At 35.0% G+C, this 71,619-nt stretch overlaps 3 protein-coding genes, 3 long non-coding RNA genes and 1 other non-coding gene across 10 annotated transcripts; 1 reads left to right on the top strand and 6 right to left on the bottom strand.

Moving 5' to 3' along the window:
* Positions 1–8,666: 8,666 nt before the first annotated feature.
* LOC149678410 (uncharacterized) lies at positions 8,667–12,800 on the bottom strand. Of its 3 annotated transcripts, none has more exons than XR_016366074.1 (3): positions 12,506–12,777; positions 9,213–9,353; positions 8,667–9,147 (listed from the first exon to the last, which is right to left on the bottom strand). It is a non-coding gene; the product is annotated as an uncharacterized LOC149678410 (long non-coding RNA). The 3 variants fall into 3 exon arrangements; XR_016366075.1 differs by having other exon boundaries at positions 8,667–8,810; XR_016366073.1 differs by having other exon boundaries at positions 8,839–9,353; positions 12,506–12,800.
* A 20,789-nt stretch (positions 12,801–33,589) lies between these two features.
* On the bottom strand, positions 33,590–37,676 carry LOC149678409 (uncharacterized). Its single transcript, XM_089836374.1, has 8 exons — positions 36,780–37,676; positions 36,496–36,587; positions 36,337–36,427; positions 36,087–36,245; positions 35,504–35,657; positions 35,164–35,387; positions 34,511–34,794; positions 33,590–34,420 (listed from the first exon to the last, which is right to left on the bottom strand). Exons 1-8 carry the CDS (start codon positions 36,816–36,818, stop codon positions 34,132–34,134), a joined length of 1,332 nt encoding a protein of 443 aa, XP_089692500.1. The 5' UTR covers positions 36,819–37,676; the 3' UTR covers positions 33,590–34,131.
* A 698-nt stretch (positions 37,677–38,374) lies between these two features.
* TRNAP-UGG (transfer RNA proline (anticodon UGG)) lies at positions 38,375–38,446 on the bottom strand. The gene has a single exon. It is a non-coding gene; the product is annotated as a tRNA-Pro (tRNA).
* A 236-nt stretch (positions 38,447–38,682) lies between these two features.
* On the top strand, positions 38,683–46,151 carry LOC149678407 (uncharacterized). 2 transcript variants are annotated; one of them, XM_089836373.1, is made up of 7 exons: positions 38,683–39,058; positions 40,103–40,277; positions 41,064–41,171; positions 41,307–41,454; positions 43,372–43,516; positions 44,311–44,435; positions 45,840–46,151. In XM_089836373.1, exons 1-7 carry the CDS (start codon positions 38,797–38,799, stop codon positions 45,999–46,001), a joined length of 1,125 nt encoding a protein of 374 aa, XP_089692499.1. In that variant the 5' UTR covers positions 38,683–38,796; the 3' UTR covers positions 46,002–46,151. The 2 variants fall into 2 exon arrangements, with proteins under 2 accessions (XP_089692499.1, XP_089692498.1); XM_089836372.1 differs by having other exon boundaries at positions 38,684–39,058; positions 41,064–41,177; positions 41,313–41,454.
* Positions 46,152–50,852: 4,701 nt separating this feature from the next.
* Positions 50,853–52,387, bottom strand: LOC149678406 (uncharacterized). Its single transcript, XR_016366265.1, has 4 exons — positions 52,347–52,387; positions 51,769–51,864; positions 50,960–51,043; positions 50,853–50,899 (listed from the first exon to the last, which is right to left on the bottom strand). It is a non-coding gene; the product is annotated as an uncharacterized LOC149678406 (long non-coding RNA).
* Positions 52,388–53,546: 1,159 nt separating this feature from the next.
* On the bottom strand, positions 53,547–55,597 carry LOC149678405 (uncharacterized). The gene is made up of 3 exons (XR_016366264.1): positions 55,288–55,597; positions 54,980–55,220; positions 53,547–54,764 (listed from the first exon to the last, which is right to left on the bottom strand). It is a non-coding gene; the product is annotated as an uncharacterized LOC149678405 (long non-coding RNA).
* Positions 55,598–60,169: 4,572 nt separating this feature from the next.
* LOC149678404 (uncharacterized) lies at positions 60,170–64,735 on the bottom strand. Its single transcript, XM_089837139.1, has 5 exons — positions 64,668–64,735; positions 64,427–64,600; positions 64,271–64,354; positions 63,215–63,543; positions 60,170–60,411 (listed from the first exon to the last, which is right to left on the bottom strand). Exons 1-5 carry the CDS (start codon positions 64,725–64,727, stop codon positions 60,171–60,173), a joined length of 888 nt encoding a protein of 295 aa, XP_089693265.1. The 5' UTR covers positions 64,728–64,735; the 3' UTR covers position 60,170.
* Between the last annotated feature and the right edge of the window lie 6,884 nt (positions 64,736–71,619).

Below are 71,619 nucleotides of genomic sequence, written 5' to 3'. Positions count from 1 at the left end.
GATTTTTTTCTGTGATTTCACGGTTTCTCCAAAGATTTCGTGATTTTTTTCTGTGATTTCACGGTTTCTCCAAAGATTTCGTGATTTTTTTCTGTGATTTCACGGTTTCTCCAAAGATTTCGTGATTTTTTTCTGTGATTTCACGGTTTCTCCAAAGATTTCGTGATTTTTTTCTGTGATTTCACGGTTTCTCCAAAGATTTCGTGATTTTTTTCTGTGATTTCACGGTTTCTCCAAAGATTTCGTGATTTTTTTTCTGTGATTTCACAAATTCCCCAAAGATTTCGTGATTTCTTCTTTGATTTCACGATTTCTCTAAAGATTTCGTGATTTCTTCTTTGATTTCACGATTTCTCCAAAGATTTCGTGATTTCTTCTTTGATTTCACGGTTTCTCCAAAGATTTCGTGACTTCTTCTTTGATTTCACGGTTTCTCCAAAGATTTCGTGATTTTTTTCTGTGATTTCATGGTTTCTCCAAAGATTTCGTGATTTTTTTCTGTGATTTCATGGTTTCTCCAAAGATTTCGTGATTTTTTTCTGTGATTTCACGGTTTCTCCAAAGATTTCGTGATTTTTTTCTGTGATTTCACAAATTCCCCAAAGATTTCGTGATTTCTTCTTTGATTTCACGGTTTCTCTAAAGATTTCGTGATTTCTTCTTTGATTTCACGATTTCTCCAAAGATTTCGTGATTTCTTCTTTGATTTCACGATTTCTCCAAAGATTTCGTGATTTCTTCTTTGATTTCACGATTTCTCCAAAGATTTCGTGATTTCTTCTTTGATTTCACGGTTTCTCCAAAGATTTCGTGATTTCTTCTTTGATTTCACGGTTTCTCCAAAGATTTCGTGACTTCTTCTTTGATTTCACGGTTTCTCCAAAGATTTCGTGACTTCTTCTTTGATTTCACGGTTTCTCCAAAGATTTCGTGACTTCTTCTTTGATTTCACGGTTTCTCCAAAGATTTCGTGACTTCTTCTTTGATTTCACGGTTTCTCCAAAGATTTCGTGACTTCTTCTTTGATTTCACGGTTTCTCCAAAGATTTCGTGATTTTTCTCTGTGATTTCACGGTTTCTCCAAAGATTTCGTGATTTTTCTCTGTGATTTCACGGTTTCTCCAAAGATTTCGTGATTTTTTTCTGTGATTTCACGGTTTCTCCAAAGATTTCGTGATTTTTTTCTGTGATTTCACGGTTTCTCCAAAGATTTCGTGATTTTTTTCTGTGATTTCACGATTTCTCTAAAGATTTCGTGATTTGTTCTTTGATTTCACGATTTCTCTAAAGATTTCGTGATTTCTTCTTTGATTTCACGATTTCTCCAAAGATTTCGTGATTTCTTCTTTGATTTCACGATTTCTCCAAAGATTTCGTGATTTCTTCTTTGATTTCACGATTTCTCCAAAGATTTCGTGATTTCTTCTTTGATTTCACGATTTCTCCAAAGATTTCGTGATTTCTTCTTTGATTTCACGATTTCTCTAAAGATTTCGTGATTTCTTCTTTGATTTCACGATTTCTCCAAAGATTTCGTGATTTCTTCTTTGATTTCACGATTTCTCCAAAGATTTCGTGATTTCTTCTTTGATTTCACGGTTTCTCCAAAGATTTCGTGACTTCTTCTTTGATTTCACGGTTTCTCCAAAGATTTCGTGACTTCTTCTTTGATTTCGCGGTTTCTCCAAAGATTTCGTGACTTCTTCTTTGATTTCACGGTTTCTCCAAAGATTTCGTGATTTTTTTCTGTGATTTCACGGTTTCTCCAAAGATTTCGTGATTTTTTCTGTGATTTCACGGTTTCTCCAAAGATTTCGTGATTTTTTTCTGTGATTTCACGGTTTCTCCAAAGATTTCGTGATTTTTTCTGTGATTTCATGGTTTCGACAAAGATTTCGTGATTTTTTTCTGTGATTTCACGGTTTCTCCAAAGATTTCGTGATTTTTTTCTGTGATTTCACAAATTCCCCAAAGATTTCGTGATTTCTTCTTTGATTTCACGGTTTCTCTAAAGATTTCGTGATTTCTTCTTTGATTTCACGATTTCTCCAAAGATTTCGTGATTTCTTCTTTGATTTCACGATTTCTCCAAAGATTTCGTGATTTCTTCTTTGATTTCACGATTTCTCCAAAGATTTCGTGATTTCTTCTTTGATTTCACGGTTTCTCCAAAGATTTCGTGATTTCTTCTTTGATTTCACGGTTTCTCCAAAGATTTCGTGACTTCTTCTTTGATTTCACGGTTTCTCCAAAGATTTCGTGACTTCTTCTTTGATTTCACGGTTTCTCCAAAGATTTCGTGACTTCTTCTTTGATTTCACGGTTTCTCCAAAGATTTCGTGACTTCTTCTTTGATTTCACGGTTTCTCCAAAGATTTCGTGACTTCTTCTTTGATTTCACGGTTTCTCCAAAGATTTCGTGACTTCTTCTTTGATTTCACGGTTTCTCCAAAGATTTCGTGATTTTTCTCTGTGATTTCACGGTTTCTCCAAAGATTTCGTGATTTTTTTCTGTGATTTCACGGTTTCTCCAAAGATTTCGTGATTTTTTTCTGTGATTTCACGGTTTCTCCAAAGATTTTGTGATTTTTTTCTGTGATTTCACGATTTCTCTAAAGATTTCGTGATTTGTTCTTTGATTTCACGATTTCTCTAAAGATTTCGTGATTTCTTCTTTGATTTCACGATTTCTCCAAAGATTTCGTGATTTCTTCTTTGATTTCACGATTTCTCCAAAGATTTCGTGATTTCTTCTTTGATTTCACGATATCTCCAAAGATTTCGTGATTTCTTCTTTGATTTCACGATTTCTCCAAAGATTTCGTGATTTCTTCTTTGATTTCACGATTTCTCTAAAGATTTCGTGATTTCTTCTTTGATTTCACGATTTCTCCAAAGATTTCGTGATTTCTTCTTTGATTTCACGATTTCTCCAAAGATTTCGTGATTTCTTCTTTGATTTCACGATTTCTCCAAAGATTTCATGATTTCTTCTTTGATTTCACGATTTCTCCAAAGATTTCGTGATTTCTTCTGTGATTTCACGGTTTCTCCAAAGATTTCGTGATTTTTTCTGTGATTTCACGGTTTCTCCAAAGATTTCGTGATTTTTTTCTGTGATTTCACGGTTTCTCCAAAGATTTCGTGATTTTTTTCTGTGATTTCACGGTTTCTCCAAAGATTTCGTGATTTTTTTCTGTGATTTCACGGTTTCTCCAAAGATTTCGTGATTTTTTTTCTGTGATTTCACAAATTCCCCAAAGATTTCGTGATTTCTTCTTTGATTTCACGATTTCTCTAAAGATTTCGTGATTTCTTCTTTGATTTCACGATTTCTCCAAAGATTTCGTGATTTCTTCTTTGATTTCACGGTTTCTCCAAAGATTTCGTGACTTCTTCTTTGATTTCACGGTTTCTCCAAAGATTTCGTGATTTTTTTCTGTGATTTCATGGTTTCTCCAAAGATTTCGTGATTTTTTTCTGTGATTTCACGGTTTCTCCAAAGATTTTGTGATTTTTTTCTGTGATTTCACAAATTCCCCAAAGATTTCGTGATTTCTTCTTTGATTTCACGGTTTCTCTAAAGATTTCGTGATTTCTTCTTTGATTTCACGATTTCTCCAAAGATTTCGTGATTTCTTCTTTGATTTCACGATTTCTCCAAAGATTTCGTGATTTCTTCTTTGATTTCACGATTTCTCCAAAGATTTCGTGATTTCTTCTTTGATTTCACGGTTTCTCCAAAGATTTCGTGATTTCTTCTTTGATTTCACGGTTTCTCCAAAGATTTCGTGACTTCTTCTTTGATTTCACGGTTTCTCCAAAGATTTCGTGACTTCTTCTTTGATTTCACGGTTTCTCCAAAGATTTCGTGACTTCTTCTTTGATTTCACGGTTTCTCCAAAGATTTCGTGACTTCTTCTTTGATTTCACGGTTTCTCCAAAGATTTCGTGACTTCTTCTTTGATTTCACGGTTTCTCCAAAGATTTCGTGACTTCTTCTTTGATTTCACGGTTTCTCCAAAGATTTCGTGATTTTTCTCTGTGATTTCACGGTTTCTCCAAAGATTTCGTGATTTTTCTCTGTGATTTCACGGTTTCTCCAAAGATTTCGTGATTTTTTTCTGTGATTTCACGGTTTCTCCAAAGATTTCGTGATTTTTTTCTGTGATTTCACGGTTTCTCCAAAGATTTCGTGATTTTTTTCTGTGATTTCACGATTTCTCTAAAGATTTCGTGATTTGTTCTTTGATTTCACGATTTCTCTAAAGATTTCGTGATTTCTTCTTTGATTTCACGATTTCTCCAAAGATTTCGTGATTTCTTCTTTGATTTCACGATTTCTCCAAAGATTTCGTGATTTCTTCTTTGATTTCACGATTTCTCCAAAGATTTCGTGATTTCTTCTTTGATTTCACGATTTCTCCAAAGATTTCGTGATTTCTTCTTTGATTTCACGATTTCTCTAAAGATTTCGTGATTTCTTCTTTGATTTCACGATTTCTCCAAAGATTTCGTGATTTCTTCTTTGATTTCACGATTTCTCCAAAGATTTCGTGATTTCTTCTTTGATTTCACGGTTTCTCCAAAGATTTCGTGACTTCTTCTTTGATTTCACGGTTTCTCCAAAGATTTCGTGACTTCTTCTTTGATTTCACGGTTTCTCCAAAGATTTCGTGACTTCTTCTTTGATTTCACGGTTTCTCCAAAGATTTCGTGATTTTTTTCTGTGATTTCACGGTTTCTCCAAAGATTTCGTGATTTTTTCTGTGATTTCACGGTTTCTCCAAAGATTTCGTGATTTTTTTCTGTGATTTCACGGTTTCTCCAAAGATTTCGTGATTTTTTCTGTGATTTCATGGTTTCGACAAAGATTTCGTGATTTTTTTCTGTGATTTCACGGTTTCTCCAAAGATTTCGTGATTTTTTTCTGTGATTTCACAAATTCCCCAAAGATTTCGTGATTTCTTCTTTGATTTCACGGTTTCTCTAAAGATTTCGTGATTTCTTCTTTGATTTCACGATTTCTCCAAAGATTTCGTGATTTCTTCTTTGATTTCACGATTTCTCCAAAGATTTCGTGATTTCTTCTTTGATTTCACGATTTCTCCAAAGATTTCGTGATTTCTTCTTTGATTTCACGGTTTCTCCAAAGATTTCGTGATTTCTTCTTTGATTTCACGGTTTCTCCAAAGATTTCGTGACTTCTTCTTTGATTTCACGGTTTCTCCAAAGATTTCGTGACTTCTTCTTTGATTTCACGGTTTCTCCAAAGATTTCGTGACTTCTTCTTTGATTTCACGGTTTCTCCAAAGATTTCGTGACTTCTTCTTTGATTTCACGGTTTCTCCAAAGATTTCGTGACTTCTTCTTTGATTTCACGGTTTCTCCAAAGATTTCGTGACTTCTTCTTTGATTTCACGGTTTCTCCAAAGATTTCGTGATTTTTCTCTGTGATTTCACGGTTTCTCCAAAGATTTCGTGATTTTTTTCTGTGATTTCACGGTTTCTCCAAAGATTTCGTGATTTTTTTCTGTGATTTCACGGTTTCTCCAAAGATTTTGTGATTTTTTTCTGTGATTTCACGATTTCTCTAAAGATTTCGTGATTTGTTCTTTGATTTCACGATTTCTCTAAAGATTTCGTGATTTCTTCTTTGATTTCACGATTTCTCCAAAGATTTCGTGATTTCTTCTTTGATTTCACGATTTCTCCAAAGATTTCGTGATTTCTTCTTTGATTTCACGATTTCTCCAAAGATTTCGTGATTTCTTCTTTGATTTCACGATTTCTCCAAAGATTTCGTGATTTCTTCTTTGATTTCACGATTTCTCTAAAGATTTCGTGATTTCTTCTTTGATTTCACGATTTCTCCAAAGATTTCGTGATTTCTTCTTTGATTTCACGATTTCTCCAAAGATTTCACGATTTCTCCAAAGATTTCGTGATTTCTTCTTTGATTTCACGGTTTCTCCAAAGATTTCGTGACTTCTTCTTTGATTTCACGGTTTCTCCAAAGATTTCGTGACTTCTTCTTTGATTTCACGGTTTCTCCAAAGATTTCGTGACTTCTTCTTTGATTTCACGGTTTCTCCAAAGATTTCGTGATTTTTTTCTGTGATTTCACGGTTTCTCCAAAGATTTCGTGATTTTTTCTGTGATTTCACGGTTTCTCCAAAGATTTCGTGATTTTTTTCTGTGATTTCACGGTTTCTCCAAAGATTTCGTGATTTTTTCTGTGATTTCACGGTTTCTCCAAAGATTTCGTGATTTTTTTCTGTGATTTCACGGTTTCTCCAAAGATTTCGTGATTTTTTTCTGTGATTTCACGGTTTCTCCAAAGATTTCGTGATTTTTTTTCTGTGATTTCACAAATTCCCCAAAGATTTCGTGATTTCTTCTTTGATTTCACGATTTCTCTAAAGATTTCGTGATTTCTTCTTTGATTTCACGATTTCTCCAAAGATTTCGTGATTTCTTCTTTGATTTCACGGTTTCTCCAAAGATTTCGTGACTTCTTCTTTGATTTCACGGTTTCTCCAAAGATTTCGTGATTTTTTTCTGTGATTTCATGGTTTCTCCAAAGATTTCGTGATTTTTTTCTGTGATTTCACGGTTTCTCCAAAGATTTCGTGATTTTTTTCTGTGATTTCACAAATTCCCCAAAGATTTCGTGATTTCTTCTTTGATTTCACGGTTTCCTTAAAGATTTCGTGATTTCTTCTTTGATTTCACGATTTCTCCAAAGATTTCGTGATTTCTTCTTTGATTTCACGATTTCTCCAAAGATTTCTTCTTTGATTTCACGATTTCTCCAAAGATTTCGTGATTTCTTCTTTGATTTCACGGTTTCTCCAAAGATTTCGTGATTTCTTCTTTGATTTCACGGTTTCTCCAAAGATTTCGTGACTTCTTCTTTGATTTCACGGTTTCTCCAAAGATTTCGTGACTTCTTCTTTGATTTCACGGTTTCTCCAAAGATTTCGTGACTTCTTCTTTGATTTCACGGTTTCTCCAAAGATTTCGTGACTTCTTCTTTGATTTCACGGTTTCTCCAAAGATTTCGTGACTTCTTCTTTGATTTCACGGTTTCTCCAAAGATTTCGTGACTTCTTCTTTGATTTCACGGTTTCTCCAAAGATTTCGTGATTTTTCTCTGTGATTTCACGGTTTCTCCAAAGATTTCGTGATTTTTTTCTGTGATTTCACGGTTTCTCCAAAGATTTCGTGATTTTTTTCTGTGATTTCACGGTTTCTCCAAAGATTTCGTGATTTTTTTCTGTGATTTCACGGTTTCTCCAAAGATTTCGTGATTTTTTTCTGTGATTTCACGGTTTCTCCAAAGATTTCGTGATTTTTTTCTGTGATTTCACGGTTTCTCCAAAGATTTCGTGATTTTTTTCTGTGATTTCACGGTTTCTCCAAAGATTTCGTGATTTTTTTCTGTGATTTCACGGTTTCTCCAAAGATTTCGTGATTTTTTTCTGTGATTTCACGGTTTCTCCAAAGATTTCGTGATTTTTTTCTGTGATTTCACGGTTTCTCCAAAGATTTCGTGATTTTTTTCTGTGATTTCACGGTTTCTCCAAAGATTTCGTGATTTTTTTTCTGTGATTTCACAAATTCCCCAAAGATTTCGTGATTTTTTTCTGTGATTTCACAAATTCCCCAAAGATTTCGTGATTTCTTCTTTGATTTCGCGATTTCGCCAAAGATTTCGTGATTTATTTATACCTGTTTGTTGAAGATTCTCTGATGTTTTTACGTGATCATTAATTGAATGCCGCGTTTAGTTTTTTATTACTGCTATATAACCCAATGTTATCTAATATTCATTTAGTCAGTCATGTGTTTGAGTTTAGAATAAACGCTTAAGTTCTTCTTTTAAACTGTCGTGTCTTAACTGCTTGATTAGAAACTTCATCACAGTTTTATTTTGTTAATTAACTATCCTAGGAATTTGCAATAATTAATTCAAAATTATTACAAAGACATTTTGGTTTGAATCATGTTTCTATTCTAGCATTTTCACTACTTCTCAAATCTCTAACGCTCTGGATTATTTAGAAGCCCGCTACTATAGAAGCCTATAGTATAGTTCAACAAGTTGGGAAAGCAAAATAAACCTCTCTGCGTCGAGACGAGGGCTGTTTACCCTCTTGAATTTTCTGAATATGCAATTATCGCTATTTATTGATAAGCAACTACAGGCGTTTAAATTTTAAATAATGAATTATGCAAGCATTATTAAGAGTTGTATTGACAAAAATTTAGGTCTTGTATGAATTAGTAATATCAAAAGATATGTTCCATAAGTATGACAATACCCATACTTCATAATGCTTGAGAGTTACTGAGAGATTGTTCGAGAACGACAAGCGAGAATGAACTACACTCGGTGATTAATTCTGCAGTTCATCTTTCTATTTAGTCTGCACTCGAGTCTGCAATACTAAGCCTTTGACAGCGCCTCACCAGGCCTCGCTTTACCCTGAATCTCTGACCTACCTCCCTCACTTCAAGACAAGAGCTCAGTAACCAGTGACAAACGTATGGAACATATCTTATGAATTTATGGTGTAATTTATTTGAATATCAATAAGTGAAACCATAAAACAATGAAATCTATAATACTATCTTTGTTATTTTAAATAAGAAACTGCTACTTCTTGGAAATCGTTAAAATTTTATGTTTATTTACAAATTCAAAATAATTTTGGGACCTTTCGGACCACGGTCCTTCTTCAGCCAAGTTTTTTTTAACGTCACAGTTTTGATTAAACCAATTTTCATTCGAGGATTGTGTTTCGCTTTAAAAACAGAATGTGTACGAGGGTATTATCGTAGGAAACTACTTTATTCTCCTTTTAAAATTACTTTAATTATTTATGTGGAACACAAGGGTGTTTGTTTATTAATGTTCAAGAGGGAACACTGCACAAAGTAGCTGTATTTAGTATTCATTTCTTGTAGAAATGTTTCACCCTCTGAGCATGTCCTTTCTGGGTCAAGGCGTCCTACCGGGGCAACGCTCTTTTTCGTTTTGTGCAATATTTCCCTTGAAACATTTCCGAAGTTCAAATTTATGATTTTCCCTTGAAATGTTTTAGGAAAAGTTCATAATTGGCAATACTTTTAATTAATGTACTGGAATGGATTACATATTGATTAACAAAGTTGGGTATAATGCTGAATATATATTTTTTATTTACCAACTGTATAATTATAATTTTATAAATGGAATCTTCATAATGTGAAAAATGTGCAGCATGTTCCCTTGAATAATGATCCCATTGCCTTAGTGCCTTTGAAGATTCCAGTTTCCAATTAGCGCAATTCATCAGTTTATCGATCTGTAATAAAATTAACAATGTATAAATATTAGCAAAACATGCCACGTCTTATTCTGGAGTCCACGTTGATTACGTATCTAGGATTGTATTGAATTATAAAACTCCATGTTGAATGAAATAACAAAAGTATAATAGATTGAGAAAGGTTTTTTGCCCCATCAGTGAGCACGTGGAAGGGCTCAAGGAGAGTCGAATGGGAAAGGTAACTATAACGGCACTGCCCAATCAGGGTCGGAAATAAAGAAAAATTCTTATGGGACATCTGTCCAGTGACGCCCCCTTTGACTGGAAAAATTATAGGACATTGTCCACTGGAGTGAGCAAAAATAGTATCGCATCTTCATAGTCAAACTATCAAAACTCCGGAAACTTTATTGGTCAAAATGTCCAGTGACACCCATAGCTTTTACAAAAATTATGGAACATTTTTAAATTTTATTGGACAATGTCCAGTGTCCTGTGCTTATTTTCGGCCCTACAGCCGAGGAGCGAGACGTTACGTGATCCGTTAAGGATACTTGTCTATTTTTTCCCCTCTCTGTTGCGCTGACTGCGCACGTGCAAAACTCTGATGTCGATTCACAGATCGGTACCGGTTTTGAAAGGGGGGGGGGCTGATAGGGAATTTGGTCTCTCCGATCCTCCTCATATATATATTATTTGTTTGAAATTGCAGTTGCATTTGATATCATTTTGAAAATAGGGAGGAAGCCCAGGCAAGAAATATGAACAGTTAACATAAGTCATTGAGCCCTCGTGTGTCCCGTATCATTTTCTATATTTTCTCTTTTTCAAATTGAAATATGGATGACCCATTACTATTCAAATAAGTTAAAAAACTTGCCTAAATTTAGCAAAGCTATATAATATAATTTGCCCCTTTTCGCGCACTAAATGAACAAGAATGAATTTCACTCCCCCATACCTTATCATTGTGGATTAAAAGGTGTGTACAAAAAATATTAAAATTTAAGTTTTCTCCGCGCCTTCATGCACTTCATGAAAAAGATGAATTTTACTTACCCCAGACTTATCATTGTGGATTAAAAGGTGCGTGTAAAAGATAATTAAAATTAAAGTTTTCATGCTCTTAATGAAAAGGTGAATTTCACTTACTCTCAACTAATCATTGTGAATTAAAAGGTGCGTGTAAAAATAATTAAAATTAAAGTTTTCCCCGCGTTTTTGTGCACTTAATGAAAAAGATGAATTTCACTTACGCGAAACTTATCATTATGAATTAAAAGGTGCATGTGAAAGAAAATTATAATTAAAATTTTCTCTGCTTCTTTATGCACTTCATGAAAAAGATGAATTTTACTTACGATCATCTTATCATTATGAAATAAAAGGTGCGTGTAAAAGATAATTCAAATTAAAGTTTTCCCTCCATCTTTATGCACTTAATGAAAAAGATGAATTTCACTTGCCCCCGGCTTATCAATGTAAATTTGTAGGTGCGTGAAAAAGATAATTAAAACTAAAGTTTTCCCCGCGTTTTTAGGCAATTCATGAAAAAGATGAATTTTACTTACACCCGGCTTATCATTGTGAATTTAAATGTGCGTGAAAATGATAATTAAAATTAAAGTTTTCTCCACGTTTTTATGCACTTAATGAAAAAGATGAATTTGACTTACATCCAACTTATCATTGTGAATTAAAAGGTGCGTGTAAAATATAATTAAAATTATAGTTTTCTCCTCGTTTTTAGGCACTTAATGGAAAAGATGAATTTGACTTACGTCCAACTTATCATTGTGAATAAAAAGGTTCGTGTAAAATATAATTAAAATTATAGTTTTCTCCGCGTTTTTAGGCACTTAATGGAAAAGATGAATTTGACTTACGTCCAACTTATCATTGTGAATAAAAAGGTTCGTGTAAAATATAATTAAAATTATAGTTTTCTCCGCGTTTTTAGGCACTTAATGGAAAAGATGAATTTGACTTACGTCCAACTTATCATTGTGAATAAAATGGTTCGTGTAAATTATAATTAAAATTATAGTTTTCTCCGTGTTTTTAGGCACTTAATGAAAAAGATGAATTTGACTTACATCCAACTTATCATTGTGAATTAAAAGGTGCGTGTAAAAATAAAATTAAAATTATAGTTTTCTCCGCGTTTTTAGCAGTTTAATGACAACGATGAATTTTACTTACATCCAACTTATCATTGTGAATTAAAAGGTGCATGTGAAAGATAATTAAAATTAAAGTTTTCCCCGCGCTTTTATGCACTTAATGAAAAAGATGAATTTGACTTACTTTCACCTTATCATTATGAATTAAAAGGTGCGTGTAAATGATAGTTAAAATTAAAGTTATCTCTGCGTCTTTATGCATTTTATGAAAAAGATGAATTTTACTTACGATAAGCTTATCATTGTGAATTAAAAGGTGCATGTGAAAGATAATTAAAATTAAAGTTTTCTCTCCATCTCTATGCATTTCATGACAAAGATTTTACTTACGATCAGCTTATCATAATGAATTAAAAGGTGCATGTGAAAGATAATTAAAATTAAAGTTTTCAACAGATATACATTAAAATTATAATTAATACCACTTATATTTATTCGTTAATATAACTTAATTTATTTTCTTATTGTATTGTTTTGTATGAATTTTTTGTGAAATCAAAACTGTCAGGCCATTTTATAAACCTTTTTTGAAGTTGTATCCATTTTTCAAAAATGATTTGCATCTCCTTCTGCCAGGGTTAAAAAAACCCTGATATTAATAAAATAAACCCAGCCCATCGGGTTTTTTTGGGTTTTTGGGTTTTTTATCTTTAGCAGTTGCGTGCACTGTATAAATTTTCATTCAAAAGTAACCGCTTAATAAAAAAAGTCTTAAAATTTTTCATAAAAAATAGTAAATATTTATAAATAATATTTTTGAAGTTGAAACAACAAATATGTTAAACTATCTTTAAAATGAAAATATTCTAGCATTCAAATTCAACCAAAATGAAAATCTCAGTGATGGGTTTTAAGTAGGTTTTTTTTTTGGTGGATGAAACCCGTAGGTTTTTTGGGGCTGGGTTTCTTAATTGAACTCTGCTTTCTGCTCTCTTTTACTCGTAAATTGACCTTACACACAAGAAACAGGATTTTCAAACTAAGCTTATTTTAAAGCTTTCTTACCCTTAGGGAGTGAATACGTCAACTGCGCAAGCCCGAGAATGGCAAAAGTGAATACAGCAAAGAGGAGAAACATCTTGTTGGAATACATCTTGGAAACAATTTCTATTTCTAATCGACTGTACTAACTATAAAATACCCCGTATGAAAAGGATAGAGTGACGTTCGTTAGTTAGCACTCGGTTTAAACTGATATTTGTTAGGCTTAAGGGTGCTTTTATACTCTTTGAAGTTCAAAACTCAGCTATGGAAAATAGCTAGAGCTCCAGTAATGGCCTATTGTCTTATCTCTCTGACAACGTACTCGAAAAAAAAAACGATCCCATGGAGAACCTATGCAGGGGAGCAGCAGTTCAATTTACCTTTTTATTTGCACCTATAATGTGCTGGGAAAATATGGTTGGCAAGTTTCATTAAATTCCTCTCCATTAGTAGATTATCGTAAATTTTATTGCAAGGTACGTTTCAGTGAAATGGGGCTTTATTTTCAAATAAATTGCGTTCCACGTATTTTCTTTTCAGTGTGTTGTTGTAATGGATAAAATAATCGCGCCACGGCTCTCTACTTTCAAATATGGAGCACAACACTACATTATTATTTATTTTTTTTATAATTTATTTTAAAGCAAAATTTAGACCTATTTTCGCCTATAATTTTACTTTTAATTGTGAATACAAATTTTTAATTACAATGGAAAACGATGGTTTTTATTCAGGTAACATAACATTATACCTTAAAAGAACGGCCTATTTCTAAGTATAAAAGGAAAAATATTAACAATAAATAAATGACCTCTTTTTAGAAAATAATTAGCACCGCACACTCCATAAGAGCACAAACAGGGTCTGTGTTCCCAGCAACACGAGATAAGCCAGCTAGGGGTCCGACATTCCCAAAAAAGCTTACGGGATTTCGTGATTTCGCCAAAGAAGTCATGATTTCTTCTTTGATTTCACGATTTCTCCAAAGATTTCGTGATTTCGCCAAAGATTTCATGATTTCTTCTTTGATTTCGACAAAGATTTCATGATTTCTTTTTTGATTTCGCCAAAGATTTCATGATTTCTTCTTTGATTTCGCCAAAGATTTCGTGATTTCTTCTTTGATTTCGCCAAAGATTTCGTGATTGCAGTTGCATTTGATATAATTTTGAAAATAGGGAGGAAGCCCTGGCAAATAATATGAACAGTTAACACGAGAGTCCCTCATTATTTTCGATATTTTCTCTTTTTCAAATTGAAATATGGATGGCCCATTATTAAGATCGTCATTCAATTAAGTTAAAAAAGATTGCCTACTATCAGCAATGCTATATAATATAGTTTGCCCTTTTTCGCGCACTAATTGAATAAGAATGAATTTCACCTCCCACCCATACCTTATCATTGTGAATTAAAAGGTGTGTACAAAAAAATATTAAAATTATGGTTTCACCGCGTCTTCGTGCACTTCACGAAAAAGATGAATTTTACTTACCCCCAACTTATCATTGTGAATTTATAGGTGCGTGAAAAAGATAATTAAAATTAAAGTTTTCCCCGCGTCTTTATGCATTTCATGAAGAAGATGAATTTTACTTACATCCAACTTATCATTGTGAATTAAAAGGTGCGTGTGAAAGATAATTAAATTTAAAGTTTTCCCTGCGTCTTTATGCATTTCATGAAGAAGATGAATTTGACTTACACGAAACTTAACATTTTGTGAATAAAAAGGTTCGTGTAAAATATAATTAAAATTATAGTTTTCTCCGCGTTTTTAGGCACTTCATGAAAAAGATGAATTTTACTTACCCTCGGCTTATTATTGTGAATTTATAGGTGCGTGTAAAAGATAATTAAAGTTAAAGTTTTCTCCGCGTTTTTAGGCACTTCATGAAAAAGATGAATTTTACTTACGTCCACCTTATCATTACGAATTAAAGGGTGCGTGTAAAAGATAATTAAAACTAAAATTAAAGTTATCTCTGCTTCTTTATGCACTTCATGAAAAAGATGAATTTTACTTACGTCCACCTTATCATTACGAATTAAAGGGTGCGTGTAAAAGATAATTCAAATTAAAATTAAAGTCATCTCTGCTTCTTTATGCACTTCATGAAAAAGATGAATTTTACTTACCTCCGGCTTATCATTGTGAATTTAAAGGTGCGTGACAAAGGTAATTAAAATTAAAGTTTTCCCCGCGTTTTATGCACTTAATGAAAAAGATGAATTTCACTTACCATTACCTAATCATTGAAAATTAAAAGGTGCGTGAAAAAGATAATTAAAATTAAAGTTATCTCCGCGTTTTTATGCACTTAATGAAAAAGATGAATTTCACTTACCTAATCATTGTGAATTAAAAGGTGCGTGAAAAAGATAATTAAAATTAAAGTTATCTTCGCGTTTTTATGTACTTAATGAAAAAGATGAATTTCACTTACCATTACCTTATCATTATGAATTAAAAGGTGCGTGTAAAAGATAATTAAAATTAATGTTATCTTCGCGTTTTTAGGCACTTCATGAAAAAGATGAATTTCGCTTACCATTACCTAATCATTGAAAATTAAAAGGTGCGTGACAAAGGTAATTAAAATTAAAGTTTTCCCCGCGTTTTATGCACTTAATGAAAAAGATGAATTTCACTTACCATTACCTAATCATTGAAAATTAAAAGGTGCGTGTAAAAGATAATTAAAATTAAAGCTATCTCCGCGTTTTTAGGCACTTCATGAAAAAGATGAATTTCACTTACCCCCGACTTATCATTATGAATTAAAAAGTGCATGTGAAAGATAATTAAAATTAAAGTTTTCCCTGCGTTTTTATGCACTTAATGAATTTTACTTACACCCGGCTTATCATTGTGAGTTAAAAGGTGCGTGTAGTAGATAATTAAATTTAATGTTATCTTCGCGTTTTTAGGCACTTAATGAAAAGATGAATTTCACTTACCATTACCTAATCATTGTGAATTAAAAGGTGCGTGAAAAAGATAATTAAAATTAAAGTTATCTCCGCGTTTGTAGTGGTCGGCGTTTGGACAAGATAATCCACAGAATTTTATTTAATCAGTTATCCATGGATAATAATCAGATCATTATTCGTGATTACATTGCATTAATCTTAGACTTCTTGTGGATAATTTCATGTTATGGATAAAGATAAAACAAACAGATATTATCCTATCCAAATGCCGACCACTACGCGTTTGTATGTACTGAATGAAAAAGATGAATTTCACTTACCATTACCTAATCATTGTGAATTAAAAGGTCCGTGTAAAAGATAATTAAAATTAAAGTTTTCTCCGCGTTTTATGCACTTAATGAAAAAGATGAATTTCACTTACCCCCGACTTATCATTATGAATTAAAAAGTGAATGTGAAAGATAATTAAAATTAAAGTTTTCCCCGCGTTTTTATGCACTTAATGAATTTTACTTACACCCGGCTTATCATTGTGAGTTAAAAGGTGCGTGTAATAGATAATTAAATTTAATGTTATCTTCGCGTTTTTAGGCACTTAATGAAAAGATGAATTTCACTTACCATCAACTTATCATTGTGAATTAAAAGATGCGTGAAAAAGATAATTAAAATTAAAGTTTTCCCCTCGTTTTTATGCACTTAATGAAAAAGATGAATTTCACATACGTCCAACTTATCATTGTGAAGTAAAAGGTGCGTGTAAAAGATAATTAAAGTTAAAGTTATCTCTACGTCTTTTTGCACTTCATGAAAAAGATGAATTTCACTTACGTGGCTCTTAACATTGTGAATTAAAAGGTGCGTGTAAAAGATAATTAAAATTAAAGTTTTCAACAGATATACTTTAAAATTATAATTAATACAGCTTATATTTATTCGTTAATATAACTTAATTTATTTTCTTATTGTATAGTATGAATTATTTGTGAAATCAAAACTGTCAGGTCCTTTTATAAACCTTTTTTGAAGTTGTTTCCATTTTTCAAAACAACTTTTTCCATCTCTTTCTGCCATGGTTAGAAAACCTGATTTTTTAAAAATAAACCCAGCCCACCGGGTTTTATTGGGTTTTTGGGATTTTTATCTTTAGCAGTTGCGTGCACTGTATAAATTTTCATTCAAAAGTAACCGCTTAATAAAAAAAGTCTTAAAATATTTCATAAAAAATAGTAAATATTTTTAAATAATATTTTGGAAGTTGAAACAACAAATATGTTAAACTATCTTGAAAATGAAAATATTCTAGCATTCAAATTCATCCAAAATGAATATCACAGTGATGGGTTTTAAGTGGGTTTTTTTTTGTGGATAAAACCCGTAGGCTTTTTAGGGCTGGATTATTTTAAATTTGAACCCTGCTTTCTGCTCTCTTTTACTCGTAAATTGACCTTACAGACATGAAACAGCATTTTCAAACTAAGCTTATTTTAAAGCTTTCTTACCCCTAGGAAGTGAATACGTCAACTGCGCTACCACGAGAATGACAAAAGAGAACACAGCAAAGAGGAGAAACATCTTGTTGGAATACATCTTGGAAATAATTTCTATTTCTAATCGGCTAAAATAACTATAAAACTCCCCGTATTGAAAGGATAGAGTTACGTTCGTTAGTCAGCACTTGGATTAAAGTGATATTTGTTAGGCTTAAGGGCGCTTTTATACTCATTGAAGTACAAAAAAAACTGAGCTATGAAAAATAGCTACAGCTCACGCAATGGTCCATTTTCATATCCCTCTAACAAGGTTCTCGGAAAGTAAACCATCCCACGGAGAACCTATACAGGAGAGTTGTAGTTCAGTTTAACTCTTTATTTGCACCTATAATGTGCTGGGAAAATAGGGTTGGCAAGTTTCATAAAATTCCTCTCCATTAGTAGATTATCGTAAATTATATTCCAAGGTACGTTTCATCGGAACGAGGCTATATTTTCAGATAAATTGCGTTCCACCACAAGTAGAATAATCTTACACCAAGTTCCTATGTAAGATTTTTTGCCGTAGCCTCTAGGTCTGAAAGTTCTGACGTTAAGCTTTTTTAAGTTCCCAACGGAGCTCGCGTGAATGGAGAGATAAAATTTCTAAAATATCGGCCACGACCGAGAACGAGCTTTTGAAGCAGCGCTCCACAGCGGTGGAGAGTGAAGTTAAACAGGCGGGGTTAATTTATTTATCCGAGTAAGTTCAAGCAAGGGGGGTGGAATTTTTTTAGTGAGACCCAGCTTTCCGCGGCTGATGTTAGTTGGCGCCGAGAAAAAATGTTAGTAGAGAAAAACTTTGGGTGTTCAACTACCATTTACTCTACAGTAAATACATTCGGCCTAGCCTTGGGATATCAAGTTTTAGGAACACTAGAGATGAGACGTTCGTTAGAGAGAACCTGACACACAATACCCTCATTCCTAGGCTGGAAAGCTATGTCCTTTTAGATCATCTCCTTTTGGTTCCACTTATTTTCATTTTGGTGTGTTGTTGTTTTGGATAAAATAATCTTGCCACGGCTCTCTACTTTCAAATTTGGAGCACAACCCTGTATAATAATTTGAGTTCATTGAGCTAACGAAAAGCAAAATTGGGACATATTTTCACCAATAAGTTATAATTTGAATCGTAATTTCAAATCTTTAATTACAATGGAAATTGGTGGTTTTTATTGAAAGGTAAAGGTCGTGTAACATAACTGATTATACCTTAAAAGAACGGCCTTTTTCTAAATATAAAACGAAAAATATTAAAAAAGAAATAAATGATCTCTTATTAGAAAATAATTAGCACCAGACACTACCTTAAAGCAGAAACAGGGTCTGCGTCCCCAGCAACACGAGATAAGCTAGCAAGGGTCCGACATTCCCAAAAAAGCTTACGGGATATCGTTATTTCACCAAAGATTTCATGATTTCTTCTTTGATTTCACGATTTCTCCAAAGATTTCGTGATTTCTTCTTTGATTTCACGATTTCTCCAAAGATTTCGTGATTTCTTCTTTGATTTCACGATTTCTCTAAGATTTCGTGATTTCTTCTTTGATTTCACGATTTCTCCAAAGATTTCGTGATTTGTTCTTTGATTTCACGATTTCTCTAAAGATTTCGTGATTTGTTCTTTGATTTCACGATTTCTCCAAAGATTTCGTGATTTCTTCTTTGATTTCACGATTTCTCCAAAGATTTCGTGATTTCTTCTTTGATTTCACGATTTCTCCAAAGATTTCGCGATTTCTTCTTTGATTTCACGATTTCTCCAAAGATTTCGCGATTTATTCTTTGATTTCACGATTTCTCCAAAGATTTCGCGATTTCTTCTTTGATTTCACGATTTCTCCAAAGATTTCGTGATTTCTTCTTTGATTTCACGATTTCTCCAAAGATTTCGTGATTTCTTCTTTGATTTCACGATTTCTCCAAAGATTTCGCGATTTCTTCTTTGATTTCACGATTTCTCCAAAGATTTCGTGATTTCTTCTTTGATTTCACGATTTCTCCAAAGATTTCGTGATTTCTTCTTTGATTTCACGATTTCTCCAAAGATTTCGTGATTTCTTCTTTGATTTCACGATTTCTCCAAAGATTTCGTGATTTCTTCTTTGATTTCACGATTTCTCCAAAGATTTCGTGATTTCTTCTTTGATTTCACGATTTCTCCAAAGATTTCGTGATTTCTTCTTTGATTTCACGATTTCTCCAAAGATTTCGTGATTTCTTCTTTGATTTCACGATTTCTCTAAAGATTTCACGATTTCTCTAAAGATTTCGTGATTTCTTCTTTGATTTCACGATTTCTCCAAAGATTTCGCGATTTCTTCCTTGATTTCACTATTTCTCCAAAGATTTCGTGATTTCTTCTTTGATTTCACGATTTCTCCAAAGATTTCGTGATTTCTTCTTTGATTTCACGATTTCTCCAAAGATTTCGTGATTTCTTCTTTGATTTCACGATTTCTCCAAAGATTTCGTGATTTCTTCTTTGATTTCACGATTTCTCCAAAGATTTCGTGATTTCTTCTTTGATTTCACGATTTCTCCAAAGATTTCGTGATTTCTTCTTTGATTTCACGATTTCTCTAAAGATTTCGTGATTTCTTCTTTGATTTCACGATTTCTCTAAAGATTTCACGATTTCTCTAAAGATTTCACGATTTCTCTAAAGATTTCGTGATTTCTTCTTTGATTTAACGATTTCTCTAAAGATTTCAAGTTTTCTTCTTCTTTGATTTAACGATTTCCCCAAAGATTTCGTGATTTCTTCTTTGAATTCTCAATTTCCCCAAAGATTTCGTGATTTCTTCTTTGATTTCTTGATTTCTCCAAAGATTTCGTGATTTCTACTTTGATTTCTCGATTTCGCCAAAGATTTCGTGATTTCTTCTTTGATTTCTCGATCTCCTAAAGATTTCGTGATTTCTACTTTGATTTCTCGATTTCCCCAAAGATTTCGTGATTTCTTCTTTGATTTCTCGATTTCCCCAAAGATTTCGTGATTTCTTCTTTGATTTCTCGATTTCCCCAAAGACTTCGTGATTTCTTCTTTGATTTCTCGATTTCCCCAAAGATTTCGAGATTTCTTCTTTGATTTCTCGATTTCCCCAAAGATTTCGTGATTTCTTCTTTGATTTCTCGATTTCCCCAAAGATTTCGTGATTTCTTCTTTGATTTCTCGATTTCCCCAAAGATTTCGTAATTTCTTCTTTGATTTCTCGATTTCCCCAAAGATTTCGTGATTTCTTCTTTGATTTCTCGATTTCCCCAAAGATTTCGTGATTTATTTATAATTTAAACCTGTTTATTGAAGATTCACTGATGTTTTTTACGTGATCATTAATTGAAAGCCGCGTTTAGTTTTTTATTACTGCTATATAACCCAATGTTATCTAATATTCATTTAGTCAGTCATGTTAATGAGATTAGAATAAACGCGTAAGTTCTTCTTTTAAACTGTCGTGTCTTAACTGCTTGATTAGAAACTTCATCACTGTTTAATTTTGTTAATTAACTACCGTAGGAATTAGTAATAATTAATTCTAAATTATTACAAAGACATTTTCGTTTATATCATATTTCTATTCTAGTATTTTCACTACTTCTCAAATCTCGAACGCTCTGCACTATTCAGAAGCCTGCTTATTAGCCTACTAGCCGTTACCCGCGGCGTCGCTCGCGTGTAATAAGAACTTCCATCTAAAATGATATAAAGAATGTGTAGATTTTACTGATGACTAATATTTTTGTAGCACCCTAGGAGCTAAGGCACTCGGCACAGTCCGTCAGCCCGTCGGGATATTTTTTATTACTTTTCACGCGGACATTATTCCATAAAGATGAGTTTCTAAGTTTTTGGCCGCCATTTAAAAAGATGGCAACAAATCGAACCCAAAATACCATTCAGCCCGTCTATAGGTTAAAGGAAACCATTGTACTAAATATTTGTGAAATCGGTTAATACGCGCGGACTTTATTGCATAGAGAATATTTTCTTACATTTCTGGGCACCATTTTAAAAGATAGCGAAAAATCGAACCCGAAAGACCATTCAGCCCGTCTATAGGTTAAAGCAAACCAGTGTACTAAATATTTGTGAAATCGGTTGAAACGCGTGTACTTAATTGCATAGAGAATATTTTTTACATTTCTGGGCGCCATTTTTTAAGATGGCGGCGGATTAAAAAAATCTTTCTTAGTACGCGCCTACTACTTATGAGTAACGTTCCTGCAAATTTTCAGCCTTCTAGGGCAAGCGGTTTGGGCTGGGCGTTGATTATCAGTCAGTCTGTCATTCAGTCAGTCAGTCAGGACTTTGATTTATATAGATTAGCCTATAGTATAGTTCAACAAGTTGGGAGAGCAAAAAAACCTCTCCGAGTCGAGACGAGGGCTGTTTACCCTCTTGAATTTTCAGAATATGCAATTATCGCTATTTATAGATAAGCGACTACAGGCATTAAAATTTTAAATAATAAATCATTCATGCATTACTAAGAGTTGTATTGACAAAAATTTAGGTCTTGTATGAATTAGTAATTTCAAAAGATATGTTCCACAAGTATGACAATACCCATACTTCATAATGCTAGAGAAATACTGTGAGCTAGTTCGAGAACGACAAGCGAGAATGAACTACACTCGGTGGTTAATTTTGCAGTTCATCTTCCTATTTAGTCTGCACTCGAGTCTGCAATACTAAGCCTTTGACAGCGCCTCACGAGGCGTTGCTTTACGAGAATCTATGACCAACGTCACTTCATGACAAGTTCTCAGTAACCAGTGACAAACTTATGGAACGTATCTTATGAATTTATGGTGTAAGTAATTCATTTGAGTATCAAGAAGCGAAACCATAAAACAATGAAATCTTTAATTCTATCTTTGTTATTTTAAATAAGAAACTGCTACTTCTTGGAAATCGTTAAAAAATTTTATGTTTATTAATAAATTCAAAATTATTTTGGGAGCTTTCGGACCACAGTCCTTCTTCAGCCAAGTTTTAAATTTACGTTTTTAACGTTAAATGCGTCGTAGTTTTTATGAAACCAATTTTCATTTGAGGATTGTGTTTCGCTTTAAAAACTGAATGTGTTCGAGGGTATTATTGTAGGAAACAACTTTATTCTCCCTTTAAAATTAAATTAATTATTTATGTAGAACACAAGGGTGTTTGTTTATTAATGTTCAAGAGGGAACACTGCACAAAGAAGCTGTATTTAGTATTCATTTCTTGCAGAAATGTTTCTCCCTCTGAGCATGTCCGTCCTTTCTGGGTCAAGGCGTTCTACTGGGGCAACGATCTTTTTCGTTTTGTGCAATATTTCCCTTCAAACATTTTGAAGCCAAAATTTATGATTTTCCCTTGAAATGTTTTAGGAAATGTTCATAATTGGCAATACTTTTAATTAATGTACTGGAATGGATTACATAATGATTGACAAAGTTGCATATAATGCTAAATATATTTTTTATTTCTAACTGTATAATTATAATTTTATAAATGGAATCTTCATAATGATAAAAATGTGCAATTGAATATTGATCCCATGGCCTTAGTGTCTTTGAAGATTCCAGTTTCCAATTAGCGCAATTCATCAGCTACTGCCACTGCCACTGCCACCACTTTGAACTGTAATTAAATTAAGAATGTATAAATATTAACAAAACATGCCACGTCTTATTCCGGAGTCTACGTTGAGTACGTATCTAGGGTTGTATTGAATTATAAATGTCCATGTTGATTGAAAGAACAAAAATATAACCGATTGAGAACAGTTTTTTGCTTCATCAGTGAGCACGTAAGACACAAGGAAAGTCTAAGAGGAAAGGTAACTAACTAAAACGGCACAGACTGATATCTCTCTTACGCGCATCTACCTCCTCGGTGCACAGCCGAAGAGCCAGACCTCACGTGATCTGTTAAGGATACTGGCCGTAAAAAATATCTAAGGATTTTTTCCCCTCTCTGTTGCGCAGATGGCGCGCGTGCAAGCCACAGATCGGTCCCGGTTTTGAAAGGGGGGGGGGGGCTGACAGAGAGAATTGGGTCTCTTTGGTCCTCCTTCCTATTCATGCTCACTGTCTCCATTCCTAGCGGGGCACAAACATTTCGGGGCGGAGACCTATGCGGTGTAAATTCCCTTTCTATGAATATATTTCACTAATCTCGTCTTATATAGAAAGGCTTGGGTCTACAAAACACGTCATGTCTTAAATGAGGTTGTTTCATTTCCATGTTTTATGGTATTTTTATTTCTACCTATAGTGTAAAAAGAACTGAATCTAGAGGAGCATGTAATTAATAATATATTATATGTTTAAAATTGCATTTGAATTTGATATAATTTGAAAATAGGGAGAGTGCCGTAGCAAGAAATATGAAGAGTTAACAGGAATGGGTGAGCCCTCGTGTGTCCCATATCTATTTATATATTTTATCTTTTACAAATTGAAATATGGAAGGCCCAGTATCAAGATCGTCATTTATGTAAGTTAGAAAACTCGCTTAAATGCAGCAAAGCTATATAATATAGTTTGCCCCTTTTTGCGCAATGAATGAACAAAATTAAAATTCACTTACCTTTACCTGATCATTGCGAATTAAAAGGTGGGTGTAAAAATAATTAATATTAAAGTTTTCACCGCGTTTTTTTTTTTGAGCTTAATGAAAAAGATGAATTTTACTTACTCAGAACTTATAATCGTGAATTAAAGAGTGCGTGTAAAAGATAACTAAATTAAAGAATTCTCACTTTTTATGGAATTAATGAAAAAGATAAATTCCACTTACTATTAACTTATCATTGTGAATTAAAAGGCGCATGTGAAAGATAATTAAAATTCAAGTAATCTCCACGTTTTAAGCACTTAATGACGAAGATAAATTTCACTTACCATCTTATCATTGTGAATTAAAAGGTGTGTGTAAATGTATTTAAAATTAGTTTTCTGCACATTTTTATGCACTAAATGAATTTCACTTACCCCCAACTTATCATTGTGAATTAAAAGTGTGTGCAAAAAAAATAAAGTTAAAGCTTTTTCTGCGTCTTTGTGTATTTCATGAAAAAGATGAATTTTACTTACGATTAGCTTATCATTAGAAATTAAAGGGTGCATGTGAAAGATAATTAAAATTAAAGTTTTCTCCGCGTTTTTTGCACTTAATGAAAAAGATGAATTTCACTTACTTGGATCTTTTAGTTGTGAATTAAAAAAAAGCGTGTAAAAGATAAATAAAATTAAAGTTTTCTCCGCGTATTATGCACTTAATGAAAAAGATGAAATTCACTCACTCGAAACTTATCATTGCGAATTTAAACATGCGTGAAAAAGATAATTAAAATTTGAAGTTTTCTTTGCGTTTTTTGAACTTAAAGGGTATGGGAATTTACAATTTCGTATCATATTTTAGCACGAAAGTGGTATTATATTACACTTTCGAGTCTCTACTTTCAAAATATCAAGTTTTTAATATAATTGAACCAAAGTTTCCATTTTTAAAATCCATTGGAAAATCACGAAAACTCAGTTTCGATATATAAATAATTTTGTCTTGTCAGCTTGTTCGGTTGGTTTATGACATCACACGGGGAAACCTATACGCGCGAGCTATACGCGTCTCGAGCTCTGTCCATGCTTTGATAGCGGAGAGAGTGACACCATCTCGCGTGTGTGACGTCAAAAACAAGAAAACGTTGTAGCCTTTCTTAAAAGCTTTAAAAAGTGGATTTTAAATAATTTCATATGAAGCATTTTCAATTCAAATGCATATTGCCAAATAACTAGAAATCGGAGAATTAAAAGCTTGATATTTATGAATTCACAATAATTAATTCTATCTTTTGCTATATAAATCAGAGGTTTTTCAAACGAAGCTTCTCATACCCTTTAATGACAAAAATGAATTTCACTTACCAACTTATCATTATGAATTGAAAGGTGCGTGTAAAAGATAATTAAAATTTGAATTTTTCTTCGCGTTTTATGCACTTAATGACAAAAATGAATTTCACTTACGCTTGGCCTCTTATCATTGTGAATTAAAAGGTGCGTGTAAAAAAATGAAAATTTTAAGTCTTCTCCGCGTTTTACGCATTTAATGAAACAGATGAATTTCACTTACTATTGTCTTATCATTGAAAATTTAAGGTGCGTGAAAAAGATAATTAAAATGTGCTCTCCGCGTCTTTATGCACTTAATGAGAAATATGAATTTCACTTACCATCACCTTATCATTGTGAATAAAAAGGTGCGTGTAAAAATAATTAAAATTAAAGTTTTCTCCACGTTTTTATGCGCATGATTAAAAAGATTAACTTCACTTACGTCCAACTTATCATTGTGAATTAAAAGGTGTGTGTAATTAAAATTAAAGTTTTGTTCGCGTTTTTATGCACTTAATGGAAAGGATGAATTTCACTTACCATCGCCTTATCATTTTGAATAAAAAGTTGCGTGTAAAAGGTGATTAAAATTACAATTTTCTCCGCGTTTTATACACTTACTGAAAAATATGAATTTCACTTACCAGCTTATCATTGTGAATTAAATGGTGCGTGTAAATGATAATTAAAATTAAAGTTTTCTCCGCGTTTTATACACTTACTGAAAAATATGAATTTCACTTACTTGGAACTTATCATTGTGAATTAAAAGGTGCGTGAAAAAATAATTAAAATTAAAGTTTCCCCCGCGTTTTTGTGCACTTCATGAAAAAGATGAATTTTACTTACCATTAGCTTATCATTGAAAATTTAAAGGTGCGTGGAAAAGATAATTAAATTTGAAGTTGTCTCTGCGTCTTTATACACTTAATGAAAAATATGAATTTGACTTACTATCCCCTTATCATTGTCAATAAATAGGTGCGTGTAAAAGATAATTGAAATATAATTTTTCTCCGCGTCTTTATGCACTTAATGAAAAATATGAATTTCAGTTACCCCCGGCTTATCATTGTGAATTAAATGGTGCGTGTAAAAGATAATTGAAATTTAAGTTTTCTCCGCATCTTTAGCAACTTAATGACAAAGATGAATTATACTTACATCCAGCTTATCATTGTGAATTAAAAGGTGCATGTGAAAAAAAAAATTAAAAGTAAAGTTTTTAACAGAGATACTTTAAAACTATAATTAATGCCGCTTATATTTATTCGGTAATATAACTAGATTTCTTTTCATATTGTATAGTATCAATTCTTTGAGCAAACAAAATTGTAAGTCGAATTGCGACCATTTTCTAAATCTTTTTACCTCTCCGAGTGACGTATGTCACGGAGAGGTTCTGTAACGATCGTGTGTGTCTGTTTGTGTGTTTGTGTGTGTGTTTGTGTGTTTGTGTGTGTGTCTGTTGTTACACCCACGTGACCGCGTTCGCAATTTCCAAATCGGAGCAAACGTGTTCGCCATTTCCGAACTGCATTCACAGTCATGGAAATGGCTCCTCTACTTGAGTTCTCACACCACCATCTTCTGGTCTTTGTCCATTCCACACGGACACCAAACTGTACATACTGGCTTCTAATCACCACCATCTTCTGGTCTTCGTCCATTCCACTTGGACACCAGTCTGTACATACAGCTTCTAATCACCACCATCTTCTGGTCTTCGTCCATCCCACTTGGACAGCAGTCTGTACATACTGGCTTCTAAACACCACCATCTTCTGGTCTTCGTCCATTCCACTTGGACACCAGTCTGTACATACTGGCTTCTAATCACCACCATCTTCTGGTCTTTGTTTTTGTCCATCCCACATGGACACCAGTCTGTACACCTGGCTTCTACACCACCATCTTCTGGTCCTTGTTTTTGTCCATCCCACATGGACACCAGTCTGCACACCTGGCTTCTACTCCATCGTCATAGTTTGGTTTAAGACTTTCGCGGCGATCAGCTAGGGTTACGAGAAACGTCTAGCCTCCCTAGGGTGAGTTGTCCACGATAGGTTTTCGCAATTGCGGTTGTTCTTGCTTTTAACTGTAGTTCGACACCCTTATATACTACCTATTTGAGTAAAGCGAAGCAACCGGCGTATGCTTCATTTCAAACGCCAATATTAGTCAAGTCTCTCAAGAATGTTTAATTGTTCTTTTTTAAAACGATGTAACGTTCAATAAGGCGAATAACTAACGAAGAAAATATTAAATATTAATTATATTTATTTTAATATTTAAGATAATCTTGTTTCTCAATTCAAAATTAATACGGAAAGAGGTAAAAAGCAGTCTATGTTTTTGTCTGTGTGTGTCCGTCCGTTGTTACAGTAGTGCGCTGCGTTAGAAGTTCGTTTTGTTTTGATGTGTAAAGGAATCCTACAGAACCATAATATTCCCTTTATCCTTAATATAAAGTGAATATGTGGAAATAGTTTTCGTAATTATGATCCATTTAGTACTTTTGTAGCTTTAAAGCTCTATTTCATTTTGATATTCCAAAGATTTTTTTTAATATTATTATTTAAAATGGATGTTTATATATTACTTAAGCTATACTACATCTGTTTATAGCATAATCCTTTCTAAAGTGAATACAAGCACAACGCTACTATGATGGTCAAATGAACTTTTATTTGTCAATAGACCTAGTGAACCAAAAAGTAAACGTTTGGGTTCGGATTTCGTTTCTGTAATGCAGAGACATTAACGGTTCAGAGTGAGCCGAAAGTTAAATACACTTTAGGCTTAGATATTATAATCATGGTGGAAATCTGGGCCGCGTTCAGCAGAGCCCAGCGCTGTTAACAGTGTCCTACTTAACGGGATTTTGTTTTTGGATTTTGACGTCACGGTGCTTAGCGCTTAGCTAGCGCGGTCTTCAAAGAAAGTAGTCGGCTCTTTGGTAACGTGACGTAAAACGCGTATTTCTCAGCTTGGCGAAAAAACCATGGAGGAATTAATACAAATAGCTCTATGGGACTACAGCTATTTAATTGGCGTGAAACCAGTTGATCACGCGAGAATTTTAAGAGATATGTTAGTTTCTAATTTTAATTAAAAAAGTTGTTATCTATCTCTATAAATATGTTATCATCCAATTTTTGTTAAGCCTTGGTACATTGCACGCTTTATTGCGCTAGCGTCATTTATAAAACGCCGATGACCGGAGAAAAGCTATGACGACAGAGCTCACCGGTAAAATTTCCATATTCCGCTGTCTTTTTTGGTGAGCTCTGCTGAACGCAGCCCAGACCAGTGAAAGGTCTGATCGTAATCGGATAATAGCTTCGTGTTTTCATGCTTTTTATGGTACGCATTTACTTTCAGTGTGTGTAGCCACAAATAAGCTTTGGTGTTATGTAACGTTAACAGTCATGTTGACAAACTAAGAAAATCGTTGAGATGAAACGAGAGGATAGTGTTTACATGGCAACCCTGTTGTGAATATGGCTTTGAACATAGAGGGCATACAGTTGAGGAGTAGAAAATTGGGCCTTTACAATTACGTAAAGGTAATATCCCTCCAAAGTTTTATCTCTTCATTTCCCGTTTTTCCCCCATCGGATGATTTTAATGTGTACAAGTATATCATTATTGGATGTAAAATGTCGTCTGATTTACAGTATATTTGCTATTCTTTGTACACTGCTTTAATATTTCATAAATTTTAACTTAAGAAACATTTCCATATCTGGGTAAATAAGTTTGTAAGTAGTCGTCTTGACTCGGAGAGGTAATATTTTGGTTTTCCCAACTTGTTTGAAGTTGTTTCGATTTTTCAAAAATGGTTTCCTTCTCTTTCTACCAGGGTTGAAAAAAACCCGGATTTTATTTTAAAAAAAAATTCAGCCAATCTGGTTTTATTGAGTTTTTGGGTTTTTATCTTTAGCAGTTGCGTGCATTGTACAAATTGTCATTCAAAAATAACTCCTTAATGAAATAAGTCTAAAAATATTTCATAAAAACTGTTATTAAGTAATACTTTTGAAGTTGAAACAACAAAAACCTAACAAATATCTTATACTATCTTTAAAATGAAATTATTCTAGCATTCAAATCTATTATATTTGATGATCTTAGTGATTTAATTGGTTTTTTTGGTGGGTTTTATGGTTGGTAAAACCAAATAAAGCCAGTGGTTTTGGGGGCTGGGTTGTTTATAAATCTAACCCTGTTTTCTGCTCCTATTTACTCGTAAATGACCAAACAGGCATGAATAAATATTTTCAAACTAAGGTTAGTTCACAGCTTTCTTACCAAAAGGAAGTGAATATGCCATCTGCGCAAGACCGAGAATGGCAAAAGTGAATACAGCAAAGAGGAGAAACATCTTGTTGGAATGCATCTTGGGAAAAATTTCTATTTCTAATTAACTATATTAACTATAAAATACCCCGTATTAAAAGGATAGAGTGACGTTCGTTAGTTAGCACTCGGTTTAAACTGATATTTGTTAGGCTTAAGGGCGCTTTTATACTTTATAAAGTTCGAAACTCAGCTATGGAAAATAGCTAGAGCTCACGTAGTGGCCCATTTTCATATCCGTCTAACAACGTTCTCAAATGGTAAACATCCATGGAGAACCTATGCAGGAGAGTAGCAGTTCAATTTAACTCCTTATTTGCACCTATAATGTGCTGGGAAAATATGATTGGCGAGTTTCATAAAATTTCTCTCCATTAGTAGATTATCGTAAATCATATTCCAGGGCACGTTTCATCGAAATGGAACTATATTTTCAGATAAATTGCGTTCCACTTATTTTCATTTTGGTGTGTTGTTGTTATGGATAAAATAAATGTGCCACGACTCTCTACTCTCATATTCCTATATTATAATTTGAGTTCATTGAACTAACGTGAAGCAAAATTGGGACCTATTTTCACCTCTAATTTTTACATTTAATCGTAATTTTAGGTATTTTAATTATTCCATAATAATTAAAACGTTGGTTTAATAATAATTAACGTTGGTTTTTATTGAAGTTTAAGGGGGAAGATAGTGTACAGGAGGAACGGTTTCATGGGTTTACCGGTTTATTATGGGTGTCATACGAATTATACCCATTTAAATCGGAGTGGTTTTCCTGTTTTGAGAGAGCTCAGCAATTTAAACTACTTGGTTAACTCAACTATTTTAGCTATCCAGTTCTTTAGTTTACCAGACGACGTGCTTGGACCAGTTTATTAATTCCAGGCCAGGGGGGTCGCTGGCCCAATGTCTGGCAGTTTTATAAAAATCCTTATTTCCCACCCTGGCTAGAATAACGGCCGAAGAAATGTTTCAGCTCCTAAACATAATACGGAAAGGTGTGGGGTCTTATCTTAAAAAACCACTAAGAAACCCACTTAATAAATCCCATCACTATTTGGATGAATTTGAATTCTAGAATAATTTCATTTTAAAGATAGTTATTTGTTGTTTCAGCTTTAAAAGTACTATTTTATAATATTTATTATTTTTAATGAAACATTTTAAGACTTTTTTTACTTAGCAGTTACTTTTGAATGAAAATTTCTATAATGCAAGCAACTGCTAAAGATAAAAAATCCAAAAAAAACCGAAGTACCCATTAAAACCCAGAAAACCCCAATAAAACCCGGTGGACTGGGTTTTTTAAAAAAAGTCCGGGGTTTTTTGAACTCTGAAGAAAAGACATACATTGGCTTGTCTGTCGACTAACTATTATAATTTATGCCTGTTTTAATTTGTTAATTAACTATCGTAGGAATTAGGAATAATTAATTCAAAATTATTACAAATACCGTTTAGTTTATATCATGTTTCTCTTCTAGTACTTTCACAGTACTTCTCTAATCTCAAACGCTCTGGATTATTTAGAAGGCAGCTTATTAGCCTATAGTATAGTTTAACAAGTTGGGAAACCAAAATTAACCTCTCCGAGTCGAGACGAGGGCTGTTTACCCACTTAATTTTCTGAATATGCAACCATAGCTATTTATTGATAACAGAAGTCCATTAAATTAGCCAAGAAAGTAAACAATTACAATAGCTGGTATAGCGTACGTCTCTGCTGGGGTAAGATCTCCTTCTAACTCCATGGATGGGGGGGGGGTAAAATTTTTCTCCTTTCCTAACTCTGCTAGAAATCTCGAGCTCCTATCTAGGAAGTCTTTCTTGACGTGAGCGGGGCGTGACTTCTTCAGCTCATGAACGCTGGCTCTCTTATAGCGTTTTTCTTTGAGGTGATCCGAGCGCTCCCGGAGCACTTGAAAAAAAAAATCGTCTTTCATTGGGAAAAAACTAGCTGCTCCTAAACGGAGGCGCGTCTTACATTGGCCCAGTCGCTCCCTCCCGGTTTGCTCCCGGATTGATCCCAACCACTCCGACTCTAGAGACGGAGTGACCAAAATGGAGCGCCTGATGACGTCACAAAACCGCTCTGAAAAACTTTTGTCTTTCATTGGGAGTAACTACATTCGGTCCTCCGAGCTAGAACGATGACGTAACACGAAAATATGGAGCGATCTCGGGCGACCACAAAGGAAAACGCTATAAAGGGTTGGTTGTTTGCTTTATAAACAAGATGGTCAAAGCCCATATTAAAGCCACATCGTTTGTATACTCTCGCTTTTGAGAGGTATTTATTTAAATGTGAATATACAAAAAATGGGGAAGTTTAATTTAAAATTAACATTAAAAGTTTTGGATATTCGAAAATAGGAAGCCAGCTGTAATACAGCCGATATTACTAGTATAAACAATAATATACAGGGTGTTTGTGAAATGTCCATCAATAATGAAAGGGCGTATTTATTGGGCCACTTTGAGTCGAAAATGTTCTATGACATTTTTCCGTCCGAGCCACTGTTTTCAAGTTATGATTGGAGTAATTTACGGATGACCCCTTAAATTTAATTAAGAAATTGAAAGACAGCGCTAATTTAATGAAGGGGTCATTCCTAAAATATTCAAATCATAACTCGAAAACCGTGGCTCGGACGGCAAAATGTCATAGAACATTTTCGACTCAAAATGGCCCAATAAATACGCCCTTTCATTATTGATGGACTTTTCACAAACACCCTGTATTTTTCACTGTATAATCATAGCTATCTAATGGACCACATATGAATTTTTGACCAGGGATTAGGTTAGGGAAATCAAGGAGCGGGTAAAGACAGGATTGGGAATTTTGTTTTCTCTCTTCTTGGCATTTATGCCTAGAATTTCTCAGCCAGCAGTAGCCGCCGCCGATGAGACTGGTCAAATTTCATTCAGGGTGTAATTGGTGTACATTCATGTATAATGGTGTACATTCATGTATTCAGGATTCAGGGTCCATTTATGACATTCATGTATTCAGGATTCAGGGTCCATTTATGACATTCATGTATTCAGGATTCAGGGTCCATTTATGACATTCATGTATTCAGGATTCATGTATTCAGGGTGTAATTGGTGTACATTCATGTATAATGGTGTACATTCATGTATTCAGGATTCGTGTATTCAGGGTGTAATTGGTGTACATTCATCTATTCAGGGTGTAATAATGGTGTACATTCATGTATTCAGGGTGTAATTGGTGTACATTCATGTATTCCGGATGTAATGTATTCATAGTGTCAGGGCAACTGTACATTCATGTATTCAGGATTCGTGTATTCAGGGTCCATTTATGACATTCATGTATTCAGGGTGTAATTGGTGTACATTCATGTATAATGGTGTACATTCATGTATTCAGGATTCGTGTATTCAGGGTGTAATTGGTGTACATTCATGTATTCAGGGTGTAATGTATTCATAGTGTCAGGGCAACTTACACAGCGACATCTATTTAAACCAAGTTGAACTACAATATTAAAAATAAAACTACAATGTTTAAATTTTTCTATTACATAATTAATTTTATGTTGTTCAATTAAATGCAAATCTAATATTTTTTATTTGTTTTTTCTTTTATTAATTAACTATAATGTATTACGAGGGAGGACGAACACACCCACGGCCACCACAACAGACACGGCAACTCCCACTTCCATCCCCAGTGAAACTAATAGCTCACATCTTACGATGTGGCTAATACGATGTGGCTAAAAATAAGAAAGGAACGGCCACGGTCGTTAAATTTTTTTTCAATAGGTTTATGAAGAGTCATAAAAAACTAAATGACCTTGACTGTTCCAAAATTCACATCCCCCATCCCTTCTCCTGATTCTATGCTAGAGAGGCCTCGGTTTTACAGTGGAAGGGGGCGTTTTCCGGTCCCCTTAGAGAAACAGTGTTCATTTTCAGCCAATAGTTGTTTCTCTCCCAATAGGACAAATTTTGGCGTAATATTCGCACCTAAACCGGAGATCTGAGAAAAATTATCCCGAGGTGGCGAATGTGTCGCCCTTCTTCAGTATTGCTACACAAGAGAGGGGAGTCCCAAACCCCGCTTTTGGTTACTTCCTAGGCTAATTTAATGGACTTCTGTTGATAAGCAACTACAGGTCGTAAAGTTTTTTAATAAAAAAGTATTCAAGCATTATTAAGAGTTTCATTGACAACAATTTAGGTATCCTGTGAATTAGTAATTTCAAAAGATATGTTCCATAAGTATGACAATACCCATGCTTCATAATGCAAATTGAGTATCGTCGAGGTATCCCATTTAAACCTAAGAAGTGTTGAGGAAAAAATGTTAAATTAACCCCTAAAAATATAATTATAAAATGTGTTTTTAGTAATCTGAGTATCGTCGAGGTATCCCATTTAAACCTAAGAAGTGTTGAGGAAAAAATGTTAAATTAACCCCTAAAAATATAATTATAAAATGTGTTTTTAGTCATCGGGGGTTTATTGCTACCCCTAAAAATAGAGGAAATCAATGTGTGATACCCCCAATAATAGCTCGAGCTAGTTCGAGAATGACAAGCGAGAATGGACTACACTCGGTGGATAATTTTGCAGTTCATCTTGCAACCTAGCCTTTGACAGCGCCTCACCAGGCGTCGCTTTACCCTGAATCTATGACGTTCCACCCTAGTCACTTCACGACAAGCTCTTAGTAACCAGTGCCAAACTTATGAAACATATCTTATGAACTTATGATTTAAGTCATTTATTTGTGTAACAATACGCGAAACCAAAAACAAAGAAAGCTAACAAGCAAAATCTATTTTGACCAACAATTCCACAATGATTGGCTAACTGTTTTTTTTTCACGTGCGTGCAAATCAGAAGCAAGGATCATTGGTTTTTCTGATTTCAGCGGAACAACTACTGGTACCATTGCGACCACGCGAGTGACGTAGAATGTTTTGGAGCTCTTTGTCGATGTTTCAACGGTTTTGCTTCAAAGTACCACTTGTAGACGAGCTCAAGAATGAATGAAAACACAGAAAGTGTTAGTCCGAGATAGAAGATATTGAAAGCCGGTCCGAAATCTCTCATTTTGACGACACCCTCTCTGGCTGGACGGAGCTTCATTTTGTCACAAAGGTCAGCAAAATGAAAGAACTCTTTCAATCGATAATCCATGTGTCCGAATTGTAAATATCGTATTATTCTGGAATGTAAACATAGTTGAAAGTTAGGATCCTGGACAATAACACTATAGAGATTCAGTAACATTGATTTTATAGGGTTAAAAACTTACCGTATGTTGAACTGATCTCTGAATCTGAATCCCACTGATTTCGTCAGTATAAATCCCAAGGCCAAAGGCTTATGTAACCCATCACTGACATGGAAAAACTGCTTTCGATGACAAAGGGCGTTTACTCTTGCGAATAATTGAACCCGTTCCAGAATAACCAAAGATTTTCCAAGATTGTATTCCGCTATGTTTTGTTCAGTAAATATGTCGTGGAACGTGTCCATTATGCCATTGTCTTTTACAAGTCGCTGATATATTATTTTGTCAATGTTCCTTTTAGAGCGCTTAGTAAAAAATAAAGAAAGTTTAATTCAAGATATTTTAAATTATTGAGGTGTTTTATTCAATATTGTTAAACCCATCTAATATTATCGTAAATTCATAAGATATGTTCCTTAAGTTTGTCACTGATAACTATGAGAGCTTGTCATAAAGTTACGTAGGTGAAACGTCATATATTCTCGTAAAGCGACGCCTGGTGAGGCGCTGTCCAAGGCATAGTACAGATAAAATAGAAAGATGGACTGAAAACCCGAGTGTATAGTCAATTCTCGTGTCGTTCTTGAACAAGCTCGAGCTGTAAGTCTCTAGTATTACGAACATTATGGAACTTATCTTGTAAACTTATGATATTATGCACTTGAATAACTTACAGCGAATGCGCCTGAAATGTATGGCGCATTTAGAATTAGAAGTTTCTTGTTAGAAAACTGTACTACTTCATCCAAGTTATCAAATTCGATGGCTGGTCCAACAGAGGTGACACTGCATTTATAGAGACCTGCGAACAAAGTCCACATGATGGAGACAAAAACCCACCAAAAGAAGAAGCATATCCTCGATGCATTTGATATTGGTATAAGTTTAGCATCAACACCTTCAAAATCGAATTTTGTTTATAATTAATTCGATTCTTAAACTCCAGGAGTTGGACAGTCTCTTTTCTACTATATCGGGTGGCAACTTGGCATGACCCACAGGGAGTGAGCTCACCTTCGAAGAACGTGGGGTAAATATACGCATCCAGGTGGCGTCGAATAGTCACTTTTAGTTGACAATAATGGCTTATGTATCTCGAGGCTGAACGTTCCAAGAGATATGATACCCAAGCTATTATAATTCCAAACAAATACCACAAAACAAGAACCTGTAGATAATAATGACAGTTTGTACGTTATTGAAGATCTTGTCACTTAAAAAGTGAGCTAAGGTGCTACTATCCCTACGGAGAACAAGGAAGATCAGCAAGGGAAGTTTGGTGTAGTGTTCAAACTAGGGTATCCAAAAAATCTTCCGTTGACCGGATGTGCTAGTGCGCAGTTTTCTCACGCATTATACTAAGGCAGACGACAACTTTGACTCGGCTACGGTTACGTTGGGAAATGACGTGTTGCACTCCGATCATGCGCAGTTTAAACTAACGCCAAGAAATAGACTTTGTGACCTGCTACGATTCGCTAACCAAACTTCCCTTCCTTGAAGAGACAATGGAAGGTGAAATTCCAAGAGTCGTTGTGAAATCAGATTCCAATGTGGGCACAGTGAAAAAGTATTTTAATTTCATATTATATCTTACGCTGGGCTCGAAGATAGTGAAAATTGAGTAAACGATAGGCTGTAGTGGTACCGACTTCCCTGAAAAAATAGCCAAGTCCGTGGACCAATATGGAAATGTACTTCCACAAAAATCTGTGTCAGGGAAAACACCAACTGGCATGATGCTCAGATCAACTTCCTAAAAGGAATAAATGTATCACATTCACAGAAATATAACTTAAGTCAAAATGAGTCCAAAAATTCTGAATAGGCAATGTATTCATTAACACCTTTTTTTGTATAAGTCCTCTTGTGAGTGTCCATGAACCATTGACCAGTCTACCTGGACCCATGAATTTTTCTTTTTTTACCAATTGGAAACTACTCAAGAACGTTTGTATGATTAGTGAATACTGGCAGTACAATACCCCCCTCCCAACTAAACATACCTCACATTCATGGATTTTGAAATATAGCCAATCAAGAAAGCAGTCACGCCTTTGAACGTATTATTGGAAATTTCCGTGATCCATGGCTCCAGCTGGAATTAAGTTTTTAACAATTTAGTACAGATGATTATTAAGAAAAAGTGTTATAAGGTTTGAAGTTATATGCTATGGAAATGTATTTGGTCCTCAGCTACAAATTGGGACAGGTATCCATTTCATCTCAGGCACTGCGTCTTTACGGATATGTAGAGGATAATTGAAAACCAAAAATTCGTAACTTGTACCTGAAGTATGCACGTTTTTAAGGTAGTCCCTTCCATCATCTTCGGCACCTTACTGGCAGAAAGCCGATCAAATACCCAACTCACATTTAAAATTACCAACTGGCCTTAAATGTACGTCATGATTTTACCATAAAAACTTTGCTCTGTAGAATTCAGAGCAAAGGCAAAACTTTTATTTTCCTAAGCTACCAGTCTTCAACTCAGGAATGATTCACACAAGAAGTTTTTAAAGACTTCTACAAAACGCTTGCCCTCGCTTCAAACCAATCTATATTTTAGTGTTTCGAAACCTTCGTAGGACGTAAAATTAAAATTATTACGAGTAAGGCTCTAGGCTACTTCTTCTAAGTTTTGCTAAATTTTCTTTCCCTCAAAGGCTCAAAAATCTAGGCATTATAATTATATTCCTTTTTCGGATTTTGAAATCTCAGTCGGGCTCTAATAGTTTTGATTAAAAGCCTGCCAAAACTTTTAAGGCGCCTTTTTCAACTTTTGTCGTAACTTGGTAGGTTTAGAATGGTTTTAGTTCCTTTGTTGCGTAACGAAGTATGTTTTATTTCCACTAGGAAACGCAGACCCAAGAGCTTATGCAATTTATAGCACACGCAATATAATGTGGTTTAAAATTTTGAACTAAGTTTATGGTAGTCACGTAAAGCTGTGTAATATTTTTTGTCGCATTAAGGTAAAACATTGATCGAAAAACTATTTAAAACTTTGAATTTTCCATTAATGTTTAAACAACGCCGAACAAATATTTTACAAAAGCAGTCTTGTTTGCAAAGAAATATTTTATTGACTTAATCACAATATTTTGAATTGTGATTTAATTCGACCACTACATTGTTAACGCAAATACTAAAAGTTTTTGCTAGGTGTGGTTATGTAACCAGACCTATCTTTGCGTTTTGTATGTATGTATGTATGTGTGTATGTATGTATGTATGTATGTATGTGTGTGTGTGTTTGTTTGTTTGTTAGGGGACCCCGGGCACATCAAAAACAAGGTTGGATATAATTTAATTTGATGGACGGTTGTTTTATAGTTGTCGTCCTTCAAATTATGGAGGCTGCATAGAAGAGAAGACATTTTTAGCTCGGAGTGGTATGAACTTCATCTATCCCAATAGTTGGGCCATAAAGAATATTACCTTAGCGTGTTTAAGAACATGAATTTACATTAGCACATACGAAACTAACAAGACCTATTCACCACCAACCACACCTAGCTAATACGCAATTTTTACGTGACTTGTTAACATTTTGCTTGGCTGGGGTGTTGTAATGAACTACATTTACCGTCTTTATTACTTTTTAAAACTCGCAAAAGATTGCAATCCTTTCATTTCCTTTAGAAAAAATATTTTAAAACTTTTTCAATTTAGAAAAAAAAATGCACGCGAAACAGGCAACCGTCCAGCCAGCCAGCGAGTAAGCAAGCCCACCACCCGGGGTTTATGCATAAAGCCTTTAGCTAATGCGAGAAGCTTAAAAAAGAAGTAAGCGTCAATTAACGGTGGTATTAACTATAGATTATTGTGTAATATGATTCACGTTTAATTTTCATTACGCTATTTTTAATAAAATAAATTTCGGGGCCCAGCCGGGATTTGAACCCGGGACCTCTCGCACCCAAAGCGAGAATCATACCCCTAGACCACTGAGCCTTGAGAAATCAGCTGATTTTGTAAAATTAATACAGAGAAAAGACAAGTGTGAAAAAACATTTTCAGAATCAGATACATGTAGTCAATTTACTCAATTATAAAGAAAACAAGTGGACGCGTTTTCCTTCCTACTTAGGTGTTCAAGAGCGAGAGTATTCTTGGCCTCTGCACCATTTTTACTTCTCTCCTCTCCGAAGATATTACAGCTTATTTCCGGCACCAACTCCCTGACCTGCTTTAGCGTGTAGTCTGCTATATCTTCAGACTATTTCAAATTCAAAACGGTTTGGCGGGTCGAATACTTAAATTACTCGGTGATTGATGTGCAATTTCTCTTTTCGACAAACACAATGGCGAAAAATAATGATTTACCCAAACTAAGAGTATTAATAACATCATCTGATTCTTCGGATGATGAAATTATGTTACGCGTGAAAAGGAGGAAACTCGCAAAGTCCTCGGTGTCGTCCAGACATCCGCTCATTCCTAAAAATGGTACTGACTCCGGCAAGGATCTTCAGGAAAAGAAAGAAGTTAAAACTGCAATGAAATTCTCTATATTTACTGGACAAATAAAAAGCTTCAATGTGAAAAAGAAAGCGATTCATCAGGGTAAGTTTGTTTATTAGTTATAGATGTCTTGCTTAATGTTCCGCTAATGAGTCTGACCACTCAGTGTTTATGGTGTGATAGTTTAGGTAAAGTTAAGTTTGATTAGGGTTTAGAATAGGGTTAGCAGGGTTGCCACGGGTCAGGGAAAACCTGGAAAAGTCAGGGAATTTAAAAATGAGCCGAAAAGGTCAGGGAAAAGTCAGGGAATTTGATTTTAGTGGCTAAAATTGCTAATGACAACTCAGTGTTTATGGTGTGATAGTTTAGGTAAAGTTAAGTTTGATTAGGGTTTAGAATAGGGTTAGCAGGGTTGCCACGGGTCAGGGAAAACCTGGAAAAGTCAGGGAATTTAAAAATGGGCCGAAAAGGTCAGGGAAAAGTCAGGGAATTTGATTTTAGTGGCTAAAATTGCTAATGACAACTCAGTGTTTATGGTGTGATAGTTTAGGTAAAGTTAAGTTTGATTAGGGTTAGCAGGGTTGCCACGGGTCAGGGAAAACCTGGAAAAGTCGGGAAATTTTAAAATTTTTAGCAAAGTCAGGGAATTTGATTTTAGTGGCTAAAATTTCTGGGGACAAGTCTTCATTGAAATTAAGAGTAATGAAAGTTTCTCCCCTCATCATCTCTTAACACAGAGTGAACTCTAATAGAGCAATCCTTAAAAATGCTGTCTAGAATTGTTTTTATAAAGTAAATGCTGTCTAAAAAATCTCTTAGACTGTTATTTATAGTTAAAATGTTTCTTAATCATTTTGGTGCAACAAATACATTGGAAAACTTAATGTAGATCGAGTTTATTTAATTATAAGCACTTAAAACGTGCTGTAAACATTTACACTTCCGGCCTTAAAAAGGTCAGGGAAAAACCGGAAAAGTCAGGGAATTTGGTTCTGAAAATTCCGTTGCAACCCTGGTTAGGTTCAATGCGGAGTCAATTTGTTGCTTTTCCATATTTTATTTCACCAAAAAGAATACATTAGCGAAGAGTTGCAAGCTAGACATGTTTTTTGCCGTTAAGAGCAATCCTGCTGTATGTTTTATTAGCCTCGACTTTGGAATCTGTCGTAAATGAAAACGAAAGTTCAGACGATGATACCGCAGCTGATAATTTAAGCAGTACCATTAAGAAGCGTCCTTTGAAAAAATCCAAAAGAGCCACCAAGTCTAGATCTAGATCTCCCTCACCCATTGTTGTCATTCAGGACACGGAGATTGAAGTGTAAGTATTGATATTCATGGCATTAATTGCAAGCTTATCAAAGAGAGTACAACTATAGAGTAGTGGCACTCCATGTTAACTATACCCATAGAGCTTAATACAGTCAAAGGCAAGTAGGTGCCATTACTCTATTAGATTGAGGTTTTTGGCGTGAAATATCAAGAGATGTTTAATAAGGCAACAAATCTACAGCTAATATTCGTGTTGTCAAAAACGGATTTATGTACTAAGAACGTCGGATCATAGCTTTAGCCTCTAGTACCATCCTCGCATACTTTATTGAGAAACTTCGTCTGCTTATATTTTGACTCCACCCACAAATTCGATCTCTAGAAGTAGCTATAGAGTAGTGTCGGTAGAGAGGGGAGTAGACTGTTTATCCCTCCCTCTAGGCGCGCTTCTGTAAGAGGGGATACTGTACGCGCCTGGTAGGGGGGATGACACTGAGCTAGAGCTAGATGTCAGTTCTACGTATGCAAACGTCATACCCTTCTATCTCTTAGCTAAGTGTCATCCCCCCTACCAGGCGCGCACAGTATCTACTCTTACAAAAGCGCGCCTAGAGGGAGGGATAAACAGTCTACTCCCCCCTCTACCGACACTACTCTATGGTATGACGTTTGCATAGTAGAACTGACATTACTCTATATACAGAATTTGTGGGTGGAGTCAAAATATAAGCAGACGACGTTTCTCAATAAAGTATGCTGCGAGGATGGGTAGTGAATTTGCTACGTTCAACGTTCTTCTTACATAAATCCGTTTTTGGTGTTGTATGCAATTTAGACTTGAAACAAGTGAAACTAATGTTAAAGAAGAAGCTAACAGTCTTGAACTGGATGATTTTGAATGTGAAATGATTCCAGCTCCTTTGAAAGCAAGGGATCAGAAACTACTAAGGTATGACATAACAGTCATCTCTTTTTCCAATTCATTTAGAGAAAAATTTACAACAAATGAAACCATTTTAATTCATTCTATGCATTTGTGTTTAAAACTGTTCATGCATAAAATTGCTCTTATTATTTTTTTAAGGTCATTTGATGCCAAAATGAACTTCTTTGAAGACATTGTTGACCTTCATGATAGTGATGATGTAGATGAAACTGATGAAGATGGTGTCATCAATATCAGAATTAATTGCGCTTCGCGATATGAGAAGTTTCAAATGAGAATGGTAAGTTTTGCCTAGACTAGAGTGCTTTGTTAGAGTTTTATGTAAATTAATGTTTTCGAGGATAAAAGGGGGGGGGGATTTGTGAAAATGGTGTAAATTAAGAGTCATGTGATAAGTCAAGGATTCTTAGAGCAAATATCGGCTCCTGTGGCGCCCCTAGCATGCTGGATAATCTTCTACACACCAATTTTACCTTGCCAAAGGCTTAAACCAATCAGAACTCGTTAATGTCGAGGGCGGAGCTGAAACAATTAAGCCTTGCCAAGTATAGTGGGCCAGTCAACTCCACCCCTTGAAACGTCATGTGATAAGTCAAGGATTCTTAGAGCAAATGTCGGCTGGCTCCTGTGGCGCCCCTACCATGCTGGATAATCTTCTACACACCAATTTTACCGTTGCCAAAGGCTTAAACCAATCAGAACTCGTTAATGTCGAGGGCGGAGCTGAAACAATTAAGACTTTGCTAAGCTTAGTGGGCCAGTCAACTCCACCCCTTGAAACGTCATGTGATAAGTCAAGGATTCTTAGAGCAAATGTCGGCTGGCTCCTGTGGCGTCCCTAGCATGCTGGATAATCTTCTACACACCAATTTCACCTTGCCAAAGGCTTAAACCAATCAGAACTCGTTAATGTCGAGGGCGGAGCTGAAACAATTAAGACTTTGCTAAGCTTAGTGGGCCAGTCAACTCCACCCCTTGAAACGTCATGTGATAAGTCAAGGATTCTTAGAGCAAATGTCGGCTGGCTCCTGTGGCGTCCCTAGCATGCTGGATAATCTTCTACACACCAATTTCACCTTGCCAAAGGCTTAAACCAATCAGAACTCGTTAATGTCGAGGGCGGAGCTGAAACAATTAAGACTTTGCTAAGCTTAGTGGGCCAGTCAACTCCACCCCTTGAAACGTCATGTGATAAGTCAAGGATTCTTAGAGCAAATGTCGGCTGGCTCCTGTGGCGCCCCTACCATGCTGGATAATCTTCTACACACCAATTTTACCGTTGCCAAAGGCTTAAACCAATCAGAACTCGTTAACATCCGAGGGCGGAGCTAAAACAAGCCTTTGCTAAGCTTAGTGGGCCAATCAACTCCACCCCTTGACTATGGGAGCATCTGGAGGTATTGGTTTAAAGGCCGGGAAACGGCGAGAAGGGTTCTTGTCAAACTGAAAACCGTGCATCGAACTAACAATGGGCGACCGTGCTTCAAACTTTTTAGGGGTTCTTGTCAAACTGAAAGCCGTGCAAAGCGGTTCTTGTCAAACTGAAGATAAACAATGGACAGTCTCTTAAATTTTGTTTCCCCGACTTTTTGCATCCCCCATTTAAGAGACTGTCCATTGTTTATCTTCAGTTTGACAAGAACCGCTTTGAACGGCTTTCAGTTTGACAATAACCCCTAAAAAGTTTGAAGCACGGTCACCCATTGTTAGTTCGATGCACGGTTTTCAGTTTGACAAGAACCCTTCTCGCTGTTTCCCGGCCTTTAAACTAAACCACAGCCAAGATTTGCTTTAATGTTTTCCAAAAACTCGGGGGGAGGGGGGGGGGAGTTCATTAGTTGATAAGATATGTTCCATAAGTTTGTCACTGGTTATTAGGTCATAAGATATGTTGGTCATAAGTTTGTCACTGGTAACTTAGAAACTGGAGCTTGTCATGAAGTGAATGGGGTAGGTCATAGATTCGAGGTCAAGCGACGCCTGGTGAGGCTCTGTCAAAGGCTTAGTAATGCAGACTAAATAGGACCTAGATGGAACTTGGTCCTGCAAAATTAACCACCAAGTGTAGCCAATCAATTCTCACTCTTTATTAACTTGTGTAGATATTGATAAGACGTTATCACTTATCAAGTGTGCTGCAATATTTACATTGTATTAATGTATTACATTATTTTATTTATTTGTTGCCATATGTCAGGATCAGGAATTTGACACTATCATAAACAAACTGGCCTTAATTTTGAGTGTGGACAAATCTGACATTACTCTCTATCGAGATCAGGAAGTGATTCAACCTTATGATACTCCACTATCAAGAAATATCACTGCTTCAGATAACATCAGTGAGTCAACCCTTAACTTGTCTTTAGTAAATTCTAGAAGCATTTGTTTTATTGACACCACGATGAGCCTATTATTGCATTGTTTTCGAAATACAGCGTTTGAACCCTTTTACTTTTGCGCCCCAGAGATGTTGGCATAAGTATTGTTCCGACTGCATCCGGCTGGTTGGCTGGCTGGATGCCTATTTTCGCGTGCGGAAAATATTAAAGGAAAAGGTCGGATATCGTAACATTATGCTTTAAAATAACAGCCTTTTTCTAAATATAAAAGGAATTAAATATTAAAATAAAAATAAATGATCTCTTATTACAAAATAATAATAATTAGCATATAATTAGTCTTAAAAACGCGGACTACTGCGTTACCCCCCATTGGTTTAGTGGCGTCTGGTAAATCGAACCATGCACTTACCCCTTCGGCATTGGTTGAATTCTCACAGGCTGAGAGAGGTAAGGGGTAAGGGGTTTGATTTAGCAGACGCCAGTAAACCAATCCTTGATTATTTTTAAGACTAATTAAATGCCAATTATTTTGTAATAAGAGATCATTTATTTTTCTTGTTATGTTTTTTCCTTTTATATTTAGAAAAAGCAGCCGTTCTTTTAAGTTATAATTTTATACTACCCGAACTTTACCTTTAATCTTTAAAAATCACTAAATTATGCTCGAACCAATCACTAATACTAGCACAATTATACATCCACTTGACTTTGTATCAACTAAGAGTTTTTTATGATGAAAAATGAAAACAGAAGCTAGAAGTTTAATTACCAACTAATTTAATATATTTCAGTTTGTTCTACTGCTGAATCAGGGGGAAAAACTGCTAACGTAGATGATGGTTTCGACTGTGCTGTGATAAACTTGCAGATCCAATCGAATATTGAGAAGAGAAAGATTGTCTTAAAGTGTCACAAGGTAATATATATATATATATATATATTTGTAACTTCAAAGGGCTTACCGATTTTATAAAATTTCGGGTTTTTAACGAAGTGGTATATAGTTTTTGAAATAAAACGAACTAAGCTTCTTTGAACCACGCCTTTCCTCAGTCACGTGCCTATGACGTATCTCATATAATTTTTACCCACCCGCCCATGCCTTCTTTACAAACACTTTTAAGAGTTCACAGCACAATAGGCTCTTTCAGACGATCCAACTTTTTGACTCAGCTTGACGGGTCAACTCGAGTTGAATCAACTAGTTGGATCGTGTGAAGACGCTGGATGAGTTGAGTCACCAAAAAAGTTGGCTAGGAAAAATTCTCCAGCCAATCAAAATTAATTACAAAAAAGCCTTTTTCGGAGGTTATTTCGTAAGTGCCAAGGTAGGTGGCGCTTAAAAAGTTCCATTTGGCGGTAAAATTTTAGTCGTGTGAATAGGAAGGCTTTATTTCACTTTTCCCTTCAAAAGTTGGGCAATTGATACAACTTTTTGACCCATCTAGCTGAGTCAAAAAGTTGGATCGTCTGAAAGAGCCTTTAGCTGAGCCTTAGTGTAACTAAAAATTAGCTTGACATGAGCCCTCTCATTATAAATTATACGGATTTCATCAGTTTGAGCGAGGCACATTCGAAACTAAGAGCCGGCTCTCTTTGATACCCCCTTTTAGTGCATATTTGATGAAAGCAAACTCAATGATATGTGATGTTATAAAGGGATGTACAATGAGTTATGCAGGGGCGTGTCAAGAAATATATTTTAAAGTTGTAGTGTTTTGGTGTTAGAGTAGGGATTTGGCAATGTCACTTGACAGAAAGCTTGATATCACATTCAATTGAAATTCCGATGCCCATTCCCATGTACTGATAACGCTATGAAATTTACGATTGTCCAGTTGAGAGCTCTATAGGGACTTGGCAATTCAGGCTTAACTCAGCCCCCAGCGCCATTATGGTATGTTTTTTTAACAGAATGAAAGCTATTTAAGCCCCTCCTCCTGGTATGTTTTTTAGCACTAGTGGAAGGTAGAGTGACGTTGCATGACGTAGTACTGCCAAGTCCCTATTTGATGGAAGATAATCTTGATATAGGCCCCGCCCCTACATAACACCAAACGCATTGTACATCCATTTAAAGTAGTTCAATTCCAAGGTTTATTGAAAACAAATGGTCTAGTTTTGTATTTAAATCGTGAAAACAGTTTTAAATTATATTTAATTCTATTTCAATTATCTGCGTTATAAAATTCTTCAGCCCAACGTACGCCCCAGTTTAGTATGAGTAGACTATGCTTAGCCCAAGCTCAGGCTTAACAGCTATGGTAACAGTAATTGTAAAGTGGTTTATTGATTCGAAGATCTTTTATACTATTTACAGAATAAACCTCTTCAAGAACTTGCTGAAACTTACGCTGATTTAAAGAATATAGACGTTGATAGGGTAATCTTTAAAATAGATGGTGATTTAATGGACCTTGACGAGACAGCGAGAGACTATGATTTGGAAAATGGTGATTGTATAGATGTTTTGGTAAAGTGAGTTTGAAATAATTTGAAATTGAAAAAGTATTGTAAATAAGTTATGTGTATGTACAAAATTGTTTCAAAGTTGTTTTTAAATTAAATGACCTTTTAACCTGTATAATTTAGAATATGGTCTTATAAATATATTCTTAATTTCGTTTACTTTTCCGATGATTTGTTTATTTCTTTGATGCATTTCGTTTTTTGCAAATAATTCTTCCTATGATTCACGTCATTTCATAATTTTTAAAATGGTTCCCGGCAATCCACCATATTTCAAATGTAATGATTCCCAGCAATCCACCATATTTCAATGATTACCAGCAATCCACCATATTTCACATGATTCCCAGCAATCCACCATATTTCAAATTATCCCCGGCAATCCACCATATTTCAAATGATTCCCAGTAATCCACCATATTTCAAATGATTCCCGGCAATCCGCCATATTTCAAATGATTCCCGACAACCCACCATATTTCAAATGATTCCCAGCAATTTACCATATTTCAAATGATTCCCAGCAATTTACCATATTTCAAATGATTCCCAGCAATTTACCATATTTCAAATGATTCCCAGCAATTTACCATATTTCAAATGATTCCCAGCTAGCCACCATTATTTCAAATGATTCCCAGCTAGCCACCATTATTTCAAATGATTCCCAGCTAGCCACCATTATTTCAAATGATTCCCAGCTAGCCACCATTATTTCAAATGATTCCCGGCAATCCACCATATTTCAAATGATTCCCAGCAATCCACCATATTTCAAATGATTCCCGGCAACCCACCATATTTCAAATAATTCCCGACAACCCACCATATTTCAAATGATTCCCAGCAATTTACCATATTTTAAATGATTCCCAGCAATCTACCATATTTCAAATGATTCCCTGCAACCCACCATATATCAAATGATTCCCGGCAACCCACCATATATCAAATGATTCCCTGCAACCCACCATATATCAAATGATTCCCGGCAACCCACCATATTTCAAATGATTCCCAGTAATCCACCATATTTCAAATTATTCCCAGCAATCCACCATATTTCAAATGATTCCCGGCAATCCACCATATTTCAAATGATTCCCAGCAATCCACCATATTTCAAATTAGGGCTCGGGGATCGGTTAACTATTATTCTAATAAATTCACATACCAAAATTTGTAAAACGAAGATTATATAAAAGTATTTCGTCTCGATTTTTTTCGGAAAAAGGTAGAGTGATTCAATTATTAATCGTAAGTATTTTTTCCGAAAAACTAAAATTTTCAACATAATCAGAAGAATTTTACTCCAAAAACCTTTTTTGCGATACCTTTTATTCGATTTCGAATAAAAAATTATGATCCATACGTTTCTTGATACAAATGTGGTTTTGGTTTCTTTTATCGATTAGTATTTGGACGAGTAACCGCCAATATTATTTTTTACGATAAAATTTGATCTTTTTTAAATTGTTAAAGCTATATATTAACGAAAAAACGCAAAGTTTAAATCATTGAAAAATGATTGTATTTAAAAACCTTATAATAATATGAACTATCAATAAAAACATTGGCAATTGTCAATATTATCAGAAGTATAAAATACGTCTCTTCGAGAGAAGTGTACCACAAAGCGTGGTAACATGAGAACATTAAAAATAAGGTTACTAAACCGAATCACATACGCGATAAATAGTACTGTTAAAAATGTTGTCCATAATTGGATGTAAATGGATCCAAACGGCTGACTCTGAGACAGCACAGTTTTTCATCTATTTTTGGATAACGTAACTCGTGTCCAAAAAGGGAGGGTCGAATGATAAGCCAGATTTGGAGTCTCATCCAAAATTGGAACCAGAATCATTTATTAAGGGATCAATTACTACCCAGAAATGGTCAGAATATAATCCACACATCAATCAAGCCTGCATTGGACAAATTTCTAACGAATATAGGACTAAAATCAACCCTCATTGGACAAATTTCTAACCTATATTGGACTAATATCGAGCCCATATTGGTGTTATATCAAGCCGACGTTGGATAATTGTCGAACAATATTGGACTCATATGAACTAAAAATCATTAATTAAACTAAAATATAAAAACATATATATTTTCAGAATCCTTATTTTGTCTATCTATCGAAATAAATTAACCTTATAGGGATTTATTGCAATGAAATTAAAAGAAAGTATCCCTTTAATAGGAGAATAGTTTGGAAAAGGTGGCAACTAATTAATTGGAGAATATTTTGGAAAAGGTGGCAGCTAATTAGTAGGAGAATGTTTTGGAAAAGTTGTCAGCTAATTAATTGGAGAATATTTTGGAAATGGTGGTAGCTAATTAGGTAACCAAATAATCACGAGACCCAACCGTCACGATACCAAATAGTCCCGAGACCAGATAATCACGATACCAAATAGTCCCGAGACCAAATAATCACGATACCAAATAGTCACGAGACCAAATAATCACGAGACCAAATAATCACGAGACCAAAAAATCACGAGACCAAATCGATGAGACCAATTGGTCCCGCGACCAAATCGGCGAGACCAAAATGGCTGGACCAATTCGGCGAGACCATATTTTCCTGTTCCGTGAGAATTGATATCGTTAGTTAATAAAAACGGAATAGAGAAGTCGTTTTCAAGTAAATGATGAAAATATGTTTCAAGTGTGACTCTCTGAAATATAGTGTACGGTATGGGACGAGTGGATTTTTACTTCTCCCGAGAGACAGGCTTTGTACTTTACGTATCTGTCTGTGTTTTGTTTTAACTTCTGCAATTGTTTATCAATAAAGAGAAATGATTGCATATCTAGGTAAATAGATATGTCGGGGATCCTCAAATATTATTTCACTTCCCCTATTTACCTTAACCCTTTTATATTACACTAACCCCTTTTTTGTTCGAGTCAAGGGCGTTTGCGTTGAGATAATATGGATGGGTTTCGCAACAAAAATCGAGTTAAAGCTAGCATTATATATTATCCCCTTCTGATGTAACACATTAATTGTTGTTTCTTTTATCGCCATTTCGACGATACGGTAAGCGGTATCCCGAGATCCCTGTGGCGAAAATATCACGGATATACGGTTTTGGTGCTTGGTGGAAAGTATTTTGCTATAGAGTCCACTAACGTAATAACTATGACTTTTTGAAATTGGGTTTTATCGAAAAGATTGTAACAATAATTGAGTTTGGCGATCTGATCATAAATAACTGATACGGAGAAAAGCGTATACATGTTAAATTATAATAAAAAATATTAGTGACAATATTCCAGATGAAAGTCTACTTCAAAAAAATGATTTGGATATTTTTTACAAAGCTTAAATTACAAAATATTACGCTAAAAGTTAGACTTCAAAGCAAGTGGATTTTATAATAAAAAATATTTTTAATTTAACCGAACGTAGAGTACAACCCTTTTTTCTACATAATTGTTTTTCGGAAAATTTTGTCGATTGAATACATTTGTCGGTTAAAATCTTACTTAGATTATTCAATCTTAAAAAATATCATCTAAAATTGTTGTATTGTTTAAACGAATAAACTTCTGAATAGTTTCCGATTATTTGTAGCCAATCGTATTTTTCGAAAAAATCGACCAAAAAACCCCGAGCCCTATTTCAAATGATTCCCAGCAATCCACCATATTTCAAATTATCCCCGGCAATCCACCATATTTCAAATGATTCCCAGTAATCCACCATATTTCAAATGATTCCCAGTAATCCACCATATTTCAAATGATTCCCGGCAATACACCATATTTCAAATGATTCCCGGCAATACACCATATTTCAAATGATTCCCGACAACCCACCATATTTCAAATGATTCCCAGCAATTTACCATATTTCAAATGATTCCCAGCAATCTACCATATTTCAAATGATTCCCGGCAATCCACCATATTTCAAATGATTCCCAGCATTCCATGATTTTTATATTATTCCCTCAATTACTAAGTGACCAAAAACCCCCCACAAAATAGATGCTAAATTAGGGATGCACCGATATATCGGTTACCGATAAATCGGCCGATAATATCGGCCTATCTTTTTCATATCGGTATCGGCCAATATCGGTTTCATGTAAACCGATATTTTCGGGAAAAACTTGACAAGTTATAAGGCACTCAATGAATACTAATTTAAACACATCACTTAAATCATCACTTAAATTTATACCCACAATTTAACATTTCCCTTTAAAAATGCAAGGTTTTCCACTATCTCAGTTTTATTCCGTTGTTCACGACTATGAGAAAGTAATTTCCCTAGTTTCCCATACATCCAACAAACAATCGAAGTCGACACTGACGCTCTCTAATGCGTTTGGTCTCACTTATGAACACTTTGAACTTTTCACTTATGGTCCAAAATTTTGCTTATAACGCTACTTCTTTTTGAACAAAGAACGGAGCTGTATTTTTACTAAAAACCAAATTAGACCACACCACTTTTTAAGGAAGGGGGTTAAGGCTAAATTATGTAGCGGTACCACATTAAACGAAATGTGACACGTGTCTCTAATAAAACAAAGTAAAAACGTAAATGGTCCTAAAAAATGTTGATTCTACTCTTGGAAACGATATTCATGGAGAAATACTATTTTTTTTTATGGGGCGATAATATCGGCCGATATATCGGCTACGAATTTCTGATATATCGGCCGGCCGATATATCGGCTGTACCCATATCGGTGCATCCCTATGCTAAATGAGGTGGCAAAAGTTAAGAGACAATTTTTAAAATCGTCACCATAAGAATGAGCATTTTTTCACATAGTTAAAGACGTATTTATTACTCATAATATAACTACAAATTAACTCTGCTGTTATTACGATTACTTCATCATTAGCCCATCAATCGAAACGGTTTTTTCTGCAATCCTAAGAATGAATAATTATAAATTTCGGATCATAAGTACATGTGTTACCATTAAGGTTTACCTTTCTTGCCTGTTCCGCGAACCTTTTCCCTTCTGGATTACCCTTTACACTTCGTATAACTTCGGCAAAACAACAGCGGTGCTCCTATTTTCAACATAGATAAAAATAACAATAGTTCAAATGATTAGCGACCATCTTGAAGATGTGTATCACAAAATTAATAAATAAAAAAAAGTATGACGCTCAATCTATCTGATAATTAACGCCCGGCCCGCTTGCCCTAGAAGGCTGAACACGTTACTCTTAAGTAGTTGGCGCGTACTAAGAAATATTTTTCCAATCCGCCGCCATCTTAATAAATGGCGCCCAGAAATGTAAATATCTTCTCTATGCAACAAAGTCCGCGCATTTCAACCGATTTCACAAATATTTAACACTCTGGTTTCCTTTAACCTATAGACGGGCTGAATGGTCTTTTGGGTTTGATTTGTTGCCATCTTTTTAAATGGCGGCCAGAAATTTAAAACCCCTTCTTTATGGAATAATGTCCGCGTGAAAAGTAATAAAAATTGTCCCGACGGGCTGACGGGCAAAAATATTAGTCATCAGTAAACTCTACCCATTCTTTATATCATTTTGATATATATATATATATCAGTGTTTCCCAAAGGATTTGATTTTGTGACGCACACATCCTTTGCATAATTTTACAGCGTGTTTCTAAAAGGGTGGTAGAACGGAAGTACAGTGGTTTTTACGGGCGATTTCGAGTCAAAATTGTTCTATGGAATTTAGCCCTGCCACCTTTTTGGAACACTTGTATTTACATTGCTATTATGTTACTAATGATTTTTGTTACAAAATAGTACCGTTCCGAATGACATGCGATTTTCAGTTTTGCAGACTGATTCTCGAGAAATACTATCCATGCACGATGCATCTGATGGATTTTTGTCATCGTGTACCTGTAATTATAAAATTGCACTTAAGTGTATTGCAGAGATGCTTGTGAATTCTGTCGACATTATAGTACATTGATCACAAGCAATATCCAACTTTTGATGAAGAGTTCGATTTTGTCATAAGTTCATAAAATATGTTCCATAAGTTTGTAACTGGTTATTGAGAGCTTATCATGAAGTGACGTAGGTCAAGCGTAGTAGATTCTCATCAAGCCACGCCTGATGAGACGCTGTCAAACGCTTACTAATGCAGACTAAATAGGAAGATGTAAGTCCTGCAAAATTAACCGAATGTAGTCTGAAATTCTCGCTAGTCGTTCTCGAACTAGCTCTCAGTAAGTCTTTAGCATTACGAAGTATAGCTTGAGTCATACTTATGGAACCTATCTTATAAACTTATTATGTCAGCTGTAATAAGCTATTTCGAACATGCTTAGAAAAAGGCACTAGTTTGCATCCAATACTGCTGTTTTGTAAACTCTTACCTGATCAGCCCATAATGTCTTCATATGTTTTACACAATCATCAAAATCTGTCAGGAATAATTATGTTAAAGGGACTGTAAAGAAGGCACTAGCGGGTGGGTAAAAGTTATTTGAAATACGTCACAGGCACCACGTGACTGAGGAAAGGTATGGTTCAAAGAAGATTAGTTCGTTTTACTTTAAAAACTCTTTGGGGAATTGGCGCTGCAATGTCGCTAATAACAAGGACTAGGTGTAGTGGTCGACGTATGGACAAGATAATCCACAGAATTTTGGTTAATCAGTTATTCATGAATAATAATCTGATAATTATTCGTGATTACATTGCATTAATCATAGACTTCCCGTGGATAATTTCAAATTATGAATAAAGATAAAACAAACAGATATTATCCTATCCAAATGCCGACCACTAACTAGGTGTCCAGTCCCACTCGTATGTAGGCGTCACGTGGTGTATTTCAAATACTTTTTACCCAGTCCCTTTAACTTAAACATAGTATATTAATCCCATGTCCCATGAAGTACGTCACACCATGAATTAATTCATTATTCTTTTAAACTGACATCTCGAAAAGTTATAAAAATGTCCCAACGGGCTGACGGGCAATGTCGGGTGCCTAATATTCTTCTACTTTTTACCAAAAGTATCTCTTCGAGAAAAGCGTATCACAAAGCTGGGTACTTGTAACATGAATCTTCCCAACATCAGAATCAGAACATTTGGAGCAAGCTTCCTAAATCTAATCACATACGCGATATATAATAGTTCCCTCATCAATACTCTATTAGCACTTGATTATTTGCCAAGGCGCATGCGCTTGTGGATTTTTGTCCCACTTTAAGACAATCAAGGTTTGTGGGTTGATTGCTGAGGATTTAGTACCAAACGGTTATAGAATTCACCCTAGCACGGTGCTATAGTTACTCATCTGAAGATTGGTGAGCGGGAGAGCAAACGAAGTATTGAGAGGATACAGAGTGTCATCGTCATCTAATATTATCCCATTCTGGTTTTACGTAAAAATCAACTTACTCTCTGAGTTACAAAAATCGTCCATAACGTTTGCGACCGTTTTCAGTAACGAAAACGAGCCATTATAGCAATCCTTCGTCGCCTTCCCAGAGACCAGCATTGATAAAAAACTTACAATACAAATCCTTAAAATGTATAATTCCATAGCTAAACCTTAGGGTTATTCACTTCGGTTTTTATTTTAAAAATATATATAAATTGTTCAGTATGCTAATGCTTTTATAGGCAATAGAAAATTTGATGAATCGCATTTCCAAAACAATAGCTAACATCTGTTGAAATTTGGGACGCGTGTGTTCATTGTTGTAACGCGTTTTGTTTCGTACATTTATCCGTCTAATTTCGAAATAGTAATTTATTACAGGAATTTATAAAACTTATCGGCTTTATTTTATTTTAAACATGGACTTTAATTTTAAAGAGGACCAGCAATTATTTTTTTCCACCCGAGCACAGATAGCTCAGGGGAGAGGGACAAAGCTGGCAGTTTTTCCATTCCCTGTAAGTTTTGTTGGATTGTTTTCGTTGAAAAATTTCATGTGACAGTATTTGGGTCAAAATTAAAACAGGTGATGCGGAATTAAATAAAATTAATATTAAACTATATACGCTTTTTATGTTTGAATATTTTTTATTTTATTTTGTCGCCATCCTTTTAATCGGGTAAAACTAAGCCTTTGCAATGCAGTTTTAAGAAAGCTATGAATGATCATTATGCATTCATTCGTGTTGTTTTTAAGATTGGGACGATGAATATCCAGCTTTGGAAAATCCCCAATTTTATTGTCATTAGTCTGGGTCTGTCTTGCATGTGGAACAGCAAGTACAGTGTACAACTCCCTTGTACATGGCGAGTGTTCCAAAACACTTGTTCTTCCTCTGCCCATTTACTGGATCATGCTGAGTACCGCCAATAACACTGATTTCGAATGCAATCTAATCAACATTACAGAGTTACCAACAAGAACCTCCAAAAAATAATTCTCATATCGGGATTTCTCGTTGATTTAATGAACTATTGTAACATCTTCATTAGCGTTAAAATTATGAAGAGCAATTGTTAAAGTCCCAATTTTGGGCCGCTGTCTTGATGGGGACCCGATTTTTTGTCAATTTCAACGGGTCCTGCGAATTTTCTCGACGCCGCTGTCTTTATGACCGCACTTACGCATTTCAAGCGATTTCTCAGTTCGCAGAGACAAATAATCGTTGAAATTACGTGGCAGATTAAAAGAATAGCAAATGTACTAAACAGATCCGGTAATTCTATGTAATTGACACCGGTAGTAATTTTCAAATCACGTATGTGTTTTAAATTGCTTGATTTCATTATGTCTTCTTCCCATTGTTCGAGACAACCACTTTCCCATAGAACTTGCAACCTTTGAAAATGTTGTTAATTGTTACATCGATGTAAATAGACCTTTTTCGTATTGTCTGCTTAATTGATATAGGGTTTAGGCGAAACATCTGGTATCTGAGCAACAAAGACGTCTGATAAGGCTTCAAGCTTGCCAGTTCAAAAAGGTCCTTTGTGTGAATAATTTAGGCCTTTGCTAATGTATGTAAATAATATTTAGTTAATTCTCGATCTTACACATTATTGAAAGACGTGGAACACGTTAGATTTTTATTGAGACCCAAAGCAATGTTCAAAGTAGTTAGAGGCTCTGTGACAGGAACTATGTTGATGTGTGGCCGCTTATGCGAGTTAAGAATAGTTGATTTGATCCCAAAATCATTGCACTCTTGCCGCTATGAGTCTCAAGGTAGACATCATTATCATATGGTCTAAGTACACGCGCCTCTCTGTACACATCGCCGTAGCGACTCGCTGGCTAAAAGTGCACGGACGAGTGTTAGCATGGTCTCGATAATGAAGAGATCTTATGGTTCTTTACTTACCACGCTGTTTATAAATTCTATAAAAGAATTATGGGGAGGTATGACTAGTTGCAAAACTCCTTCTTGAAATAATACCACCAGTTTATCCAACGTGTCAACACTATCCTTTTTATGAACGCTAGTCGAAGCCTGCAACGCATTGCCATAGTAAATGCGAAGGAAAACCAAAGCAATTATCCATGCTGTAATTATCATTAATTGCTTGCGTGAAGTCCACGAAAATTTCGCTCCTATTAGAAAAAACCGAAAGTAAGGCGGAATGTAGTTAATTGAAATCATGGACCTTTAACATAAGGTCCCCAGAACAATCGCGAGTTTTACAATGAAAACGCCACGAACTGTAGAATTAAACATTCTCTACGTTGCATTGATTGTATGATTTCACAAGATGTAAGTGTTGTTCGTTATAGGTACATTATTTACATACAATTACGATGTAACCATAAGTTCATAAGATATGGCCCGTAAGTTTGTCCTGGTTACTGAGAGCTTGTCATGAAGTCACGTAGGTGATACGTCATAGATTCTTGTAAACTGACCCCTGGTCAAGCGTTGTCAAAGGCTTAGTACAGGCTAAATAGGATTAAAAGTTGCACTGCAAATCCTAATGTAGTCAATTCTCGCTTGTCGTTCCCGAACTAGCTTTCAGTAAGTCTCTAGCATTACGAAATATGTGTAGTGTCATACTTATGGAACATATCTTATAAACTTATGATGTAACGAATAAGTAGTAACCTGGATTTAGTGTTAATTCAACGAGGTAATGAAAGTAATGCAATTTTATTGAAGCCACCCGTCTTGAAAATAATTGTAGAAAAATTGAGCAGATAATGAAGCACGATAATAATATAATCCAAATCTTTAAAATTCAATTAAAAGTATTACTGTAAATTTCAATTGCAAAGTTTTCTTAGTGTTTTGTTTCAAGTAGTCCTTACCTGATTATCGAAAGGACTTAAATACAACGCTCGTAAATTTAAATCAATTTTATTTCCAACGAAGAAATGATGTGGTTCAACGAAGTAGGGTATGCTGTAGTCAATCACAGCCCGTCTAGGGTATGTATCCGTTAGTTTCGATAAAGCAACATCAGCTTCCTTAATTAAGAAGTGTTTTAATTATCAAAATAATATTTTAATGATAGTTTAACACATTTTTACGTTGCGTTGTAGTTTTCCCACAGCTCCAGTCCATGACCCGTTGTCAAGTAAGGTACCGTAATGACCTTCTGGATGTCGTTGTAAAATACACCTAAAAAGTATACCAAATAAACTAAGGCATTATTTGGAGTATAGAGAGCTTTCAGTTGAGGGAGGAGCTGACTCTCGTGACATAATTTACGCTGCCATATTGGTGGGTTTAAAGCAGGAATGAAGCTGAGACCACCCAATATGGCTACCAGAACAGTGATAAGACTTGGGAAGGTGTGACGTAGTACTAACCTATCTGAAAGCTCTCTATTAAACCTGAGAGAGGGAAGTTTTGTTTGCTTAAAAATTAGTTCTTGTTGCTATAACCAGATGACACCCAAAGCGTATGCCCAACCTAAAACCGGGGTACTATGGGTTAATTTTACGGCCATGCATAGGAAGTGAAACCTCGTGTTGGCTTTGGAAAACACTCGATGTCTTTATATCCATCCGGAAACTCTTTCATAATTTACTTTTATCTTTCTCATTGTACTTACGTGAAATTTAGCGTCTTTATTAGAACGTCCAATAAACGTCTCTCGTAACCCGAGAGTAGATTCACCTGCAAATGATTGGACACTTTTTCCGATACTTGCAATAGTACGGTCTATAATATATAAATATATTTAATTGTGTATTTTAATTTTTAGAGGTCAATTAACGAATCAAACCGGCATAAAGGTGACCCTCAACGACTCTCCCGAGCATGGATTCGTACTCCACAACATTTGGGTTATACAGTATTTTCACCAAGCACTTTCACGATCTTGAGTACATCTGAGCCCACAAAGATAACTAACACAAAGAGAGGTTGTAATTAAGGACTATGTATATCCTGACCCCTCCGCCACGGTTTAATACATGACTACAGTAAAAATGTGTAGAAGCTTATGAAAAGGGTGACGCATGCTGCCATGTCTAAACGAGACTTACGAGGATACCACATGAAGAGTTGTTCTGTCAAGGCTATGTGGAGCTCGACCACGGACCAGGAATGCGAGTCACTAACAATAGGCACACGCCTCTTACCGACCGGTTATGGCAACGCTCACGGAAATGCCTGTGCTAAATCTCGTATAATGAAATTATTTTCCCTCATAATTGGGTAATTGAACTGTACCCAGAGTTCAAACAATCTAATACAGGTAAAAGCTGTAAAAACGCACCTACTTTCCGTATTGACGTGAAAGTAGCCAAGGCCCGGTAAAAGAAAGCACTTAAGCGAAAGGTAATTACTAAGGTACACCACAATCGCTCGAAGACAACTTTATGGGTCGCTGAGAAGTCGATTGAATTACTTGCCACGCTTCGTGCTACCAACCTCAAACATTATTATACTTTAAAGGGAGGGTGAAATAGAAAATCGATTGTTTTTATCGATTCTTCTACTAATTATAAGACATGTCCACAAAGTGAAACTTGTAGAGGAACCACGTGACCCGCGCTAATTTGTCAACCAAAGAAACTACAGTGAGATTTCGTCTCTCAAGCGGAAGTCTTTCATTCACCCTTGTTTATTGAGTTCTGTGTTTGTTTATACAAGGGTTTGTGTACACAGAAAATGCAGGACTTACCTTCACAGGTAAATACGTTCGAAGCTTAAGCCAACATATACAGTTCTTTGCATATCTTTTTTGTTTGGACCCGATCGAATCCAAGACTCTCTTTCGAATAACACGTCAGGAAGGCTTTTTAGGTATTATTGGCCAAAGAGTTTTCGTGACAAGATAAATCATAAATATCAAAATATTATCTTCTATTCTAGCACCGCTAAATAATATATATTTCAATATAAGAACTTGATATAGATTAGTCTAGCTAATTTAGGTCATCCATGAATTTTCATTATCATAAGGAAAGTATCTACATTCTCTTGTGGAATTATCATAGTCAGGGATAGATTTAATTTTAGAAGTAGGAATGGAGAACAGTAATCTGGGCGCGCGTCAAAGTCCCGGACCCCCTATACCACGCGACGGAGGGGTGTGAAAGAAGAGGCGGGTCATAGTGACAGAGTTAAAAAAGAAACAACGTATTTTTCGCCGTCCCCGTCAGCAACGTCATCAAAACGTAGCACTTGAACTTAGAAACCACGTGATATTTACGTATATGTGCCTCGACTCCCTCGATCTATTAGCGTCGAACGCGAATGTGAAAGGTTCGCTTTGCGTATTCTGAACGAATAAACCTAGGGTCGACGGTTGTCCTATTTTTGTCAATAGCCAATGAAACGCGAGGAAAGAGAAACGGGCAGTTTAACTAACATTTAAGCCCTTCCCCTTACCTTCAATCAGATAATAGAGGGTGTTTTATGGATGACCCCTTATATTTAATTAAGAAACTGAAAAATAATACTAATTTAGTTAAGGGGTCTTTCCGAAAAGAGTGGCCCGGACGGCAAATGTCTTAAAAAAATTACATTTTCGGCTCAAAATCGTGCACCCAAAGAACATACCTCTTAATTTATGTTAGACTTATCAGAAACACCCTGTATATTCTGGGTATATGGATCGAATCCGACACTCCCTTTCTAATAGCGCAAGTGAAAAGCTACTTAAATTTATTAATAATTTGAGTGTTATTGCGAAAACGGTATCGTGACAAAATTTGTTATTTATAGTCAATCTTATAAATGAAAATAATTTAGTTATTTTGTTTGCACCGCTCAATAATATGGATTACAATTTAAGTAACCACTTTATACAGATTACACTAGCTAATTGAGGCCAAAAGCTTCTATGGATTAGTATAATTATACTAATGTCTGACCGTATATCAACTAATGATAAATATAGAGATGACAATCAGATCGTTTAATTGACAAGGTTTTGCGGAATAATTACAATACTTAATAGATTCAAAAATCTACAGCGCTTGCTGAAAATTTTATTTTTTTTATCTATAATGTTATATTATGACTTAAAGAGGTTTTAAAGTGGAGTAGGAGAAACGTCATAGATTCTTGTAAAGCGACATCAAGTGAGGCCCTATCATAACCTTATGAATAAATAGAAACCATAGTAGGCTGTCAAACCACGTGTAGTCAATTCTCGCGTCGTTCTTGGACAAGTTCTCAGGTAGGCTGTAACATTCAAACACAGGAATACATAGATTTAATCTTCTTGAAATCTTTAATATATCAGTTAAGGGGGGGGGGGGTCTTTCTGCGTGAATTAAAGGGAAGGTAATGTAGAAATCGACACGCCTGACGTCATACATAATGTATTTTAACTTAGAAACCATGTTATAATGAAGTAGCTGTGCCTCGACTCTCAGGACCTGTGAACGTCGAACCCGAATGTAAAATGGTTCTGTTAGCGTGTTCTGAGCTAGTAAACTTAGAGTCGACCGATGTCCTATACATGTGAATGGCCAATGAGAGAAGCGGAAGGAGGAGGCTGCTGTTGAGCAAAGTTTTAGCCCATCCCCTTACCTTCAAACAGATATTAGTAAGGGAACTATGTTTAAGAAATCTATGTATTCCTCTTTCAAATTATAACAGTCTTCATTATTATGGTTCAAGATAAACTTAGTTAACGTTCTTCAGTTTCTTTGTCCCTATTCAATTGTAGCTTCTACACAGTTGTTGTGATGATTTATTAGATAACTCTGCCTTAATTCCTCTAATAAAACTAAATTACTCGACTTCTCTCAAGTTTTAAAAGTAATTTAAAATTCTTCATTGTTGAACGTTTATTTCTGATCCTTGTTTTTGGTATTGGCACTTGTGGGAAACGGTGATATCTTCGATAAAAATCGACTAAAAGAACCAATATTTGTCGTTGGTCTCTTCAAAACTCTTTTCTTCTTACTAATGCCCAAATCGGAATCGAAGGCCTCCTTCGCTTTTACTGGATCAACAAGTTGTGGCAGATTTTCCTCAGAGTGACTGAGCTTTAATGTACTCAAGTTCGTTTTCCCCGTGAACCGTTTCCTAAATAGTAAATATACACGGATGAGAATGTAATTTTAGAAATGATTTTTATGGACAGCAATATCACTTTAACAAAAAAAGACCAATAACTAATCAACTCAATATGAAGTAGTGATGACCGGTATCGTAAATTAATAGTAATAGTATACACTCTAAGAAATGGAAGTGTAAAAAACGTGTTAAAACGGTGTAAACACCGTAAAAACACCCAAAAGAGAGTTTTTTTACCGTGAGTTTTTAGGGGCCAATTTAAAGTGTAAATTCGGTGTAAAATAACACTATTAAAACACCGTTCGAAATTAAACATGAAAAATTATAATACTGCGGGTTTCTTAAATAAGGTCTTTCATTTTCATTTATGTTTTAATATTAAAGTGAATCCGAACAGTAAAAAATTATTGAAAAAGTTAATTTCTAAACATTTTTTTAAAGATGATTTTCATGAAAGAATATATTTTTATCCTTTAAATAAAATTAAAAAGGAAATTGGTAATCAGGCGGTATTGTACATTCATAAAACACAGCTAAACGTGTAAGGCGACACTCTGAAACGTTTTAGATGACACTCTTAAAAGCGTTAGGCGACACTCTTGCAGTGGCGTCGCTAGGCCTTTTATGGGGGCTATAGCGCCCCCAAATTTCAAAGTTAGCCACCTCAAAATAATCCGTAAACTATACCAAAATATTGCTAGTAGCCTCCTAAAATTCTGTAGCAATATGGTGTATAAAAATTATAATAAAAAGTTCGTTAAGTTTCATCTTTGTAGAGATGAATTTCAGTATCAAATAGTTGTGGGGACTAAAAGCAAACGAAAACTAAACTTACAAATAACGAGTGAAATTCTTTCATCCACAATTGTCTCATAGTCAATAACTCGGTTCCGTACTCTTTATCAATAAAAGTTTTCTTTAAGTATACGAACAATAATATTAAGCCCCTCCCCCCCCCCCCCCAAATTTTTAAACCCTAGCAACGCTATTGCACTCTTGAAAGTGTTATGCGATACTCTTAAAAGTATTGTGTGACACTAAAAATCGAGACTAGGTTAGGTACTGGCCTCACAGTAGGGCGACTATAAACGCCAGCTTGAGAGGCCAATATGTGAGACACATGTTTTTGTGACATATCTTATCTTTGTTTTGAGAAAAATTAGAGTACAAAACGGATTAATTTTTTTTTTAATATTGTAGAGTAGATTAGGTGCAACGCGTTTCTGGTGTTCGAAAAACTCTTGGTGAAAAGAGATTATTAAATTTAACGAGTACGTCCTTTTCTACTGCTATGATATTATTTCCTCCAAAACCAATTTAATACCCGATGAATTTTTACTGATTTAAAACTTTCTGCCTTTTCAGAAGTTATTTAGTCAGTGGAAATGACCAACTTATCATGCAGTTTCACGCTGGATTTTAAGTCGATCAAGTGGCCAAGGTTTTTCGCAGTTTCCATTGCATGCGAGAACTACTCTCGCTTAAAGGGGTATAGCTCTGCATGTTAGAACTGTCCTCTTAAGTTCTCTCAAGGTGGAACATTGCTATGAATAAAGAGCTATTTGCCATAAAATCTAACACTCTTAAAGGTGTCATCAGACACTCTGAAAGGTGTCATGTGACTCTAGAAAAGGTGTCAAGCGACACTCTGAAAGGTGTTATGCGACACTCTTAAAAGCGTTATTTAAACTCGGAAAGGTGCTATGCCACACCTTTTAAGGAATTGCACAACACTCATATGAGAGTAAAAAATTTACTTTTAGTTCGATATAAGAGTTAAAAAGGTGTTAAACTACACCTCTGTTGCACCATTTTATTCTTATCTTTGACACCAATTGCTCAAATAAGTGTTATTAAACCCTTTCAGGGGTGTAAATCAACACCTGTAACGGTGTCAAATTTGGACCCATATAAACTACTTTTAAAGGTGTTAAAGCACACCCCAATTTCTTAGAGTGTAATACCAGAAGTAAGATGAGACTAGAAGTACTGAGCTAATCAAATTCTTCACTTGGCGAAAGCGATTAAATATTCTTGATAACACACCAACGGTTGGCCCTCAGGTAGCGGTTTCTGAATTTTTCCTCCAAAACGTGAGACGCTCGCGGCAGTAGACGGCCGAACTAGATTCAAGCACCCTCGTCCGTGTTCAGCGGCATTAGGTTGAGGGGAAGGGGTAGGAAAAGTTTTTGGAACTCGACCAATTTTTTCCTCTCTAGTGTAGGCGCGATGGAAGCGGCATAAAATCCTCAAATTTGTTTACCAGTGCCAGGATCCATTACCAATGCTAGAGCTCTTTACTTCTAGTCTCATCTTATTTCTGATAATACCGATATCGAAGTTTTGCTGGAGCCGATACCGATTTTAACCGACAGTTTAAAATCAGCTAGAAAACCAATATGTTTCGATTATCAACTGAATTTTAATAATGTATAATAACATAGAACCGATATATAGGGAGTGGGCAACAGGGGTGAAATTCTCCCCTACTAAGCGTCAGACCCTCACTTAGTCAATCAGGAGCTTTCCCCCACTGGCCTTTCACTCTGTGAAGTTTGCTGCCATTTTGATTGAAATGGGATGAGCCATTTTAAACCACACCACTCTGGCAGCTCACTATGGGTTAAAGTGTCATATCGTTCACCGTTACCGAAATCATATCGATTTGTGCACCTCACGTGTATTGATATAGATAAGGTCTTACAGAAAAGGGTAAATAGAACTTAGAAAAGGCCCTCTCTAAAATTATTTGTCTTGATACCACCATCTTGCATTTGAAATTGTTTAACTGTGATTAAGCTAACGATCTCACCTGGTTTTTTGACGCAATTCACTATCGATAAAATTATCGGCGGTTCTTTGCCATTCACTGAGAGGTCCGGCGTAAAAACCTTGGCTTCCCCTTTCAACCGTGCCGTCATCGTAGGTCAAATACTCCTTCAGTTGATTGTGGACGCGGTATCTGATTACGGGTAGTTTTTTTGACTCGCTTGTTGCATTATGGGGCCGATCAGTGATCGATAATGGTATTATTCGTTTTACAGATGTGCTGGTTGATCGATCGCTTCTCGTATCGTCGTCGAATACTAGCCGATCTTCTTCATCGTTAGCGTTGCTCCAAAATGAGGGTGTCGTTGATTTCTAAAAATACACAGTAACAGAAAGTTCAAAACGAATTGGGTAATATTGTTGCATAATTCGCAACATGTTTTTATAGAGCCTTTTCAAATTACGAAATATCCTCAATTTGAATCTAAAGACTGTAAATAAGGTTTCAAAGAAGGGGGAAGGTAACTATAACGGCACAGGCCAATGTCTCTCTCACGCGCACCTACCTCAGCGCACAGCCAGACGTCACGTGATCCGTAAAGAATTAAATTCAAAAAGGGTAAACACGAATAGGCCGTTAAAGGCTCACACTAGCAGAGATCAGTGTGGTTAGCTGTAGCTTCGGCCGTAAACAAACATCTTTGATTTTGTTTTCTCTCTTATGCACCGATTGCGCATGTGCGGAACTCTGATACCGAGCCGAGAATTTGGTCTCTCCGAGTTTCCTACTCATACATGCTCACTGATTTTACCCAGACTATTGAAAATTGGTTAATTAACCTAAAACCTTAGACGATCGCACCCACAGTTTTATTCATTTCATTCAAATAATGAAGCATTCTTCAATTCTACAAAAATGGTATCGTTCACAATCTAAATGATAATGTTAACTGTTCATTGCCCCAATTAAGTATAGCTTGTTCAAACCCATATTTGAATTAAATTTAAAAAAAATATGTATTTAAAGTCGACACAGTAAAATTTAAAGGGATAATGGAATCATCGGTGTGATTTTTAAAAATTGCTTCAGTTTCATTACCACTTTTCTGTTCTTGAGCAGAGCGTAATCTTTCCTGCTGTGGTAATTTTCTTCTTCTCCAATGGCGTCTAGAAACGTTTGACTCTAAAAGCGGGGAAACGAACTTCAGTTTCTCTATAAAAGAGGATCTTACTATCGTCTGCTAAAGTTGTGCACCTTTGATTTGTTTCTTTCGAAGAATGGGTCGTAATTGTAGACCTTTCGATGTCTTCCGAACCTATTAAAGTTTCGCTTGGTATTCGGATAGAAGGGAGTTTGCGGGAATTTTATTGGTGGATTAGGAGGCTCATAGTCCACGTGACGAGACCATCTTGGAGTCAGAAGAAGATTCTGTGTTCGAATATAAATATAAAATTAAAAATTATTTTAATTTTAAAAATAAGTTTCTCGTTCGAACCTTTCTGATTTTATCCTCCATTATGGCTTGTTCCGTCGCAAAGGGTAATCGGGATTTCATCCCGGCCACAGCCTAATTAGGAAAGTTAATTAATAAATGATGTGATGTGTTGCCAGGAGGGTTTACCGGACTCATAATCGGGAACAGACACTATACACAAAATAGGTTTTGGGCCCACCCAAATGAAATAATTTCATATTTTTTTAAATTCAATTTCAGTATAATTATGCTTAATTAAGTGTTAATTATAGAGGTAAAATATAACGGGGGGTTCTAGAATAGGACCTTTTTTATCAGGCTGAATGGCTATGGGCTTTGACACCGTCCCAACTTTGAACAGAACTGAACCAAACCATTTCTAATGAACCTAAGTAACTGATATAAACAATGATTTTTGTTTAATCGAATTAGGAAATTAATGCATTGTGACAATGCACATGGAAAAACAAACTATCAAACCTCGTTCTCAAATATAAGACTATCAAAGTTTTTTAGATTTTCAAAGTATTATATACTATCAAAAAATATATATATAATTTAATATGCTCATTTTATAATTCAAGTTTTTCAAACCATTTTAGATTTTGAATTAAAACTAACTTAATATACTCATTTCAAAATTTAATATTTTAAAACTATTTTACATTTTGAATAATAATCAACAAATTAAAAGGCTCATTTTAAAGTAGTTAAAACAATCAAAAATTCCTTATATCAAATTTGTTTTTGATCTATTCTGTAATATTATGTAATTGAGATATTTCATATCCATTAGAATATTTCCATTATGGCTCGTAATTTTTAAATGATGTAGGTACTTGAATTTTAAAATTATCAATAATGTTTTGCATTACCCATCGTAATATTTACAAAAAAAAATGAGTTTTAATTAATTTTAATCAACAGTTTTTAACTAACCTTGAGAGTCTCGAATTTTTCCGTTGGTTCCAAATCGTTCCAATGATAATGAAGCGCGTTAAAAGGCAAGAAAATATTGTTTTCGCGTTCTGACGTTCGCATTCCTTCGCAATCTAAACACATTCAAACACCCAAACTTCACGATACTCTTGCAATATTTTACGTAACCTTTCCGTACCCTTTATCTAATGAGACTGCTGTGCATGGTTCTCTTAGAAAATAGTAGAAAAATCAGAACTTATGTAAGGGTGTTATCGGGTTGGTTGAGTCCGATACGGTCAGTTGGTCCCTCAATTATTGAAAAGGTACTTAGCTCAGCGCCAATTAAACTGCCTGGGTGACCATAGGCAAACGAAAAATCTGGACTGCTATCCTGGCAATCCACACCGTCTGAAAGATTTTTTTATCTGATTTAAATAATGACTTAGTTCTTTGTTGTTGATCTAATTTAGTGAGGATTGCCTTTAAGGTTAAATCTCAGCCTGGAAGCTTAAAGGGACTGTAAAGAAGACCTTAGTGGGTGGATTTAAATTATTTTAAATACGTCATGGGCACAAGACTGAGGAAAAGCGTGGTTCAAAGAAGCTTAGTTCGTTTTATTTCGAAAACTACCACTTCGGGGAATTGGCTCTGCAATCTCGTGAAAAACAAGGACTAGGTGTGGAGTCATTGTATCTTGGCATCACATGGTGCCTGTGACGCGTTTCATATAATTTTTACTCACTCGCAGATGCTAACTTTACAGTCACTTTATATCTGTGTATTTGTGAAATCTACCCACTCACTAAGTTATTAGCTGCAGAACCCCTTAAGCAAAGAAATTTAGGAACCTAAAACTGAAGCGTAGGCCTAATAGAATATTATCTTACAGTTATGATCTTCGTTCATCTTCATTAAACGAAGCGAAAGAAAATTCCATAAAAAGTGTTTTATATATTTTGACTGACCCTGTTTCCATAGCGACCCTGTGTCACGCTTTGACAATCAAGGTCAAAATGGGTAATTAGGGTCGATTAGAAATATTGACTTCATGCAGTTCTGAGAACAAGCTCAAATCCCTATGGAAATCTCTCATATATCTCCGAAGTTTTTCTTACTTATGTTAATTGGATAGGGTCTACTGATCAGGTTTTGGGAATACGTGAAATGTTTCTCGGAATATCTGGAGAAAGAACGGGTACTAGTACTAAAAGGACTTAACATTCCATGGGTCGAGGGACCTGAACAAAACTGCCACGTTTGCTTTTGGGACGAAAGATTAAAGCTTTCAGGTAAGAGGTGAAATGGAGTAGAATCTCTGTACGTACAACCTTGTCTCTACCCTATCTATGAAAAAGAAGTCCTCCCCGACAGTAGTCAACAATTCTCTACCAACGGTAGGGGCGTGCGCAAGGTACTCTGGGGAATTTCATTGCCATATCCATGGGCTACCAACCATGCTGTTTTATTGTGTGTTTGTGCTGTTATATTGGGTTTTCATGCTGTTTTATTGTGTTTTAATGTGGTTTATGCTATTGTATTGTGTTTTATGCTGTTATATTGTGTTTTTGAGCTGTTTTATTGTGTTTTAATGTGGTTTATGCTATTTTATTGTGTTTTATGCTGTTTTATGTGTTTTAATGTGGTTTATGCTATTGTATTGTGTTTTATGCTGTTTTATGTGTTTTTGATCTGTTTTATGTGTTTTTGATCTGTTTTATTGTGTTTTGTGCTGTTTTATTGTGTTCAATGCTTTTATATCGTGTTTTATGCTGTTTTATTTTGTTTTTGTGCTGTTTTATTGTGTTTTTATGCTGTTTTATTGTGTTTATATGCTGTTTTATTGTGTGTTTAAGGTGTTTTTTGTGTTTTAAATTGTTTTATTGAATTTTTTGCTTTTTTATTGTGTGTTTATGCTGTTTAATGTGTATTTATGCTGTTTTAATGTGTTTTATGTTGTGTTATTGTGTTTTTATGTCGTTTTATGGTGGTTTATGGTGTTCTTTGCTGTTTTATTGTGTTCTTTGCTATTTTATTGTGTTTTATGCTGTTTTATTGTGTTCTTTGCTATTTTATTGTGTTTTATGCTGTTTTATTGTGCTTTATGCTGTTTTATTGTGTTTTATGCTGTTTTATTGTGTGTCTAAGCTGTTTTATTGTGTTTGGGCTAAAATATACTATACAAGTTATGATATTAGTTAGAAATCTCTGCGTTTTTCCACAGTTAAAAAACATATTTGATATTCCCTAGTTTTTCTCACAGAATGGACATTTGGGACTAAGGTTGTACAATCTTGAAGCTAAAACTGGTAGCGTTATATTACCCATAGCTATTTTCCACAGATTACTATTTTCCTTGGGGAAAAAACACGGCCACCATACAGGATTTAGTTTAAAATTTAAATTATTTGGTTTCTCAAATATCACTAAAAATCTGTATCTTAGTTGTTCGGGTTGTGGGTTAGTTAATTCTTTAAACTAACAAGGGAGATGGTTTCGAGTACGCGTCGAGTCTTATACTTCTCAGGATATTAAAGGGGCTGTCCGAACCGTGGGGCAAACGACGATCTTCCTCACAGAACTTAGCTTTGCGGTTGGGTAAAAAAGAAGGAGGGGGGGGGGAGAGGGTCGAACAGCCCCTTCAACTTCTGATATTTGTTACTGAGTTTCAGTTTAAAATTAAATTGCTAATTAAAGCATTCCAAGTATTAATACTAGTGTTTATGACGATAATGAGTTAAAAATGAACTTTTCTAATTTCAAAGAAAAATACAAGCATCTGCTGCATCATGAGCCTATTGACGTCCTCTTCCCAGTGCCAAGCAGAGGGGACGGGGTCAACGCCATTCAGTGATAAAGGAGGGCTTCTCATATCACACGACGCGAGCAAGTTTCAACGAAGTTTCCTTTTTGTTTTTATATCTATATACTTTTGTTTATACTTCATAAATGTACTATAGAATAAATAAATTGTTCGTCGATTTAATGAATCTCATTTTTATTCCTTTTCTTGTCAATTAAGTTACAGGCATATATAGGATTTTAAAATGCATTAATTAGATTAAAATGGATTGGGAATATGGGTTAATTAGAGGTTCTCCGTAATCACTTTAGCACTGTTAAAGGCAGCGCGTCGAGGGGCTATTCACTAATGAAAATTTTCCTTTATTGCTGATTTTTATTTATGCTTTAAAAAGGATATTGTTTCATTGGTGATTTAAAATGGATGGGGATTAATGGTTGCGTCTGGGTTACGAGTAATTATCGAGGGGCTACTCACTAAAAATTCGTTAGCAATTTTAAACGGGATTGGGATTGTGGGTAACTTAGGGGCTACGTGTTTTTGTTATTTTACTAGTTATGAACGAATAATTAAGAATTCACACATTTGACGCTAGGGGAGCTTCAAACGTAGTTACGTATTTACTGACATCTAAAACATAATAAAATTCTGCTAGACATTAGTGTTAGCAAATTATAGTTCATAAATTGCCGCTAGGGGCGCTGTGTACGTAGTTACGTATTTACTGACATCTAAAACATGATAAAATTCTGTTAGATATTCGTATGAGCAATAGATAGTTCATAAATTGCCGCTAGGGGCGCTGTGTACGTAGTTACGTATTTACTGACATCTAAAACATGATAAAATTCTGTTAGAGATTCGTATGAGCAATAGATAGTTCATAAATTGCCGCTAGGGGCGCTGTATACGTAGTTACGTATTTACTGACATCTAAAACATGATAAAATTCTGTTAGAGATTCGTATGAGCAATAGATAGTTCATAAATTGCCGCTAGGGGCGCTGTATACGTAGTTACGTATTTACTGACATCTAAAACATGATAAAATTCTGTTAGAGATTCGTATGAGCAATAGATAGTTCATAAATTGCCACTAGGGGCGCTGTGTACGTAGTTACGTATTTACTGACATCTAAAACATGATAAAATTCTGCAAGACATTCGTGTAAGCAATAGATAGTTCATAAATTGCCGCTAGGGGCGCTGTATACGTAGTTACGTATTTACTGACATCTAAAATATGAATAAATTTGCCGCTAGGGGTGCTGTATACGTAGTTACGTATTTACTGACATCTAATACATGAAGAAATTTGCCGCTAGGGGCGCTGTTATATAGGCCTAATGATGTGTTCTCTTATTTGAATTAGCGCCAACGTCACACTTCGAAGCGCCCCCAACGACGGAATTTACTATAAAACTCGGACGCCACTTGTCCAGGTTTCTTTTCTCTCTGCGCCGCCAACCAGTCAACATCGTTCCTTGATCAGTTCCTCGTAATCCTGACTTTCGAAGGCAGTATTGGATGGAAAGCCACGTTTTACGCCGATGTTGGGACGTGACTCTGAGCTCTCCGCCATTGGATGTCCATTAGAACGTTGAAATCAACGCGAAAGGTTAAGCCTAGTACGGTATGTGTGAAAGTCTTTCAATAATCCAAAGCCATCCAGCTAGCATTTTATTATTTTATTTAATCGTAGAGTTTAAATTAATAAGTTAGAGTTAATTGTTAGTTAATTATGTTTATTTATTGAAAATTAACTTCAATATGAATAAATTTCCAGACACGAGGTCAGTTAGACAAGGCTTAATTTAGAACATCTTAAATCAAGTACTTGGGCTCATATTAGGGGAAATTAAATTCCTTATCTATTTTAAATAATAAACCTCGACTGTTTGCAAATTAGGTCTCATTTAACGGCGCGAAACTATATTGCCTAAAATGAGTAACGTATGGTTTAACGGGGCCAGATTAGGTTGCACTAGGCTAGGCTAAACCTTTTAGAAAAATTTATCCGGGCCTGGCATTAATCTCTAAGTTTTTTCTTTATGCCGTAGTTTTAATTTAAATTAACGAGGGTATTTTAGAATTATTACGCGTAAATTATAGATTGAGATTCAAAAATTTCATTCGCGCCAGTATTTTAGATAATAAATTATGTGTTTAAATTAATTAGGGTTAACTGTTAATAAGTTATCATTAATTATGGAGATTAAGTCAATTTAATAATTTTAAAATGAGCCACGAACGCGAAGTTAAGGCTTGAGATTTTTAATTTATATTTACGGGAATATTTAGCGTAGTTTTTTCTTAAATTATTTTAATCTATGGTATTGTTTCCGTGAGTTATTATTTTGTTAGGACCTTAAGTAGCCGTTTAATTCTGATATGGAAATTGCTTAATATTTAGTGCAATTCTTACATTTTATTTATGGGAATATATTACTAGGTTTTTTTCTTAAATTATTATTTTGCTAGGACCTTAAAGTAGCCCTTTAATTCCGATTTGGCTTAATATTTAGTGTGATTTTTAAATTTTGTTTTTGGGAATATTTTACTAAGTTTTTCTTACGGAAACAAAACCATAGATTAAAATTATTTTTTGTTAGGCCCCTCCAATTCTCATAATAATATTTGTTATTATTAATATATTTTCTTTTAGACGCTATGACGTTCTTGGATATTCTGTTGCTGGTCATTCGCAGAAGTATCCCAGCTGATGATTTCAACCTATGTTCGAGAAGCTCATTCCAGATGACATCTTCCTTGGATTTGCGATACAAGATGTTTTCAACCTGTGGTGGCCATTCAATCATTCTCTACAAAGATGCGATGAACATCACCGAATCTAGAAAATTCAAATTTTTATTAGAATTATATTTGCAACTACTTTATTTTTACACGTTCAAACTTCAATTTACGGGACACTTTATATTATTTTTTGTTGATAATATTTGTAAACACCTTATTTTTTACTTTTTGTTCAATAAATTATGCCTTAAACCACTTTTTTTGTTTTCTTAAAAATTATTTGATCAAGAGGGAAGGTTTGAATTTTTTAGCTCTAAACAGATAGCCTATTTTTTGGGGACCCCTTTTTAAGCTTCTTTTAGCTTATATCAAAAATAAAACGCTCAAATTGTTTTAAAAAAGTAAAAAAATGAGCGTAAAAAGAACTTAAATTGTTTTGAAAAGTAAAAAAAAGCCTAAAAAAGGTTCCCAAAATACTACCCTAAGTCCAGACCCTAA

This window comes from Phalangium opilio, unplaced genomic scaffold (assembly GCF_054372755.1).
Source record: "Phalangium opilio isolate 3A_F unplaced genomic scaffold, DU_Popi_V2 ptg000042l_1, whole genome shotgun sequence".
Taxonomy (NCBI): domain Eukaryota; kingdom Metazoa; phylum Arthropoda; class Arachnida; order Opiliones; family Phalangiidae; genus Phalangium; species Phalangium opilio.
Note: the sequence above shows the minus strand (reverse complement) of the source record. Positions and strands in the feature narration are given on the sequence as shown.

Bases quoted from the DNA above. Each gene is read 5' to 3' on its own strand.
- LOC149678409 (XM_089836374.1), bottom strand. From the start codon at position 36,818: ATGATGGAAGGGACTACCTTAAAAACGTGCATACTTCAG. The intron at 36,246-36,336 runs GTGTTAATGAAT...TATTCCTTTTAG, and splicing joins GAGGACTTATACAAAAAAAG to GAAGTTGATCTGAGCATCAT. The intron at 35,388-35,503 runs GTGAGCTCACTC...TCGATTTTGAAG, and splicing joins TTACCCCACGTTCTTCGAAG to GTGTTGATGCTAAACTTATA.
- LOC149678407 (XM_089836373.1), top strand. From the start codon at position 38,797: ATGGCGAAAAATAATGATTTACCCAAACTAAGAGTATTAATAACATCA. The intron at 39,059-40,102 runs GTAAGTTTGTTT...ATGTTTTATTAG, and splicing joins AAAGAAAGCGATTCATCAGG to CCTCGACTTTGGAATCTGTC. The intron at 43,517-44,310 runs GTGAGTCAACCC...AATATATTTCAG, and splicing joins CACTGCTTCAGATAACATCA to TTTGTTCTACTGCTGAATCA.
- LOC149678404 (XM_089837139.1), bottom strand. From the start codon at position 64,727: ATGAAATCCCGATTACCCTTTGCGACGGAACAAGCCATAATGGAGGAT. The intron at 64,355-64,426 runs GTGCACAACTTT...CCCCGCTTTTAG, and splicing joins TCGAAAGAAACAAATCAAAG to AGTCAAACGTTTCTAGACGC. The intron at 63,544-64,270 runs GTAATGAAACTG...GTGTATTTTTAG, and splicing joins TGCTCAAGAACAGAAAAGTG to AAATCAACGACACCCTCATT.